The following is a 70398-nucleotide window of genomic DNA, read 5'->3' on the forward strand; positions in this document are numbered from 1 at the left end:
TATGGCGTTCACTACTTTACTTCCTCTGTGTTCTTCCTCATAGGTACAATACACCTGTGCTGTGCTCATTAGAGCTCCCTATAGGCTGCATCACTGCAGTGCATCATTATCGTTCTTCCAGACCAGTGGTTCTCAACCTGTGGGTCGGGACCCCCAGCAGAGGGGTCCCCAGATGATTAACTTAATGCCTCTAAAATGACAAATTAAACATTGGCCAAATTGTCAAATGTTAGAGGCAGAACATGTGAAAATAGCAGATCTACATGCTCAAAACGCCTTGTGTAGATACCGGTAGGCTATATTCACAATAGAACGTGTTATACAAATGTCTCAACTCTTAGTGCTCATCAGGGTGTGGGGGTCCCCAGTTAAAATGTGATTATTTGAGGGGTCGCGGCCTGAAAAGGTCGAGAACCACTGAACTAGGTTAGTCAGAAAGCTGACTAGCATATGCTGGGGCCTCCCAACTAAAAATGGTCCTGATCTATTAGTAGGGGCCATCTCATTCACATCGCTTCTCTCTCTTGATCAGCAGGTGGTAGTAGTAAGCAGCGCTGCTACAATATATTATTGCTATCATCAAACCAAGTTCACATTATCGTACGAGTGGATGCCTTTCCTACTTTCTTCTCCTGAGTTTTGGTTGTTTGGGCCAACGTTTTGGACAAAAAGCAAGACTTGACACCAGGCCATGCAAAAGGCCAGAAGGAGGGCGAACAATTAAACTGACTACCAAATGGTTCACATAGAAAAGACAGCAACCGCGTATGCAGCAGTTATTTCAAGTCATTTAATCAAACTGCAAACAAATCATCAAGACAGTGGAAGATTTAGTGTTCGACTTTGACCTTTAAGAGAATAAATTGTACAAGATTGTCAAATACAACCAATTACACAGAACAATACCAAACATTTGCATGAACTGAACGTGATTAAACAAAATGTACAAAAGTATTGGCATCAACTTATACTGTAGTTACAGTACCAGGATAATCAAATTCTTTGACAAATTGTCAAGCTTGTTAAACAGCAGATCTACAAGCTCACAGTGTGGCACACGGTACTGTAGATCGGCTTATTTCAGAATAGGCGAAATATGACGTAGGACTTGAGTGGTCAGTGTATGTTTTGTATTAATAATACAATCTGAAAGGTAACAAGTGTCCAAAAGCTGTCAAATGCTGTAATACAAAAGTACAACACTTGGCTCTGAGATGCTCTGTTTATGCTGTACCCCCTCCAACTGTATATAATTATGTTCCCCATTTTCAACTGTTTTTATTTTTATTTGTGACACTTGCTTTGGCAATGTAAACATATGTTTTCTCATGCCAATAAAGCTCATTTGAATTGAATTGAATTGAGATATAGTGTAGTACAAGTTACAAAACTTTGATAGAAAAAATAAACTTGTTTTGTTTTGTTTTTGGTCTGCCAGGCAAGTTTAAACCTCTGCAAGTTTATTTTCATAGTGCACTGACAGGCTCTGTGTATGACTGTAGTCCCCCAGTTTTCCACAAGGTGGCACAGCCGTCTCTTGTTCCGCTTCAGTGTCCCATAACTTGGTACAGCAGGTTTGAACGTGCACTTTACCCTGTACCTGCACAGCACTCCTGTTCTAGCTGACTTATATCCATGTTGGTTTATCCCAACAGCTGTGTCGACCTCTTGCTTTTTATTGCTTTTCCCAACAGAACCAAGAGTTGTTTTAAAGCAATGTTGAACTTTGGCAGAGACGTGGGTGTACTACTGCAGTGGTTCTCAACGTGTGGTTGGGATCCCCAGGGGGGTCTCCAAATAATTTTCGGCGGGTCCCCAGATGATCAGCTTAATGTGCAACGTTGTTTTCTCACTCAGCAGTAAACAAACCAGCATAATGTTTAGGGTATATGCACATTTCTAAAGTGCCAATTTAAAAGGATCCCTGGCTAATACGACAAATATGCCTTAATACATTATAATTGTCCTCTATAACTACAATGTAAAATTAAAAACACCTTAAATATTAAATTTATTCTAGAAATAGCTAATCTTTCACTCAATAGGAGAAATGCCCGTCGCAAGTTGATGATGTCATAAATGTCATGTGTCATTTTTATGGCATGCATGTGCAAAAAAACTAAACACAAATATTGATTTGATGCTCATATTAACCATAGGAAGTATTACGTTTGTTTTTATTTGCACATGCATGCCATAAATTCCATAGGGATAGACCACACATGACGTTTATGACATCATCAACTTGCGACGGGGCATTTCCCCTATTGAGTGAAAGATTAGCTATTTCTAGAAGAAATAAAATAATTAAGGTGTTTTTAATTTGACATTGTATTTATAGAGGACAATTATAATGTATTAAGGCATATTTGTCGTATTAGCCAGGGATCCCTTTAAGGACTTTTTAATACCTCTAAAAGGACAAATTAAACATTGGCCAAATTGTCAAATATTAGAGGCAGAAATTGTGAAAATAGACAATCTATATGCTCACAACGCCTCGTGTTGCGAGGCGTTGTGCGCATGTAGATCTGCTATTTTCACAATAGAACCGTGATAGAACCCTTAGTGCTCGTCAGGGTGGGGGTCTCCAGTTAAAATATGATTATTTTGGGGGTCACGGCCTGAAAAGGTTGAGAACCACTGTACTACTGTACAGTATACAGTACAATATCTACCTGTAGATATTAAGTCCAAACATTCCAGTCCATCATCTTTATGTTGCTTTTGTGCCAACCAGAAGCAGTGATTTCATGACCTCTCACCCAACGGCAACAAACCCAAACAAACAAAGCAGATGCTTCCAGATTCGTACAGTATATGAACCACTTAAGTCCTGTTATACTTTGATGTACGACCGATTGCGAACATAGCTTCATCTACAAGCTCACAACGTGTTGCGTTGTGATGTGCTATGAGCTTGTAAATAATTCGCTATTTTGAAAACTTCCAAAAATCGTATAATTAAGGTCAGCAATATCGGTGTAATATATAAATATATATATATTTTACCAGCTGTCAGTTTGCTATCAAAGCAGCTTTTGACAGGCTGATATAAAGGCATTTCTCTAGTGCAAAATATACAGTATAGCCTATATGTGACCAATATCGCTGTAAAAAAGATTTGCATACCAGGAGGACTCGACTTTATCACACACTGGTAGCTGCTTAAACACCCAACATTCAAGTGGAACATTGCTTTATTACATTTTTATCGCTTCAGGTATTTTAGCTATTTGTAAGGCGACTCTCCACCAAACAGATAACTAAAGAACCTTTCCAACTCCAACAGACCTGCATGGCGATATTGAAGGCAATCGTCTCTTGCCGACAAGATGCAGACGACAGCTTGTCGGCAGCAGACGCTTTCCGACTTCTTCTGAAGAGTTGGCTTTACGCAGAAGTAAACAGGGCTCAAGTGGTTTATATGTGCAAACATACTGGTAACTAAACATCTGCATAGAGTTACAGTACAGTAACCAAAACATCTGAACAGTGTTACTGTTACAGTAACCTGGCTGTTTCAAGTAGACCAGGGGTCTTCAACGTTTTCATGCTAAGGACCCCTTAGTTAAGAGAGAGATGAAGCAGGGACCCCCTCTACACCAAACCACTTTGTCGAAAATTAGCCGATCTACAAGCTCACGACAGATCTGCTATTTTTTGGCAAGTGGTTAATATAAAGGAGAGGTTTCTATCACACAAAGATTTGGAGGACCCCCTGTAGTAACTCTGAGGACCCCCTAGGGGTCCCTTAAAGTAGCCACAGAGCTCCACCTCTCCGGAGGTCTTTGGTCGGTGGTCAGACGTCAGTGCAGGATGCGGTGGAGATATCTCTCCGGGTCCTTCTCTCTTCCTCTCCTCAGCCCTGCCCGGGATGCTGCTCTCTCAGGGGTGGTCCCTGGGGGTCCCTGACTCTCCGTGGCCCCTGGGCCTCCTCTGTCGGCCCCTCTCAGTGTCCACGCCTGTGGCTCCGGACCACCGCGTCCCACTCCTCCCCTCTCTGAGGTGCTGGTCTCCTCCATGGGGTCCTTCGCTGCTTTGCTGCTTTGCGACACGTCACCACCGATCCTGAACGACAATTTACAATTTACATTTAGCAGATGCTCTTAATCCAGAGTGACTTACAATAATCAAGGTAATACATCAATACATCAACATCAAATGCATAGACATATCAATCTAGACAAAATTACATAGGTAGACCGAGCACCTAATCAGTAAAAAACGCTATAGTTAAAACTTAAAAAATGCTATCTAGATTTCATGTGTGGCCATCAACGGTAGGTGAGCTACAGTAAGTGCCATTAGGTGAGTCTTCAGGCCACGGCGGAAGCTAGGGAGTGAGTCTGTAGTTCTAATGGAACTCTCTGAACTTGAAATGGCTGTACATGCTTTCATCTCATCCAGGCTAGATTACTGTAACTCCATTTTTACCTGTCTCAACAAAACATCCGTTGACAAATTGCAGCTGGTTCACAACGCTGCTGCCAGGTTACTCACTAGATCCAAAAAGTCATGTCACATCACCCCCATTCTAGCCTCTCTGCACTGGCTCCCGGTACACTACAGGATCCACTTCAAAGTCCTCACGTTTACCTACAGAGCAATTCATGGCCCAGCCCCTACGTACATCTCAGAAATTATCCGTCCCACCCCTACCACTCGCTCACTCAGATCCGCTGATAAACACCTCCTTGATGTCCCTTGGACAAATCTAGTAACCAAGGGCGACCGAGCCTTTGAGGCCATAGCCCCAAAGCTCTGGAACGCCCTCCCCCTGGACCTAAAAATGGCCCCCTCAGAAGCCTCCTTTAAGAGGCATCTGAAAGCACACATGTTCAGACAGGCCTTTGGTCACTTATAGGCATCCTTGTTTTTTACTGTTCTTTTGTATTCCGTGTTACTGTGGGTGTTTTAATTTATTGATGTCTTCTCTGCAACTGTAGAGCTTATTTTTATTTTATTTTGTATCTCTGCAACTGTAGAGCTTACTTTTATTGAGTATTGTGTGTCTGCACACTGTAGTGCATTCGTGCTGTGAAGATGTGCTATATAAATAAAATCATTCATTCATTCATTCATTCATTCATTCATTCATAATGGGCCTTCGAAAATCGACTCGAAAATCTACTCAAGCTCACCGCGACTCAAAAAATGGGAGTCGAAAAATCGTTATTTTTTATTTTCATTTTTTGTGTCTGTGTCGGAGACGAGTGCATGTCTGTGTTAGTGCATGCATGCATCGCAAATTCGCATGCATGCGGCGCTAGTCAGGTCCGCGGACTACTGGTTGAGAAACACTGCTGGTCTGATCGTGTGCACGCGTCATAGCAGTGGGCGCTGACTGGATGTGTTTGTGTTTACCTCCTGCCTTGTGCACGCTTGAAAAGAAAGCTTGCTTGTAACTGGCAGCGTCGCCGTCGTGCGTGCGATGATTTTGTCAAGATTGACAATAAAACACAACACAAAGACACCCGTGGACGCGGTCAGGTAGGCCGGACTCACACACACAAGCGGAGTGACAGTCCATGGAAAGTAGCGTTAGCAAGCAGGCTCAGGCTGGCACCCAAGGTTTGGTCTGCATCGCTCTCCCTCCCCCAGCTCTCCACTCTCTGAGGCCGGACTCACACATATGCGTGAAACATCTTCTCCGTATCGTCTGAGAATGAGGGGGGGGGGGGGGGGAGTCCAATGCATTGTCAATGGAAGGTTGTTTGGTTTTTTGTCGTTGCCGTGTCTCTTGGCCAAAAGACAGCCTTCGGTTGAGCAAGAGACACGGCAACAACAAAAAACCAAACAACCTTCCATTGACAATGCATTGGACCCCCCCTCCCCCCTCATTCTCATACGATACGGAGAAGATGTTTCACGCATATGTGTGAGTCCGGCCTCAGAGAGTGGAGAGCGAGGCAGACCAAACCTTGGGTGCCAGCCTGAGCCTGCTTGCTAACGCTACTTTCCATGGACTGTAACTCCGCTTCTAGTCTCGAGAGAACAGACTCCATGCTAACGCAAGGAAGAGCAATCATCTATTATCATTATTAGGGCTTTGATGCAAGTTCTAAACTTGATGGGTGCAGCTGCATAAGTTGTTTTGCTTAAAGTAATGCGCTGTTGTGTTCTCCTCTCAGCTGCTGCTTGAAAAAAAAAGTGAAACAAATCGAACAACACGTCGATTTTCGACCTCGACTCGTCGATTTGCAAATAATGAGTCGATTAACATCCCTATTTTCCACCTAAAGAACCTTGGTTCAAGAACCAGTGCCGTTCAACTTTCTTGGAATCTCGGTTCGTTCTTGCGAACCGGCTTGCGTTTCCACCAGACTGAACCAGAGGAACCAAGGATTTTGTGGTTCCCGTTCCGAACCATCTTTTACGGTTCGGAACAGAACTCGGTTCTCGGTGGAAAAGCTCACCTCTGATTCATCCCATAGACGGGAGAACCGGGAGACGGGAGAAGTGTGACAGGGAGTTTATTCCACAGTTCGGGGGCCAAGAGGGCAAATTGTCTCGGACGAGTGGATTTTTGTCCTGGGGTTTTTATCGAGGGTTCTGTCAGCATCCCTGTGTTAACAACACAAGAGACTTTTGTTTGAAACCTTATTGTAATCAAGGGGGTTTAAAAGCCACCGAGTTCAGGCAGGTACTGAAGTCAAAGTTAAGCTCTTAGATTGTTCCACGGCTGGAATGTGTTCGCAATTTCATATGGTTTACATAAGTGTTCTCTGAAGATCTTGCACGTATTTGCTTGGCTTACTCAGCAGGCACTCAAAGGTGTGTGTGTGTGTGTGTGTGTGTGTGTGTGTGTGCGTGCATGCGTGCGTGCATGCGTGCGTGCATGCGTGCGTGCGTGAGACTAATTCTGCGTGCAACGAGCATGCACAAGCTTGCATGCCATACCATCCATTATTATTTATATATTTTTTGCTAATTTATGTTTTAGCTATTGAAAAATAGCAGATATACAAGCTCACTGCGATCTTGTAGATCTGTTTTTTTTATCGTTAAAATATTTTTGCAAATCTTTGAATATAATACTTTCAAAGCAAACTTTTGTAACACAAATCACTGCTTCTGGGGGACCCTGTAACAACATATTTTAGATAGGGGTCTGCGACCAAATAAATGTCATTTTGGGGGTCCTTGACATGAAAAAAAAATAATAATAATTAGAAGACATTATAGAATCGGGTCAAAAATATGAGACTATGAAATGTCATGATTTTTCAAAAATAGCAGATCTACAAGCTTCAAGCTTCAGCCAAGCCCCATCATGGACCTCCCATAGCGTCTCTATACAGTACCTGAGGTGATTGAAGGCCTGCAGCCAGCGTGAGCCCAGTGCCTCTCTCCCCTCGGGGCCCCGGGGACCCCGGAGGCGCCGGCCCCGGGCCCTCAGCCCTATGAGCGCCTGGGCCAGCTCGGCCTCGTCGCCGTGGCCCCAGACCAGCTGGGCCCTGCGCTCTGCGTCCTGGTCCCCGGCCGCGCGGAACAGCCTCTGGAGCTGCCACAGGTTCACCCCGCCGAAGATGTTCCCCGAGCCCGCCTTCCTGCCTCGCCGCTCGGCCAGGCGCCACGTCACCATGGGGGGGCACGTCGTCACCAGCATGGTGGGGGGGCCCGCCATGGGGGGGGGGCCCGCCACCACCGCGGAGGACGGATGAGAAGAGGCCTGGGCGTCCATGGGAAGAACCACACACTGGCTCTGCTCTGCTGGGAGGGGAAAACATTGTCCATTTAGGGTCTAGAATTATTGAATGCTTTAACCAGTGAAAAATAGCAGATATAAAAGCTCACAGTGCGGCACCGAGTGCCGCGCTGCGAGCTTGTAGATCTGCTATTTTTGAAAAAGTCGTGAAAATGTGTGCAAATCTTTGAATATTATGTATTTTCAAAGCGAATGTTTGTAACTACAATTTTGCTTCTGGGTGGTCCCTGGAACTAAATATTTTGAGATGGGGGTCCGTGGCCAAATATATTTCATTTTGGGGGTCCTTCACATGAAAAGGTTTGAGAACCACTGACATAGTAGTCTCTCAAGAACAGACTAACTGAGCTCCAGTTATGTGAAAAGGACCTTTTCTTTGACGATGGCTGGCCAGATTGCTGACATAGAAACATAGGTTTTTCAAAAAATCTTAAAAGGATTCAAAAGACACTTATAGAATAGGGTAAAATTTTTAATTTTCACGATTTTTCAAAAATAGCAGATCTACAAGTTCGCAGCGCTGTGAGGGCCAATCGGGTGGCGTTAGCTGATTTGGCAGAAAGTGTGGAGTTAGGAGGTTTTGTCCCAAGCACTTTTTTACTACTTTCCATTGGTTCAATATTATTTTAACCAACACTCAGATGTAAAGGGTGTTCAATAGCCCTGGTTTATGGCAATAAATCTAAAACCTCAAAAATGGCGTTAAGAGGTTTTGGCCAGACAGTGACAATATATATTTTGACAAAAAATGTTTTGACCCCTGGCCAGGGGCGTCACACCAAATTCTGGGCCCTGGGTACAAGGATTCACTGCGGGCCCCCCATGAATGTTAACTATTAAAAAATAGCAGATATACAAGCTCACAGCGCGGCACCGAGTGCCGCGCTGCGAGCTTGTAGATCTGCTATTTTTGAAAAATTGTGAAAATGTGTGCAAGAAACCCATGTTTCCATGTCAGTGATGCTCAAACTTTTTCCTGTGAAGCACCCCCAAAATGATATGAATTTGGCCACGGACCCCCATCTCAAAATATTTCGTTCCAGGGACCCCCCCCCCGGAAGCAAATTTTGAGTTACAAATGTTTGCTTAAAAAATACATATTCAAAGATTTGCACACATTTTCACGACGTTAAAAAAAATAGCAGATCTACAAGCTCGCAGCGCGGCACTCGGTGCCGCGCTGTGAGCTTGTATATCTGCTATTTTTCAATAGCTAAAGTTACTAGGGCCCCTCCACCTTGGGCCCTGGTAACGCAGTCCCACTTTCCTACCCCTTGTGACGCCCCTGCCCCTGGCTCAATCTCTGTGCTCTGATTCTTTAATCTTACTTTAGGAACCATGCAGGAGCTGTGCTTTAAAGCCCATTAAACTGCAGATGGTTGCTCTCATGTTGGTTACCTTCTGACATGCTTTGAAGTGGGACAGGCCTAGTCACAATTATTACATAATCATCTGATCGCAATTAGTGTACATCACAATGATTTGGTCATAATGGGGGGGCATAGCTCAGGGGTAGAGAAACCGTTATTAGAGCACGAAGGGTTCCCGAAGGGTTCCCAGTTCGAATCCGGGCTCCCCCTGAGTTAATGTCGAAGGGTCCTTGGGTAAGACTCTGAACCCCACATTGCTCCCGGTGAGCAGGTCAGTGCCTTGCATGGTTTCCTCCGCCACCGGTGTATGAATGTGTGCGTGAATGGGTGAATGTAATGCACAATCTCTGTAAAGCGCTTTGGATAAAAGCGCTATATAAATGCACCATTTACCATTTATAATCGTCATAATCGTTTCCATGTTGAAAAATTCTCATATATTTTCAAACATTATGAAAAAGAATAGTGGAAATAGCCGATCTATAAGCTCACATGTGAGCTTGTAGATCGGCTATTTCCACTATTGTCAAATATGTCAGCAATTTCTTTGTATATGCTATTTAGGTTTACGTGTCATATCTGCCATGTGCACCAAAAAGCTAAACTGGTCTTGTGACCCCACAGGCCGATTAACATAGATTTGACAAAAATGAATGAACCTCACTGCTGCCATTTCTTCTTTTAGCAGATTGCATCTCAAACTGCATGGTGTACAATGAATTGCTATTCTTCTACGTTCTATTTGGTTTGGACATGTGCAAAGGCTTTAGATTATAGCTGGTATTTGTTTCAAAAAGGCTTCATGCCAAGCTATCCTTGCCTGCATGGCATAACTATTTCTAACATTTATATAAGCTGGTCTTCCATGCAGTTGCAGTGTGAGTGGCACAGCTCTGTTTACACACCATTGAATTGGATTATTGACTATATACTACAGCCCCATCTGTGACCTGACCTCCCCAAGCCATCAAGGCCAACATTATTGACATGAGTTTGTGTCTCTTAGATCTGCGATAGGTCTTTGAAAGGGACGAACAATCAACTGGATTACATAAAAAGAGATACACATACTGGAGAAAACACCAGCACAGTTTGTCCCTTTTCTCCAAACACCATGTTCCAATTTGACCCTGGGATATTATGTCATGCTGATGCTGCTCATATATTACAGCAGTGGTTCTCAAAGTGGATTTCAGGGGTTCCCTATAGTTCCTTTAGGGAGGTCTAAATGGACCCATACAAGTCTGTAACTCTGACAGTGTACAAATGGAACCATTTGGTTCCATTTGTACACTGTCAGAGTTAAGGGGAGACCTTTGAGAACCATTGATTGATTGATTGATTGATTGAAGAATTGATTAGAAGGTTGCATAGCAAAAAGTACAATTTCATGACAGTACAAATCACTGGTACAAGGTCAACTAAAAGGAGATCCTAGTAAGTTTTCCGGCTTATTTACACAGGAACCACTTTATGTATCTCATACAGTAACATTGAAAGACAGAGGATATACCACATAGGCTATTTCGCAAAGGGAATTGTCAGTAACAAAAGGGGGGAAAAAAAAGAAAAAAAAAGCAGTCAAAATGTTTAAAATAACAAGGGGAAAATAAATAATAGTAGTAAAGTGAAATAGGAGACATTTACAGTAACACTGTATTGCAGCATGCACAGGGTTGTGTAAACATAGGTCACAGACAGAGGACTCGACGTCATACAAACGAATAAGTAGAGCCTACGTTAGTAACAACAACGTGAGACTATTAGAGTCATGTGAAAATGTTATAGATTAGAGTTAGCTGTCGACTTACCCTCCTTCAAAAAGGAACTTCTGTTTTCAAAGCAATGCTCTCCTACACAGCATGATTCTTTTATATGTTATTACTATATAATAATGTGTGCTAAAGGTGAGTGTGTGCGGCAGACAATGCTAGTGTAGAATGGCCATACTGTAGTGTGTGTGTGAGCGTGTGTGTCTACTATAATGACCTAGAGTGCAATCTGATCCGGACTGGTGACGCTTTGGTTACCCCTGGCGACCGACTGGCCAATGAGAGCGCGTCCCCTCCCTTTGTGGGCGGGGACGGACATTGTTCCCCTCCTAGTACTGGGACATGACGGTCGTTTCTCACCGCCGTCATGGATCCACCTCAACCTGCTGTGGAGCAGTTTAGCCAATTTGACACCTACGTTTATACAAACGTTCAAATTCCCAAAATAACGTGCTTACTGACGGCTCACGGATGTCTTAATATGGTACGCTTAATAATAATTACCTGTGTCTTCCGTTTTGTTTAATAAAACATATTTTAATCCGATCGATGGCCATTTTTCTCAGATTTTTCTCAACGCGACCCCATCGGTTGGGGAGCTGTACTGCACTCTGATACGTTCAAACATTTTTTGGAAAATGACCATTGGTCGGATTAAAATGCTTCTTATTAGACAACACGGAAGATAAGGGTAATTCTGTTTAAGCGAACCATATCATTACGTCTGTGAGACTTCATTAAGCACATTGATTCTGACATTTGAACGTTTTTGTAGACGTATATAAGGCAAATTGTCAACACTGCTAAACGCCAGGTTGAACCTCATCCATGACATGTCATGTTCCAGGACTTTGTTCCCACCAATCAGTGGTGCTGGGAAGGATTGGCCACGTAGGCTGTGGCGTGCCGTGCTGTCCCGTCGTGTGTGCCGAGAATTAGCAGATCTACAAGCTCACAACGCGTCGCATGTAGATCTGCTAATTCTAGCAGAGCACAGCAGAGTGTAATCCGTTCATTGACGTCAGTCGGGACAGGAATGATCGACCCTCCCGGCGGGGAGTCCCTTTGCGTCAGGCTGTGACGGGACAACACAAGTCCTTGTGAGCAACAGGCACACACTGACGCACAGATCGATATGTTTTAGCTGATTTGATATGCCATATGGGACTGAGAGGGAGCCGGTCGATTTCAGAGATCTATGGGCGAAAATACATTACAAAAAAAACCTTACCATTCCCTCGCCCTGACCCTCCTATTGTACACATAACTTGTATTTTCCACTATTTTGTTTTTAGTTATTCTGTTTACAAGTTATTTTCTGATAAATATAGTAGCCTACTGTGTCTGTGTTCTATATCCGTCTGTCATTAAATGTTATATGAGTTAAAGAGAAGGATCTCAATAAGCGTTGCATTACCTGAGTTTCCTTTTAGTTGACCTTGTACCAGTGAACTGTACTGTCATGAAACTGTTTTCCTAAGCAAAACTTATAATACGGACTTCAATCAATCAATCGATCAATCAAACCAGGATACAGTCACCAGTCCAGGATAGCATCCCATATGGTGAGTATCCACGTCTGACCAAGTAGACTTTTTCTTTTTATGTATTTTAATAAAAAGTGTGTGTGTGTGTGTGTGTGTGTGTGTGTGTGTGTGTGTGTGTGTGTGTGTGTGTGTGTGTGTGTGTGTACACACAGAGAGAGAGAGAGAGAGAGAGAGAGAGAAAAGAGAGAGAGAGAGAGACTTGGATAACCCTGGAGCTACAGTCTATCCGTCATCCGTCATGCAATGTTATATGATATTCATAAAGTGGTTCCTGTGTAAATAAGCCGAAAAGCTTACTAGGATCTCCTTTTAGTTGACCGTGTACCAGTGAACTGCACTGTCATGAAACTGTGCTTTTTCCCATGCAACCTTCTGATACATTCTTCAATCAATCAAACAGTGCAGAGAGAGATGTTTGGATGATCCACCAGCTCTGGTGCTCCCTGAAGGAGGAGCAAGCTTAGAATTACAAACCTCCCCCTTCTCCGTCTCCCAGCCCCCGACACCCAGGCACGTGCACACATAGACATCAAAGGAGGCTTGAGTCCCTGCCCTTTTATATCCATCTGTAAAAAGTGCCCTCTCTCTCCCATCATTTCGACCGGAGGGTTAGCGACTCACTCCACGGAGGTTAAGGTTAGGGTGAGGGTTAGAGTCGGGTGTTGAAAAGTTGAAATGTAGTAACAGCGACACGCTCCCCTCTCTCCAGACCATGAATGTAGTTTTTAACTATGAAAGAAACACAAATGTCCTCTTTCCATGCCATACCTGAAGGCAGCGTTCAAGAGAATTGCCTTGTCCAAACTCTCCTGAACTTGAATGCAGCATCTTATGTTGAAAGAATCCATGCCGTTACGCCACATCTCCAGTATTGACTTGATTATTAGTTCAGTGAGGTATCACACACCGAAAATAGCCGGCCTCCACGCTCTGTCTGCTATTTTCGATATTTCCACCAAACGTAGGGTGACTTCAGCCACTCAAACCGAGATGCGAACTACCGGGACAATTTTGTAGTGAATATTAGTGACATATTAATGTTTTAGAGATATTTGTCTGGACACCGGGACACGCAGCTTGAAAACGGGACAGTCCCGGCCCGGGACGTCTGGTCACCCTAACCAAAAGGACCTTCTAGAAATGTCAGCCCCTGCCTCTCTAAGACTCCCTGCAAGTCCCTGCCCGACACTCACTATAAACCTCCCCCTTCCCAGTCTCCCAGCCCCCGACCAACACACACTACAGACAGACGCTGCATTCACCAGAGGAAACGGAAGAGACGAAACAGAAGGAAGAATTTTCATTTCCAAAACCCCGGGGTTGTAGTCGAAAGAACAAGCGGTTCTTTCTTTTTTAATCAGACTTTCCCCACAATTCTGCCTCCCACCACCACCACATTTGAGCACGATACAGACTTTCCTTTCCCCTCCTGTTTTTATTTTATTTCCCCCTCTTCTCTCCCCCTCCCCTTTTCCCCCAGCTGTTTGCAGCTGTTTGCAGCTGGCTGAAGGCACACCCGCCCTGTTTGGGGAAAAAGGGGAACCGAGAGAGAGAGAGAGAGAGAGAGAGAAGTGGATGAGAGAGGATGGCACCTCAACCTCCCCATCATCAGGTGAGAACCAGGAACATCCCGGGGTTCCTGAAGAGCTTCTCGGGGATCCTCCGCGTCCTGCAGATCCTGTTCGGTGCCGGGCTGTGGGTGGTCATCGCCGCCAACAAGTACGAGGGCTCCATCCACTTTGTGCTGTTCGTGGCCGTACTGTTCTGGCTCCTCACCCTGGCCCTGTTCTTCGTCACGCTGCTGGACAAGCAGGACCTGGTGCCCGTGGTGGGCGGCAGCGAGGACCGCTGGGCGCTCACCAACCTGGCACACGACGCGGTGGCCGCCGCGCTCTACCTGCCCGCCATCGGCGTGATGATCTACAAGACGGAGAGGAACTCCTACTGCAACCTGAAGCAGTACAAGCACTACTGCCTCTACGGGGTCTACCTGGCCGCCGCCGTGTTCGCCTGCCTGGGCGCCGCCGCCTACCTGGTCGGGGCGGTTTACGCAGGGTGCAGGAGGTTTGGGGGTTGTTGTTGTTGTTGTGGAGGATCTTCCCCCACCCCCGACACACAGACACAGCAGGGCAGCAGGAGAGGCATTCCGGTGGGGGAACAACAACAGGCGTGATGACTGATGCCCCCCCTTTCTTCCTCAAGACAAAGGAGAGGACAGAGTTTGTCTCCTTGGCTTGTAGCCTGTGTGCTTCAGGCTTTTAAGTTGTATGTGTAGTAGTCTAATTTAACACTGTTCATTCTTTTCAGTAGTTAAAGTATATATTTTTATGTATGTCTTTTTTTATATGGCAGCCAGTATTCCCGTTATTATTGAATAATGTGACACTAAACTAGTTTTCATCTAATTCAAACACCCCAAAGCCTTTGTATAGAGGCTATGTGCATGCATGAAGTGAATGGTAAATCGAGTGGCAATTTGGCAAAGTGAGTGGCAAAGTGAGTTTAACGTTGTTTAATGCAGTCAGATAGGACCTCTCTGTTTGGATGTATGGGCTGTCAAGGCCAGAAAGTAGTTTTTTGCCACTCAGTAGGCGTTCCCGCATAACTTCCGGGTATAATGATGATGTCACACACATACCCTCTATTGTTAACTTATCGAGGCGTGAACATTTGATCAGTGTCTTCCTCTACCAGGATGCTGTCCTAACAACGTGAGCGGCAGCAACACAAAACATGCTACTATGTATCGGTAGGCACAGGTGTTTTATATCAGGGGGAAAAACGTGCCCTTATTAACTGTTCTTTATGTAAAACCAAATGCAAAAGAATAAACAACCACCATATCAGTGCTAGTGAGAGGTCTTCCTTGTTTGGTTTCACTGCTAGGCTGAAGAAACAACACCTTTAGCAGGAGTTTTCAATCTTTTTTGACTCAGGATACCCCTGTAAATGACCTTTCATCCAGGGCACCCCTGAATTACACTGTCAATCTGTAGAATCTTACATGATAATATTTCCACCTGAGATATTGTAGGCTACAGTATGTCACGGAGAAATATCAGTTTCCATCAGAACTGACTGAAAATAACTTTATATTTGACATTTCCCAGTAAGCACAGTCAGGATCTGGACCAATCAGTGTGACGTCTCGATTGGGGCCAGATCACAGCCCATATGGGGATGATCTTGACGACATTACCAGGACGTCATATGGACGTTTTTGTTTGGATTTATGTTGGTTGAAATGAGGTGATATTCTATAGGCCAGATAAATATCATAACTAGTCAGATATGTCCTAGAATATAACCTTACATGCTCATATTTCAACTAACATTACAAACAATAACAATAATCCTGTCAAACAAAAGAGTCCATATGACGTCCTGGTAATGACGTCAAGATCATCCCCATATGGGCTGTGATCTGGCCCCAATCCAGACGTCACTGATTGGTCCAGGTCCTGGCGTGCTTGCTGGGTTAACCACTTAAGCATCCCTTTTCTGAGGGGAAGGTTGACCAAAAAATAGCCGATCTACAAGCTCACAGATCGGCTATTTTGGTGAAGAGAGTTGAAGTAGATGGAAGAATAACTCATCAAGTACAGTGCAAATCAGGTCTGTTTTACTAAGCATAGAGATTCTAACCCTATCTCTAACACTTACCCTAAACTTAACCCCTATGGAAGTGTCGCCACTCCGACAATAAGAAGTCAATTTCGGAGTGGCGACATGTCGGAATGGAGAGCGACTCCCGGGCAACTGGCGCCCCGGGGGCCACATGCGGCCCCCACCTTCACTTAATGCTGCCCGGAGGTTGATATCTGAATGCTGATATATTATTGATTCCAGCTGTTATAATTCCAAACATGCAAACATGACCTGCTTTAATTACTTCAGTCTATATTAGTAGCTTACAGACTAGTATTAACAGTATTAACATAACAACATATAAATGCATTTGAAATGAACAAATAATAAAATAAAATAAAACTAAGTTACTTTTCAGGATTCCAATTCAAAAATCTCAAAAATAGCCGATCTACAAGCTCAAAACGTGTCGCACTGCGACACGTTTTGAGCTTGTAGATCGGCCATTTTTGATATGCATCGCGGCCCTCTGGAGTGAGTGTGAAAATGTAGTGGCCCTCTTTATCATCAAAGTTGCCCACCCCTGGTCTAAGTGTTAAACTGAAGTGATATTGATGCTTTCCAAATATTATCAGATTATTCTGAGTCACCCCTGGACTGGCATCACGGCACCCAAGGGTGCCACGGCACCCACTTTGGGAAACCCTGACCTGTAGGCTTATAGCCAGTCAATCCCTGCGGGCACAGAGAGGTTCTCAAGACCCGCTGGAGGGCGACGGCTGTGAGCAGTTTTGCACATTTTTTGTGTTTTATGTCCAGGGACGTGCTGCTGGCCATTGGGAAAAGCAACTCCCGAATGGCCGGTTCATTCCCGGCCGGTCCAGGCCGGCCATTAGGAAACAATTAAAAATAAAATGTCGGCCTTCGTTCCATTTTGTGGGCTGGGCGGCCAACAAAGTAAATCGTCACTGTCGGGCAGAAACCTCATATCTAAGTTTCAAATGTGTACATTTTCTTCGCAAAGCAAAACCCTGCTTCATCGTCGCACAAAAGTAGTGAAAACAGCCGATATACAAGCACACAACGCCTCGCACTGTTGTGTGCTTGTAGATCGGCTGTTTTCACTAGTTTAAATCATTTTTTAAATGAAAACAAACGGTTTTGGACATACAAGGTTTCCACCCGACAACAACGAAATATAACTCATGTAATTGGCTTGTCTTATTGTCATGATCTGAAATGGCAAATCTTTGAGTAGCAGCAGCAGCGCTACGCAATGAGGGCCTCTCCAACTATTTTTCCCCGGGCTGAATCAGGGGCCCAGCATGTCCCTGTGTATGTCCAACCGAGAAAACGGAAGACGAGGCTCTCCCGCACTCCGTGCTGTTATGAGCCTCTTCTCCAAATGAGACACACATTTAGAGACCGGCGAGACTGGAGCCCTGAAGGGACTTCCTGTTGGGAAGATGAAAGACCCACAGCCAATCAGCACAGGAGGATTTATTTGGCACACGACCAATGAAAGGTCATGGATTGGCAGCCCTGTGTCTGTGCGCTGGCTGCTATGATGTCACTGCAAACAACAATGTGTAGTAGGCCTATGTGTTAACCCTAACCCTAACCCATGTGAGGGCAGTGGTTCTTAATTTTTTCAGGCCGAGACCCACAAAATAACCATATTTCAACTGTGTACCCCCCCCCCCCCTCCCCCTGAAAAGCTCTTGGAATTGTAGGAGTTGGCAACTTGGCATCACAAAAGTTTGACTCCATACACAATGTTGTTTGCAATGACATCATAGTGTATAAAGTGTATACGGGAGCGTGTCCATATTTGGACATAACATCTGTTCTACGTCCCAGTATTTCGACACGGGTGAATGCTAACTAGGGCATTAACGAAAAAGTCGACAAGTCGACTCAGTCGACTTCATTACACAAGTCGACTCCTACCAGAGAAAGTCGAAAGTCGAAGTTGCGTTTTGAGCATGTAGCGATCAAAACGATAAAGTCGAATTCCACTCAACTTTTTACTGAGTCGAGTTGACTTGCAAAAATCACAAGTCGATAATGCCCTAACCTGGTGAAATGCTAACCTGCTGACGCTGGTGATGTTAACCTCTATGCCTAAACCTAAACCTAACCCTGATCCTGATGCTGGTGAGTAACCTGACGACTCCAGTTTAGTCGAAATAATGACACATAGAAATTGCACCGGTCTGTTTACTGTTGAGTGAGAAAAAAACAATGTTTCACATTAAGTCACTCTTCCCAAAATCTAGGAGGGGTCCCGACCCATAGGTTGAGAACCACTGTGTTAACCTGTGTGTGTGTGTGTGTGTGTGTGTGTGTGTGTGTGTGTGTGTGTGTGTGTGTGTGTGTGTGTGTGTGTGTGGGAAGGGGCCTGTTCTTACCGGAACATTCTGCTAGGGAGGTTGTCTGGTCTTCAGCCAATGACAGGAAAGCCAACCAAAGGGAGATGAGTCAACGTCTAGTCCGGTCCAGAAAGCGTTACACACCAGTAGTCAAGATGCTTAGACCTCACGCAAAGCCACCCTATGTGACCTACAGTATGCATTATGTTGGTTCCATGCCTGCTGTCAGCTATTATGTCTGTGTATGTCCCTGTGTCCCACAGTTTGGGAGTTTACACTGACAGTGTGATGTGCACTTGTTGCTGACAGGAATGTGTGTGGTGAAAAAGCGAAAAGCGGGCACTGTTTTTAAAATAAATCTGTAAGCTGAAAGTGTTTCTTCCGACAGAAAGAGGTACAACAACAGTAAACTGTGAATTCATTTTTGAAATCTTTTGACATTTCTCACCTACACAGTCTAATGACATGCCCAAATAAGGGACACCAGCCTTCGAGTGGCTAACAGAGAGGAATGCTATGAAGAGGGTGCTTTTGGGCTCTAAGGTTAATTCCAGGGACAACCAGTAGCGAAATTAGAGTTACAAATGTTCGCTTTAAAAAATACATATATTCAAAGATTTGCACAAATTTACACGACTTTTCAAAAATAGCAGATCTACAAGCTTGCAGCGTGAAAATAATTCCAGGTTCAGGCTAATGGTCAACAGCTGCAGGGACCTATACATCTAAAGACATCTGAGGAGGGGGGGGGGGGGGGGCACATTCTCCCCGAGACATTTCCATAGATGTGGTCTCCTGTCCACATGTGGAGAAACAGTCATGTATAGAAACAGCTCTGGCGGGGGGGGGGGGGGGGGGGGGGGCAGCCCCCATGCGTCCATCATTCTTTCTGGATAAACAAACAGTCAATATTCAGCTTGATACTGAAAGATACTGACATGTTTGAGTCACTTGAATTACTTTGTTGCTTACAGTTAACACTAGCGTCCCTAATCTGGGACCAACATGCTGTGAAAATAGCTACTAGTTCACAATGCATTGCAACGTGTTGCGTTGTGAGCGGGTATCTGCAATTTTCAGTGAAGAGATTTTGTGCAGAGGGAAGTATAAGCGGACCTAGTATATACTGTATAGTGTAGATGCCACTCAACTAACTATTAAGCATGTATAACATAAGTAAGAATATAGGGTTTATTTGGCAAAAAAAAAAGGCTTAATGCTGACAGCCTTTCCAGCAAAGAGTTGTGTGCACATGTCGTGCATAGCTTACATTTACCGGTATACATGTATGTACACTTGTGTTTCTTCATGTTTCATGTAAGAAAAGTTGGCCTCTTAGTGTGCATCCACGTCCATCAAGACAATCACATGGGCAAAATCTTTCACAAATCTGGTCAGTAGGACTGAGTGTCCAGTGTCCACACTGTTATTTGCAAGTGATCAGATTCACATTTTTTTGTTTTCAGATATCGTCAACCTATCTGCATTGGTTAACAACAACAACAAAGGGTAGCCGATAGAGTCGCCGGAAAGAAGGTTGCAGAGATTTGTATTCTTGTATTCGTTTTACTGAGAATAAGGTTAGAAATAACTTTAGGATTACACGTATCTTTTTCTCACTTACAGTATGGGGACAGAGAGAGAGAGAGAGAGAGAGAGAGAGAGAGAGAGAGAGAGAGAGAGAGAGAGAGAGAGAGAGACATTGACTTACAGTATGGGGACAGAGAGAGAGGGACATTTTTAAATCTAATAGCAAGACAAATTGGCACAACAAGGGCATTTAAACACACATGAAGCCCAGTCGCTATCCTGAAGTGCCAGCTGAATGATATTCACTCTGGCTGCTCAACCAAAGAGACATTTCCTGTGTGCATGCAGTTTCCCACCCGCCTGCAGGCCTTCCAACGGCCCTGCTATCCCGTCTAAATGGTCTTCCTGGCCCTCCCCGGAAGAACAGCGTCCTGCATTTTTCGTCCACATGGAATCATTTAAATTACCTGACGGACAGAACATTCTGTCTTGCGTTCTGAAGTTCAAATGAAATAAGATGAGGCTGCTACGAGGCCGCGAAACATGGTAATCTGTCAGGGCCATACGTATGTCTCTAAGACAGAACTCCTTCTCGTGTTATCCTTCATGTTTCTAACCTGTCTGGAGGGGAGGGGGGGAGGGGGGGGGGAGTGGGACTGAGTTACTACTAGGGCCCAAGGTGGAGGGGCCTTAATTATTTTATACTTTAGCTATTGAAAAATAGCAGATATACAAGCTCACAGCGCGGCACCGAGTGCCGCGCTGTTAACAGTTCCCGAACTGTTTACATGCCAGGCACCCCCAAACAGCAACAGTAAACAAACCAACATAAAGTTTAAGTGTATATAGACCAGTAAGACGCCTAATAGGGCGAAACGCGAGGTCACGCCATCTTTTGGCCATCTGGCCAGGGATGTATATCGGACCAGTTACCCAATCCCATATATGGAGTCCCCTAGTTCCCATACAGTATGGAGAACCATGTATATGGAGATATGCTTTGAGACCCCAAACATGCTTCCTATGACGTCTATGACCTCTGACATCAAACATACAATCCCATGTGTGCCCATATATGGAGATCCCTGTGTGTAGAACCAGCAACACAGATATGGGCTGCATATATATATATATTAGGGATGCGAAGATATACCGGTACGGATCGTAATCGCGAAACAAACGTCCGCAATACGGTCGAATCGGTTCATTCAGTGTGTACCGGTACAATAGACGGCCGAAATCGTGATGGATCGTGCCGTGAGTGTCTGGATCGGTACATTCCGCGATTGTATCGGTTCTTCCATAATAGTATTTCATTCTATCCTGTGTTTCCGAGGCGCCATGAATGCACCATCATCAGCCGTTCGGTTCAGCCCCCTCCCCAAAAGCCAGTCTTTAACGCGAGCTGCTCTCGGACAGACGGACATCTGCACTCTGCATGCTTGCAACCAGGGAGACAGACAGCGAAATGCGAGTGAATCAACACAGACGAACTAGCAGCCCCACGGGTTAAAAAGATGATAGATTAGTACAGTACTTAGCTTTATAACATCCAAGTCCGCTGCGCTGATTGTTGTCACAGAGTAGCACAGGCTGATCGAGTGATATGTAATCAACAGCCGTTTCTTAGCGAATCTTCGACGGACAATTGATTGAGATCATCTTCTCTCTGCGCTATATTAACTGCACACACACAACAACAACAACAATGTTGCTGGGTGTTGTAGGACTACTGCTTGCGTTTAAAACAAAGTATTTGTCACTGTTCTACAACTTTCCTGTTGATGCAAGCAACTCTCTCACTTTCTCTGCTGCTAGTTCTGCTCTGGAAAAGAAGCCTAATTTATACATCGCAGTACAAAGGTGTTGCACCTAAAATAGCAGACCTACAAGCTCACAATGCGTCGTGGATGCGACGCGCTGTGAGCTTGTAGGTCTGTTTTAAAACATTTTGGCTATAAAAATTGCATAATCCTGGATTAAATATAATATAATATTATATTATATTATATTATATTATATTATATTATATTATATTATATTATATTATATAAATACAAACCAGGGAGGGACTTTATTGTTTTTCAGGTCAAGGACCCCTTAGCTCAGACAGAGATCAAGCAGGGACCCTCGCTGTAGGCTATACTGTATCACACAAATATTTGGCAGGCCCCCTGTAATAACCCTGGATTGGGGTCCCTGACTCCCAGTTGAAGACATATAGGCCTACTAATAATGACATAGGCCTTCTATATGATTAGTTATCAAACACTTCTACAATAGCCAGCAGCTTTGTGTTCTCCCAGAATACTATATGTTGGGTTGTTAGACAGAGCCTAGTACTACAGTGAAACAATAAATTGCCTTGAATTTAAATTTCATAAATTTTTAGTCGCTATGTTTTGTAAATTTTGGGATTTGGGCTTGAATCGTGGTGAATCGTGAATCGTATCGCATCGTATCGGGAACAGGGGTGGATCGTGATGTATCGTATCGTCAGGATTTCAATGTATCGCAATTATATCGTATCGCTGGCTGTGTATCGAGGTCCGTATCGTATCGCCTCAGTGGTCGAGATTCGCATCCCTAATATATATATATATATATATATATATATATATATATAATCACCAGTTAAAATATGATTATTTTGGGGGTCGCGATCTGAAAAGATTGAGAACCACTGACTTAAGTTAAAACAATAAAATCAAAACTAAATAAATAAATAGAGCTTGGAGCTCTCCTTACCAATGTGCCTCGCTGGCACCCTCTGGTGGCCTCCACTTTAAAAAGATGTGGTCTACAGCTTAGAGCAGGGGTCTTCAACCTTTTCAGGCCAAGGGCCCCTTTAGCTGAGACAGATATAAAGCAGGGACCCCCCACTACATAGCCTACTGTATAACATTGTGTTGCAGATTAAACCTTTTCATAGTCATAGACTTGTGTGACAGCACTGTCATCAGTGTTTGTTGGATTCTTGTCAATGTGTATTTTCAGACATTCAACCACCTAAACCCTCAATACTTGACCTTTCACTCTGTACTTGGGCTGCTCTTTTCCCCCTCTACGCCAAACCTCTTTGCCTGCGAGGTGTTTTGAGCTTGTAGATCTGCTATTTTCGGCTAATGTTCTACTCAGAATAGAGATGCTAGGGTTCAATTGGTTAATGTAAAAACTGGCTTAGATTAATACTGGCTTAGATTAATACCTTTCTTGATCACTATAACTGGTTGTTTCATTTGACTTTCATTAGTTATGACTCCACGTGCCAAGTAACTGAAACAAACCAGGCTCTCTCTCTCTCTCTCTCTCTCTCTATATATATATATATATATTTATATATAAGCAGTTTTGCACACTATGATAGATCAATTACCTTCCGTCATCTGAAGTTCACCGGCGTCAAATATCTTTGCAGACTAATTTATGACAAAATTAATTGCAGTAATTTAACAATTAGAGTGTGCTGGTCCAGAACAGAGGAGTGGAAATCCTTTGTGCCAGATGACACAACATTATGTAAGTATTAGAGTAGATTAATTAATTAATTAACTAATTAATTAAGAAAGATGTGACTAGAACAATTTGTCACACTGTGATGAAAGATAGACTAAACTAATGGCAGAATATAATGACTTGTAAAACGTTCTGTAACAATAGCAGATCTACAAGCTCACTTTGCGTCTTTGCGACCCATTGTGAGCTTGTATATATCAGCGTGTTGCTTAAATTAGTGCGACCGCAGGTTGCATTTACTACGAAAACCTGCGGCTCATGTGTGTTAGTCAGTCACGCCTAATGTCACACTCCATATATGGCCAAGACAGAATTAATGTGCAAGTGTGACTCGCGTCATCGCAACCACACTTGCAAATGAATTCTGTCCTTGTCCCTTTTATGCCCATATACTGTATGTATGGGATCCCTGTCAATATTAAGCCCATATCTGGGAATGCCCATATATGGACATATTTTGTCATCATGTCAGAGTCACAATTGCAAATCAATGTTGTCCTATTCCCTTGTATGCCCATATATGGAGATCCCGGATGTCATCAATATTAAGCCCATCTGGGAATGCCCATATATGGACACATTGTGTCAGTCTCTGTTGTTTCAGCGTGACCGTCGCTTCTCGCCCTTAGGGTGTCTTACTCACTGGTATGTTTTATGAGAAAATTCACGAGTAAAAAGTTGAATGGCAGAACGTGTAGTTTTTGAAGCGGTGAAAACCGCTTCCAATGAATGGCTTTGTGTGTATCACGCCCATATATGGTCATTTTAGTCCAGAATGAACAGGCTTTTTCAAAAACAGAATGTCCGTTTAATTACCATATATGGTGATCTCAGTCCAGAATGAACAGGGTTTTTCAAAAACACAATGTATGTCACCTCATGTCCATATATGGTCACTCCAGGCCAGAATGAACAGGTTTTTCCTGTCCCGTACGTGCAAAATATCAGTCCAGAATGAATAGGCTTTTTCAAAAAGCAAAATGTGTGTCCCATGTCCATATATGGTCATTTCAGTTCAGAATGAATAGGCTTTATCTGTCCTGTACGTCCAGAATATGTGTGCAGTGTCCCTCCCGGTCAGATGAATGGATACTTTGAGGATTGGTCAAGCTTCACATGATAATTTGGCCTTCAGGTTTTATCTGTCTTGTACATGCAATAGGTCTCACCTATTGCAGCAATGACAAATAGCCGCATAAGAGCAAAAGCAAAGGCACAATAAGAATATACAGATGCTAACAGAATGGTAAAAAGGAGCATTAAGGCAGACAAGAGTAAATACATTGACAATCTAGCAGAAGTTGAAAAATTTAGTAGGCCACAAAGATAACAGAAACTGAAATAATTATAGAGGGATGCAGTTGACAAACAACTAAGAGACCAGCAAGCAGGACTTTTTATATATTTTTTTAAAACCTATTATACCGGCTGTCATACCGGCTCTCCAGACAATTCTATACTAAGATTCACCGCTTCACTTCGAACCGAGGTTTGATTTTTTTATAACAATACAAATCTGATGGACAAAGTTATTGACAGTTATTATCTTGGTACCAGAAGAATTAAAATGTTCGGCGCTTTACTTTTTATTCCCGTCTTACCATTTATATTACATATTGTGATGTCACGTGAAGCTTGAACAATTCCATTGAACACAATGGACTTTTGCGGTTACAGAAAAGGTTACGGTAAAATGTCCACTTTTGGGGTTTTGGGGTTAAGAAAAGGTTAAATTCTTTTTTATGTAAAGAAAGTTTACAGAAAAAAGTCTATTGAACTCTATGGGCCTTTTGGGGGGTTTTGGGGTTATAGAGAAAAGTTAGGTGAAATTAAGCTGGACAAGAACAATAAGTATAGGCTACCTTACAAAACGAGGAAAATAAAACAGAGGGCTCGGTTTTCAACGGGACAGGGAGGCACGGGGGGAGGGCTTTGTCGAGAGGGGGCCGAGGGTCTTTTCATCAAGTCTGTGAATCCCAGTCTTGGAATGACCACTCTGAGCGAACGCGGACATTGTGTGTATGCCGGCGGATCTCGCCGGGTCCTCCGACGTCTCGAAATGACGTGGAGGGACATGACTCCTGCTGCTGTCCACTTTGAGTAAACCCAAACCAGTGATAAATCATAGCGATTTTTGATACTCATTAACAATACTGATTACTGATGTAAAATAAGATATCTGAACGACTACATTTATGTTATACAATTAAAATGTCATGAGCCAGCACAGTTATAGGGGGGTTTGCCCAGGCTTATTTGTCTTCCCAATCGCCAATAAGCCTGGGTTTCCGAGGCTATAGGGAATGCCTGACATGGGTCCGCGTCAATATGCCGAAGAGCCGGTATGCCGACGAACTAAACCTAACCTTAACCCTAACCTCAGTAAAACTATGCCTAAACCTAACCCTAAACCTAACCTCAGTAACCATGACGCGGGTGATTATCTAACCTGCCGACGCTAGTCGGAAACAACGGCCCGTCTGCATATTGAGCGGACCCCGCCTGACATCAGTGTCGATTCACATGGGGGGAGGCGGGGCTTCCCACTTTACTCCTCCTGGGAGGAGTCGGCCGACGGCGAGGAGGGCGAGACGGCGAGGGACGAGCGCATCCAGGCGTGGTCGAGGATCTGCTCCAGAGTGGGCCGGTCCGAGGGTCTGGCAGCCATGCACCACCTGATCAGATGCTGGCACTCGGGGGAAACCCTCTGTCTGAAGTGCAGCTCTCCCCCGAGGATCTCCTCGTCCCGCTCGAACGGGCAGCTCCCCAGCACCATGGTGTACAGCAGCGTGCCCAGCGTCCACACGGCGGCCGGGCGGCAGTGGTACCTGCCCGAGCGGAGGGCCTCGGGCGGGCTGTACTGCCGTGTGCCGCCGAAATCCGTGTACGCGGCGTCGTCCCTGAGGAGCGCCGCGCCGCCAAAGTCGATGAGCTTGAGCTCGCCGGTGCGGAGGTCCACCAGCACGTTCTCGTCCTTGACGTCGCGGTGCGCCACGCCGCGGGCGTGGCAGTGCCCGACCGCATCCAGCGCCTGGCGGTAGAAGCCGCGCGCCGTGGCCTCGTCCAGGCGGCCCCTCTCGGTGATGAAGTCGAACAGGTCCTGGGACGGCTCGGGACGCTCCATGACGATGAGCCAGCCGCCGTCGGGCCGCTCGAAGTGGTCCAGCAGGCGGACGACCCCGCGGAACCCCGTGGAGCTCACCCTGTCCAGGAGCAGGACCTCCAGGGGAACCCTGGCGCCGTCGGCCGCCGTGCCCCAGGCGTACACCTTGTCCTTGGCCACGTGTTTCACCGCGACCGGGGTGCCGTCGGATATCCTGCTGCCCGCGTACACGGTGCCGAATCCCCCTTTGCAGAGCTCCGAGCCCATCCGGTAAACCCTCTCGAAGGGCTGCTTCTCCACCTTGACGGGCTGGACATTCAAACCGTCCATAATCGACCCCGGATGGAAACGTGCGACAAAGTCGAAAGTTGTACAAAGGCCACAGGGTGACCGTTCCCCCTCCGTTCTTCTTTATGGTTCAAACGCCGACATCTTCAGCCCTGCAGGTGCTTTTATAGTCAGTTTCCTCGGCCACGCCCTCCCCTGGGCCTCTGGCCGTGACATCACACGTACACATGTCGTTTCTCGACAACACTGATTGGGTAGTCCTGCAGCGGTGATGTCACATATACTGTATACAAATCGTTTCCCAGGCGACACCGATTTGCACACACTTCCCGCAGTCGTGGGGAAAATAGCGACTTTAAGCTAGATGATTTTCAGGATGGCAACGCCAGGTGGACTACGGCTGCTTTGACGTAATCGCCGTAACGATCAAAATGGTTAAGCAAAGCCTCGGCGGCGACGGGTTCCCACCCCTTTCACTGAACACTTTGGTTCCCATGGCGACGCGTACACGCAGCAGACGGAGTAGGCGCTAAGTGGGAAGGGACGCGGATCATTTCCGGTTACCGTTGTCATCTGCCGTTGCCGTAGCGTTGCTTAAGGTCGCTATTGGCTACAGTAGGCTACTTCTCACAAACTCTGTTGTCTTGTCTTGTCTGTGATTGAATATCTGGCATTTAAAACGTATTTCTTATTTGCAAATGTTACACACATTGTTCCCAATGAGTGGCCCTGGATCCGTAGAAGTCTGATGCCACTTAACTCTACAGACGTAGATCACTTTCATTGAAATGAAACACGTTTGGATTCATCCATCCAAGTGGGCTAGAGACAGAATTTCTGCAGGGAGTAATAATTTATTTCTATAGCTTGTAGAACGTTCCAACCTCCTCTTGTATGTTGGCTGGTGAGCATTCTTACTGAGTGCTTGTGACCACTTTTACATTGCATTTAGTGAGCAGTCGCTTATGCTGGTTCTTATCGGTGTGATATTGTCTGGAAATTAATCTATTGGCTGAGAGGTTTGGGCCGTTGCATGGCCCTCATACAATACCTACATTGTGCCTCCGATCCGACTGATATGCCCATGTATGGAGATCTCTTTTTCATACAGTATGCCCATATATGGAGATCTCTGTATCAGTCAGTCTGTGTCCCTCTTATGCCCTTATATGGAGATCCCTGAAGTCATCAGTATATGCTCATAGGGCATGCTGCTGTTAGTGCCCATATATGGAGATGCCTGATGTCATCATCAGTATGTACCTGTATATGGGCATGCAGTCCTATAGGGCATGGCAGCGGGCGTGGTTAACTGGTGCCACTAAAAATCTGCGATTATGTTTTCCCATAGAGATTTACAGAAATATCGATATCAATTATTGTAATGCAGGATCCTGCTGAATCATCACCATAAAACCATTGATTATGTGAAAAGAAACAAAAAGAACAAATGTAGTATACCATATTTCAGCTAGGGGTCTTCAACGTTTTCAGGCCAAGGACCCCTTAGTTGAGAGAGAGATGAAGCAGGGACCCCCACAACTTGTTCATAGATTCCATATAGTTTCATGATCGTTTGACAGCACAATCATCAGTGTATTTTGGATTCATGTCAATTTGTGTTTTCAGATATTTAACCACTTGAACCGTCAATTACTTAATAACTTTGACCTTTCCACTCTGTACTTAGCCTGCTCTTTTTCCCCTCTACACCAAAGCTCTTTGCCAAAAATAGCCGATCTACAAGCTCACAACGCCTCGCGCTGTGAGGCGTTGTGAGCTTGTAGATTGGCTATTTTTGGCTAAGGTTCTCAGAATATGGACGCTAGGGTTCAAGTGGTTAATATAAAGAAGGAGAAAAAAAGTTTCTATCACTCAAAGATTTGGAGGACCCCCTGTAGTAACTCTGGTCCCGGACCCCCTGTTGAAGACCCCTGCTGTATTTAACTATTCATTTACCGAATGTCTGTCCGTCCGCCGTCTGACCGTAACCATGAAAGGTTACGCTGTATCTCAAGAATGTGCTCATTCTGTGTAAGATGACATATTTAGCCACTTGTACGCATGCCCCCAAACCACTGAAATAATAAGAATCTCTAAAACAATAGTGAATTACATTATTTTAACACTCATCTGTTATATTATCAATCTAAAATATGAACCCTTGTTGTAAAAAACTAAAGTTGTCCTCTAAATGCATTTAATCTATTGTGCTGTGACTCACACATGTTCACAAACATAGGCCCATTGACACACAGACACACACACACACAGACACACACACACACACGCACACGCACACGCACACGCACACACACACACACACACACACACACACACACACACACACACACACACACACACACATGCTGCACACTCAACACACAGTAGGCTGCCAGCTATGGAGCAAAGGCTTTGTTCCACATCATGTATTTTTCATGTGTTATACAGTAAATCAAGAAAAAAATTGAATATGACTTCTGGTTGGTTTTAGCGGACGTGGCGGAAGTGCTGCGTTTAACGGAGGTTAATATGGGCCATTGAAATGCAGATCTACAAGCTTGCAGCGTGGCATTAAAAGCATTAAATAATTCCAGGCCTAAATGTGGTGTTATAACCATGACATCATGTTGTCATTTTGATACCGATAAACATTATCTTAAAGTTTGCTTGTTAAGTGTGTAATGTCAATGTCTGGCCACTAGTGGGAGCTGCTACACTTCATCTTTCTCTCTCTCTCTCTCTCTCTCTCTCTCTCTCTCTCTCTCTCTCTCTCTCACCCTCCAGACAGAGAGAGGAGAATGCATGATGAAGAGTCTCAACAGCTGAATAATGTCCAACGACAGGAAGAGATAATGTGAAATAGTATAGTATGATGATATGTCTACGATGAATATTATTTAGCTCCTTTCAGAACCTCTCCCTCTCCGAGATGAGGTTCCTGGAAAGCACATGCCCAAATTAGATTTCTCCTGCGACAGTCTGCCACGCTTACAAGATTCTTACCTTTACCAGGAGGCGGCAGTGGCTCAGGGGTAGAGAAACCGTAATTAGAACGAAGGGTTCCCAGTTTGATCCCAGGCTCCCCCTGTCCCCCAGAGTTAGTGTGGAAGAGTCCTTGAGCAAGACTCTGAACCCCTAACTGCTCCCAGTGAGCAGGTGTATGAATGTGTGTGTGAATGGGTGATTGTAATGAATGTGTGTGTGAATGGGTGAATGTAATGCACAATCTCTGTAAAGCGCCTTGGATAAAGGCGCTATATAAATGCACCATTTACCAAAAGCCAAAAAGTAAAGGTCGCTACCCATCTCTCAGATGTATCGTTTTAAGCGGTGGAGAAAATCGAAGCGATGTGTCGAAACAATACTGTTAAAACGTTCGTTTTCACATTGTATTGAGTAGCCAGGTACACTGAGAAAAATTTCTCTTCCCATTTACAAAAAAAAATCAATGCAACCAATTGCATCACTGAATTATGTAAATTATACTAGAAAATGTCTTGTATCAAATACTTAATTTGTTTAAGTAGTCAACTTATCTTCTCCCGTAAAATCTACGGCAGTAGATGTAAGGCAGTAAAATCTATTAGAATTATCCAGTAAATTCTACAATGTTTGTCACAGTAAAATATACAAGGAATTTTAAGTAAAGTCTGCATTCATAAACTCTACAAGGATTGTCCAGTAAAATCTACAAGTATAATACAATTCATTAATTTAATAAATATTAATATACATTTTAAAGAATAACTTATTTTTTAAATTGTAATTATATGCCATTTCTGAAAATACTGTAAATGCTTATATTGTCCTATGAACACCACCAGCATGAGTCAGGTTTAATAACATTTATTCCTCATCGAATCTTCAGGACAGCTACAGTGCAGCGCTTCATTTCATATTACACAACAAAAAATTGTACATTTCATATTACACAGCTAAAAATTGTACATTTAAGTGAAAATAGATGTTGAAATGTTGGCACTACGGTGTGCACATGCCTGATGGGCCTCATGTACTCGTTGTAACTCAGTTACCAGAAGCCGTTGAAGTTCACATTCGAGGTCTTCCAGAAGATATTTCTGGAGCTGGATGCAAAGAAGACTCCAAGGTGTATGATTTAAGTCCCAAATTAAAGGACTAGGCCAGCCCTCAGGGCTGGTTCCAAATATATTTAAGTGTTCTAAAGGTCAGTAGGGCCTAATTTTTTCATGGAGGCTAGCCCTCAGGGCTAGTTCCAACATTTCAACATCTATTTTCACTTCAATGTAACATTTTTAGTTTATATGTTCTTTTGATGGGCCAGAAGCAAAGGAATTTATGAAGCAGTATAGATTAAGACACGGCCACAGTGAAGTTCTTCACTGTTTACACTGTGATTGCCCCTGTTCCTTCAAAACCTGTGGTGCCCTCAAGTCACACTTGTCAAGGAAACATTCAACAAGTCAACTACCAAAGGCATTTGTTTCAAGTTTGAATATTGCAGTTCTACTCTTTCCAACGAGAAGGATTATTTCCAACATCTTGGAGTTCATCTTGAAAAAAAAGGAAACTGTGCGCTGTGTCTTCAAAGACTGTCATTATGAGACAAATGTTAAAGGAACCTTTGCATCACATAGGTCTAGAAATCACACAGCACATTCTTCAATTGACTTCCGTGCTGTAATTGTACACAAGTATCAGTCAAATATTACAGATGACATTGAAGAAGCACAATCTTGTGACACTTGAAGTGAAGTATTAAAAGAAGAGGCTAGCCCTCAGGGCTTGCCACATCAGGGACGAAGAGGACCTCTGTTCCCTCGATGCCGATACCTGCCCAAGGCTTTGTCTCGACCATCGGTGCCCCGGCTGACAAGATTTTCAGAACCATTATAGCGATGGCCTCCTGGACCTCGACAGCATCGTTGTCATCAAATACCTGTGAAATAGAGACAACAATGAGAATGTGCTAATATAAAGGAGCACTTGTCATCAGTTATCACTGTAATGGCATTTAAAGCACACTTAAACTTGGTAGAGGTTTAGAGGTTTTGGTTTTGAGTTAAGTTGCCCCAATGTATCTTGAGACGTGTTGTGAGATTGTAGAGCGACTATTTTCACTTATTTCAAATGTCTTTAAATAATAAAAAGTGACAAGAGCCAGGCCTGGGAGGTGAGCGAGCGTTGGCTTGTGCCTGGTGTCTGGATCTATCATGGTTAGCCAATAAGAGCTACATGCGACACTTCAGCCTAACCATATGGGCTCAGTAATCAATAGAAAAAAAGTCATTTTGGGAGTGAACTACTCCTTTAACCCATTTAGGCTTAGAATTATTTAATGCGTTAACTATTGAAAAATAGCAGATCTACAAGCTCGCATGACGCCCAGTTTATGGTCAGGATGTCGTGTGCTGGTCAGTCAGACCTCAAAAGTAAGGGGAAAAAAATAATGTAAAAATGGGATATATTGGATATATGTATAATATTGGATTTCTGACTGACAGGCCTTTACTTTGGCTTTACGTTACTTTAATGGTTGTGTTGGTGTATGCTAGGCTTCTACCTGTCTCTGGTGACCACAGAGAGCGACTGGGTGGGGTGGTGTCCTGTCTCTGCCGGGACCACAGGGAGACCGACTGGGTGGGGTGGTGTCCTGTCTCTGGGGACCACAGGGAGACCGACTGGGTGGGGTGGTGTCCTGTCTCTGCAGGGACCACAGGGAGACCGATAGGGTGGGTGTCAGCGATCTGGGAGAAAAGAGTAAAATCATACATACTTCGTTAAACCTCATGACATTTGGGCAAAGAGTTTTGAACACAGTAAGTGGTTCTCAAAGAGGATTCCCACTGAGGACTCTGTGGGTTCCTTTAGGCGGTCTAAATTGTTCCATACAAGTCTGTAACTCTGACAGTGTTCAAATGGAACCAAATGAACCCTAAAAGGTCCCTTTGGTTATGTGCAACTTCAAAGCCTAAAAGCCAAACAGATGTAATTTCGTGACAGCCCTACATTAAAGTCAAACGGTTGCGTTAGTGTGTGCTAGGCTTCTGTTCTACAGTACCTGTCTCTGGTGACTGACCACGGAGAGCGACTGGCTTGGGTGGTGTCCTGTCTCTGCCGGGACCACAGGGAGACCGATAGGGTGGGGTGGTGTCCCGTCTCTGCAGGGACCACAGGGAGACCGATAGGGTGGGCGTCAGCGCTCTGCGTGATTAGAGTAAAATCATACATACTTCGTTAAACCTCATGACATTTGGGCAAAGAGTTTTGAACACAGTAAGTGGTTCTCAAAGAGGATTCCCACTGAGGACTCTGTGGGTTCCTTTGGGGGGGGTCTTAATTGTTCCATACAAGTCTGTAACTCTGACAGTGTTCAAATGGAACCAAATGAACCCTAAAAAGTCCCTTTGGTTATGTGCAACTTCAAAGCCTAAAAGCCAAACAGATGTAATTCCGTGACAGCCCTACATTAAAGTCAAACGGTTGTGTTAGTGTGTGCTAGGCTTCTGTTACCTGTCTCTGGTGAGCGGAGAGCGACTGGCTTGGGTGCTGTCCTGTGTCTGCGGGGACCACAGGGAGAGCGATTGGCTGGGTGTCAGCGATCTGGGAGAACACAGTAAAATCATACATACTTGGTTAAACCTCATGACATTTGGGCAAAGAGTTTTGAACACAAGGGTGAGAAAAGGGTGCACTAAACTAGGCAGGCTTCAAATGAAAAGGTTTGAGCACCACTAAGTCTCTCAAGAACAGACTAACTGAGCTCCATTTAAGTCAAAAGGACCTTTTCTTTGACGATGGCTGGCCAGATTGCTGACATAGAAACATAGGTTTTTCAAAAAACCTTAGAAGGATTCAAAAGACACTTATGGAATCGGGTCAAAATTCAATTTTTTACAATTTTTCAAAAATAGCAGATCTACAAGCTCGCAGCGTGGCACTCGGTGCCGCACTGTGAGCTTGTATATCTGCTATTTTACAATAGTTAAAGCATAAAATAATGATACACACTAATGTGTACCCGTTCTGAATGGGTTAAATGCTTTTACAATTATCAGAAATATGAACATAAACACATGTTTTAAAATGACATCATACAATACAAGCACTACAGACGCTCACTTTTACCCCTGCTTAAATGTATTGTTCTAATAACGTGGGTCACACTGTGTTACAGTGGTTGTGTGATTATTATGGGATGCTGACATTACGTGCAAAGCGCGGGTTAGACAAGGAAGTATTGTTACAGGTGAAACATGTGCGTTTCCAGTCTTTTCCACACACAAGACAACAGTATAGCATACACTTCCCAAATCTTTGGTTAAACTCACAGACCATTACATTCCACGAAGAAATCGTTTTTAAGACACGAAAAACACACCCACGCTGCGTGACATTATAAGTCACAGTTACATAACACCCACAGCAAAACAATGGCATTTAGACGACACTCGCGATGCTCTGTTTTAATTAAACAGTCGGATTCCCCTGGTCCGCACCAGTTCTAAGTCAGCTAGGCGCCAGCCGAGGCAGCCCGCCGGGGCGGCCGTCCCCCCGAGGGGAGCGGCGAGTACCGTAGCTGAGGAGATCCGCGAGTAGGGCCCGGCGCGCGTCCAGAGTCACGGCCGGCCCGTGACGCCCGCCCCCGCCGACCGACGGCCTTCCCCGGGCGGGTTGTGTCGGCGGCGGCGGCGGCTCGCGGCGGCGGCAGCTCACTTTGATTTTTCTTCTAAATAGCTAGAACATGCCACCACTGTTTTAAGAAAAAACAATCCTAAAAACACTTGCGGAACTGAACCTCAATCAAATGCAAATCTTAAAGCTAATTTAATTCTTACCTTGAAGTTATAAAACGCAGCTTTATCCGAGGCTCTGTGGCGACGCCGGCGACCTGCTTCTTCTCGCTTCTTCTTTCTTCTCACTCAGTTCAAACTTTTTGAAAGGGGCGTGTACTTCTTGCTAGTTGCAGATCACATAAATTCTACAGATGTTCATTGGCTGTAGAAATTAGTACGTTTTGATTGTTGAGTTTGGCTGTAAATATTACGTGATTGTATTAGTTGAATTTGTGTACTGAACAAGATTGGTTGGTTTTAAGTAAATAAAGCTATTTGAGGAATAAATGCACTTTTTCTTGTATTTTCAACAAGTGATATTTCACATAATACGGGACATATTTATGTAAACGAACAAACTTGATTTGTTATTGTAACTTTTAAAAGATTTAATTATGTTACATCTACTGGACATCAGGATCATTTCTTTCAGTGTAATAAGCAGGATAACATCTCGCTCAGCGGCCGGTGATAATCAAGTGATAGGAGCCCAACAGGTTGATATGCCACCGACGCGATGCACCGCTGAGCGAGATGTTATCCCTTACGTAAACCCCGACCAGATGACCGGAGCAGGGACGTGCTGGCACATGGGAAAAGCGGGACAACTCCCAAACGGCCGGTCCATTCCCGGCGGGTCCGGCTGGCCATTAAAAAAAAATGGCCGGCCCACAAAGTAAATATAACTCATGTAATTGGCCCACTGGCTTGTCTCTCATGATCTGAAATGGCCAATCATTGAGTAGCAGTAGCCCACCAAGCCATCACATTGGCCCCACTGGCTTGTCTATCATCTGAATACCGGCCCACTACTCCCTATAGCTTCCTTGACTACTCCTGGATGGTCTACATACAACATCATTAGACTGTCTTTATACCAGAAAAACAATGAGACCTAAAAGTAACCGCTCATCGGTTAGTATTTGGGGCCTTGCAGCACGTCCGGAAGGTGAAAAAATCGGGTGCGCGGCCACCGGCCGCACTCAATGAGGGCCTCTCCAATTCCTATTGCCGGGCCGAATCAGGGGCCCCGGCCCCGCACGTCCCTGGACCGGAGGGTACGTGTTGGCACATAGGGTTCTATCAAAGGCTGCCAGGAAGCTCATCTCGGAGCTCCATAGCGGAGGGAGAGGTTCAGAAAGGAGCTAGATTATTATTAAACAGTAATAATTTAAATGCGTCACCGTTTGGACTGGTTCAGCACGACTTCTCACAGCTCTGACGCTTTGGCTCACAGACCTGGAATGTTCCTGTGGTTATAGCGTGCACACACACACACACACACACACACACACACACACACACACACACACACACACACACACACACACACACACACACACACACACACACACACAACTCTCTTCACTCAGCTGGAAAATAGAGCCTCCTAGGAGAGTAAGAGAGAGAGAGCCAGGGAATGGGGGTGAACGAGCCAATGAAAACACGGAAGACTGAGGAGAGACATTTTGTCTGTGTGTGTGAGTGTGTGTGTGTGTGTGTGTGTGTGTGTGTGTGTGTGTGTGTGTGTGTGTGTGTGTGTGTGTGTGTGTGTGTGTGTGTGTGTGTGTGTGTGTGTGTGTGTGCGTGCGTGTGCGTGCTTGAACTGTCAGACAGGAAATGACTGGCTGTTTCACCCTTGACCTTTAACATTGCTGGTGATGACATGCGTGTGTGTGTGTGTGTGTGTGTGTGTGTGTGTGTGTGTGTGTGTGTGTGTGTGTGTGTGTGTGTGTGTGTGTGTGTGTGTGTGTGTCTGACTGTCTGTATGTGTGTATCAAATGGTAAATGGTGCATTTATATAGCGCCTTTATCCAAGGCACTTTACACCCACTTTTTCACCCATTCACACACACATTCATTACATTCACCCATTCACACACACATTCATTATATTCACCCATTCACACACACATTCATTATATTCACCCATTCACACACACATTCATACAGCGATGGCAGAGGAAACCATGCAAGGCACCAACCTGCAGGATCAGTTAGGGGTTCAGAGTCTTGCTCAAGGACTCTTCAACACTAACTCTGGGGAAGCCCGGGATCCAACTGGGAACCCTTCGGGAACCCTCTGTGTTCTAATGGCGGTTTCTCTACCCCTGAGACAACGCCACCGGCACTATAACCACTGCTGTGTGAGGCTACAGCTCAGTGTGTGTGTGTGTGTGTGTGTGTTTGTGTGTGTGTGTGTGCGTGTGTGTGTGTGTTTGAGTGTGCGTGGAGTCTATACTTTTATCCAGCTGCAACAACAGACGTCTCTCTCTCTCTCTCTAAAGGGCTCCGTGTTCATGGATGTTCCCTGAATCAGCACTATCAGGGAACTTCAAGCAAAACCCCCATAGGGATACAATAGCAATAAATTCACAAATTAGCTTGAATCAGCAGACATAAAATCAGTGGCGTCAGTTCAGAAAAATATAAGGTATGGCAACATGACTGGTGTCTTGCAAGACACCAGTCATGTTGCCATACCTTAGCAACAGGCATGATCACATTTATTTTACGAAGTACATTTCTTTCCCCGTTTCTACGGTTTCTTGGGCTGGATATGGCAGCTTGGAACGGTTGTGCATTGCACTTGTGCAGCTGACCTGCGGAACCTGGGAATATACCATTTTGTCAAAATGGGGAGAATAAAAGTGTGGAGAATATTATTATTACCTTGTTAAAGTGACAATTTTGTAACATTTTGCATTTGTAGTTATTTGACTGTAATTTAACAACATAATAACCAGCACAGATAGACAAAGAGACATTCATGGATTTATATTTACAAGTAACCCCCCCTCCATCTTTCTAAATTTTAAAACACATTTTTGGACAATGCTCCGACATATTTAGCCCTAAAATCACAGAAAATCTCTAAAGTCACGTCATCAACATGGATCTGTCCCATATATTCCCTCCTCATTGGCTACCATTGGCTTCTAGTTTGTCATTATTTCTATACTAAGCATAGTCTATGTTTTACTGTGGGGAAAAAGGTTATTTTTGGTGTTCATTCATTATCTTTGCAGCAGTGTAACAAGAGTACCAGTATGCACCAGTAGATGGCAGAGTATCACATGGGGACAGAGTGCTTGTGCCAGGTGGAGGTGTCTGAAGTCTCGCGTGATTTCAGCAGTCTGTGAGATTTCAGCTCATTCATTCAAGCACATGCAAACTGTGATGTTGTGTTGTGTGTGTGATACAGACTGAGAGAGTATTATCTGTTTTACAGGTGAGATGAGTACTGGGAATGCATATACTGTAGAGATGATGTTTTGGGGAAGATATATGTGTGGGGAATGTATTAACTGTGTTTATGTTTGCTGGGGAACTGTTTAGAGTGAGTTTGCTAGAGTGAGTGGGAGTTAGCCATTAGCAACTAGCATGGGGACTGCTACTAGTAGCTGCAGCAGGAGCAGAAGCCATGTTAGGGCCTTGATTGAGGTGTGCTAAGCTGGGCTGGAGTAAGATGGCACTGGGATGTTCTGTGATGTGGATGATATGGGATATGGTGATATTATGTAATGTGATGTGACATGTTATATGATTGTTGGGTTTATACTACACAGGGAAGTGGATTATTTTGAAAGAATACAATTACTGTGATTTATGATTATTGAATATTGAGTAATGGTTATATTTGGATTTTGAATATTGTAATGCTGAGGTTATTGTGATTTAATGAGTCTGTGAGATTTCAGCTCATTCATTCAAGCACATGCAAACTGTGATGTTGTGTTGTGTGTGTGATACAGACTGAGAGAGTATTATCTGTTTTACAGAGAAAACAACTATAAATAAAACAAATATGTGACACCAGTTGGAAACATCAGTCTATCCTTCTCGTCATTGTCAACATAGATTTTAATGACACCCCATCAAATATTCAGACATATTTTGATTGTCAGGACATTGTTATAATGATCATTAGACTCAATTAGCAATAACCCACCTATCTCCCCGACTCCCTCCGCATGTCAAAGTTCAGAATTTGAATCAATGTAGAATTATATGCAAGATGTAATTTGTTGCAAATTAGGTGACTTCATTTAATTGACCGTTTAAAACGATATTTGATTTTAGATTCCTCCGGCCAGCAACGTGAAAACTGTTTTTGAGCGGTGGTAAACCACTCCATAGAGTGGCTGTGCATGTGTATGTAGCCTTTTTCCTCAGCGTTTTGCCATAGCAAAATGTGTGTGCGTAGCATCATGTTTGTCTAGTGATGTCATATGATATGTCGTATGTCTGTAGCCTTTTTCCTCAGCGTTTTGCCATAGCAAAACGTGTGTGTGTAGCATAGCCTGTACATCCTAGACTCAAATCCTAGTCTGAAGATGTTATGCAAGCACGACCACCGCTCACTTCACATTGGGTGTGATTTTTTTAGTTTATAGTTAGATAGTGTGGTTGCTATGGGCAACACACTATTGCAGGGGTCAGCACCCTTTTTGAAATGAAGTGCCATGTTTTTATTTTGTAGATAGGCAGTGTGCCACGTCATTGTCAACATAGATTTTAATGACACCCCATCAAATATTCAGACATATTTTGATTGTCAGGACATTGTTATAATGATCATTAGACTCAATTAGCAATAACCCACCTATCTCCCCGACTCCCTCCGCATGTCAAAGTTCAGAATTTGAATCAATGTAGAATTATATGCAAGATGTAATTTGTTGCAAATTAGGTGACTTCATTTAATTGACCGTTTAAAACGATATTTGATTTTAGATTCCTCCTGCCAGCAACGTGAAAACTGTTTTTGAGCGGTGGTAAACCACTCCATAGAGTGGCTGTGCATGTGTATGTAGCCTTTTTCCTCAGCGTTTTGCCATAGCAAAATGTGTGTACGTATCTAGTGATGTCATGTGTCGTATGTCTGTAGCCTTTTTCCTCAGCGTTTTGCCATAGCAAAACGTGTGTGTGTAGCATAGCCTGTACATCCTTGACTCAAATCCTAGTCTGAAGACGTTATGCAAGCACGACCACCGCTCACTTCACGTTGGGTGTGATTTTTTTGTAAACATTTTGAGTAATGTTAACCAGGTTGTAAGGCTGCACAGAAAAGTTAAGCTGTTGGTCAGGCAACCACACTTGCAATTTCCCAGAATTGCAACTTTCTAACCAGAAATACTGTTCCTACGAAACAGTGTGGGCTCACATGTAACACCATGTATGGGCACAAAGATCTACCCTTTGGCTGCACCTCATTGGCTAAGGGCCCTGCCTTTGTACTGTCGAGGAGAACTTGACTGATAGATAAATAATGAAGATAACATGTGTTTATTAGTGTGGGCAACACACTATTGTTCCCTGCGTTTTTACTCATCATCCCTTGTAACCCTTCAGCCAATAAGACATCACAATCTCCCCATATATACCTTGTTATCGTGGGCATAGACGGCCCCTCTCATGGCCCTTATATATTGTATGCCTCAATATTATGACATCACCCTTTAATTCAGGGGTGGGCAACTTTGATGATGGCGAGGGCCACTATATTTCCACCTTCACTCCAGAGGGCCACATTGCTACGTTCTACTTTGTCATTCTAGTATCTTATACAAAAGAAGCAAAAATAGCAGATCTACAAGCTCAAAACGCATCGCGCTGCGGTGCGTTTTGAGCTTGTAGATCGGCTATTTTTGCTTCTTTTGAATTGGAATCCTGAATATTTATTTTTATTTTTGAACAGTAATCCTGAAATCTAACCTTTTGTTTTCATTTCAAACGTTTTTAGTTAATACTCATGTTATCTTTATGAACCTAAATACAAATACATTGGACATAAAAAAATATATACATTTTAATACTACATACTAGTCATTAAGCTACTAAGATCTTCTTTCATTTTTGTCTTTACAGAACATGAAGTTGACAAGAAGAAGTCATCTGTGCGGTGGAGATAACCAGGAAGTGGTGTTAGGATGACGACCGGAGCGTCGTTGTGCTGTTACAGGGTCCACATACACAAGGGTTCAATACAGCACTGCTCAACTGTCACCCGGCAGTGATAGACACTAACCAATGGGACAGACCTAAATGCCGGTATAAGAACTGGCACTTTGTTGAGCCCTCCCATCAGCCGCTCAATAGTCAAAGTTCAAAGGTACGGCAGGAATTGCATCTGTACAAAGCAGAGATCCACTCTTTACAAATCCTACTGAGTGGCCGCAGCCAGAGCAAGGAGGATGTGCCACTACAGAGCGAATAAGATTTATCCACTACACCCGAGGATGCCCTTAGAGATGGAGATCTGGAGATCTCTCTCCAACCGAGGATGCCCTTAGAGATGGAGATCTGGAGATCTCTCTCCAACCGAGGATGCCCTTAGAGATGGAGATCTGGAGATCTCTCTCCAACCGTGGATTGGTCTGCGTGGGAGTAGTGGAGGATTCCTCTGTGCCGCCGGTCTGGTCTTCGGTGGTTTCGTGCCCGTTGACCTTGGTGCCCGCCGGGGGTTTCTTCTGAACACGGCTCTTGGTAGGACCCCCATTTAGGGCTGTCACAATTATGACGTCTGAATTGACGTTTCTCGCAAGGCTCTCGACCAGCCTCTCCCCGCGGCCGCCTCCGTAGTGGACAACGACGGGACCCCGGCGTCGCCTCCTCGCGCTTATAGAATATAATTGTGTCCTCTCTATTCTTCTTATAACTCTATGCATAGGATTGCCGCTTGTTGGCCTTTTTGATCTTGCAGAATTGCATGACGCCGTCTGGAAGAATACATTGTACATACATACATACAGTGTACTTAGAAGACCTCAAGAATCATCCGGCCCTATGAATTCAACCCGTCATGCAATTTTAACAAATGGAAGACGGGTCTTTTTTAAAAGTACATTATATTTAACGGTTAGCCCTCAGCTACCAGCCATTGCGCAACTGTGCAAGAGGCAGTTTAGTCATTTTAGGCTTCCATTGCTTTTGCGTTTGCTCAACTGTGCAAATGCATTCTAAATTTGTGTAGCTGAGGGAATTTAAGTGTTAGCCCTCACCTACCAGCCTGTGCAAGAGGCATTTTAGTCATTTTAGGCCTCCATTACATTGGCATCATATAAAAATATCAATATATCAATATCAAATAATGCTTTACTGGCATAATATTACTCTTTGGTATGGGTGTTACATTGTGCAGTGAAGAAGCTTGTGTGGCTCTTCTGGGACAAACAACAGCCGCTAGAGGCCCATGGGCTCTGTTTCTCTACATTTGATGTTTAGCTGTAACCACAATCCTTGTGTTTGCAGTTGAAGTTCCCTGCATAGATGGCAGGTGCAGGTACGAGTGGGAGTGGCGAGTTCACATTGTCATGTCTTCAACAGATCGGCTTCCACCACCTCCTTCTAACACCTCCTTCTAACACCTCTTTCTAATCCCAACTCCTTCTAACCACTCTTTCTAACACCACCTTCTAACACCACCTTCTAACACCACCTCTTTCCATGAGGTCTTAGTGGTGGTGGTGGAAGATGGTCTGTAGAAGACACATGACAATGTGACCTGCCACTCCCACTGGTACCTGCACTTGCCATCTAGGCAGGGGACTTCAACTGCTAACACAAGGATTGGGGTCACAGCTAAACATCAAATGTAGAGAAACAGAGACCATGGGCATCTAGCGGCTGTTGTTTGACCCAAAAGAGCCCCCAAGCTTCTTCACAGCACAATGTAACACCCATACCAATCCAGACCTGGCCTATGCCGTGTCAGCAAAGGAAATAATTTGTGTAGCTGAGGTAATTTAACTGTTAGCCCTCACCTACCAGCCATTGCGCAACTGTGTAAGTGGCATTTTAGTCATTTTAGGCCTCCATTACTTAGTGAACAATGTTTTGCGGTTGTGCAACTGCGCAATTGCGTTCAAAATTTGTCTAGCTGAAGCTGAGGAAAGCAGTGCGTTGTGCAGCTTTTATTTGATATGAAAAGCAGTGCAAATGTGTTGCTTTCTAAATTAGTTGTTTGTTGGTGTTGATTGGGGGTGGGGGGTATCCATGAGATTTCTCTTTCAGGAATCAATTTGCATGACGGGTTCATTCATAAGTAAGTCTTGTCTGGAGTATGCAGTAAGATCCTGTCATCTTTCAAACCTGTAATCAAATCCAATTTGACTCCTGCGGTGTCATTTGGCACAGCAGACATTGGACTGGCTTTGTTAAACCTCAAATCGCAAATAATATCAAACAATGCTTTACTGGCATATATTCATCTCTGGTCATTGATCCCTACTGCTTTGCATCGTAAGCCATAAGATGACTAGAAGTCGAAGAAGAACCATCTGTGGAAGCCGTCAGCGAAAACGTTTGACCCCTGAATGACCTACTGGAATGACAATGGCCATAGATATCCGACAGAGACGGTATGGATCAGCTGTTCTCGGCAAACCAAACCTCAAGCTTGAGGAAGTCTGGACTCAAACTATGGAAGTGCACATGGAAACCATCACGGTTGCCCTCCCAAATCTCTCACATCACCCGCAACCCCCTTTCTGTACACAGAACTACCAGAAAGATGCAAGAGGAAATTTCACATCAGCATCTGCGACTTCAATGCCCAGAGAACATCATGGGCTTATGAGAACAACAACCAAGATGGAGGTGAAGTTAGACCCCTACTGCTTTGCCTCTTAAGCCATGAGATGACTAGAACTCAAAGTCGAAGAAGAACCATCTTCATTCCATCTTTCAAACCCGTAATCAAATCCAATTTGACTCCTGCAATGCATTTGGCACAACAGACCTTGGACTGGCTTTATGTTAAGCTTAAATCCCACATGTCAAAAAGGTTGACACTGTAATCAACAACTCTCTCTGAACCATAACTGGCCGCCTGAAGCCTACTCCTGTGTCCTACCTGCCAGTCCTTGCAGGAATTGCCACCTCAGACGAGAGGACGCTACCCTCACGCTGGCAAGGAAAGCCCAGATACACAACTGGCATATCCTGCACAACACTAAAGTGGATACAAAGCCTCCAAACAGACAAGTCCTGCCACCTTTACAACAGTGTACTTAGAAGACCTCAAGAATCATCCGGCCCTATGAATTCAACCCGTCATGCAATTTTAACAAATGGAAGACGGGTCTTTTTTAAAAGTACATTATATTTAACGGTTAGCCCTCAGCTACCAGCCATTGCGCAACTGTGCAAGAGGCAGTTTAGTGTTGCTTTTGCGTTTGCTCAACTGTGCAAATGCATTCTAAATTTGTGTAGCTGAGGGAATTTAAGTGTTAGCCCTCACCTACCAGCCTGTGCAAGAGGCATTTTAGTCATTTTAGGCCTCCATTACATTGGCATCATATAAAAATATCAATATATCAATATCAAATAATGCTTTACTGGCAAAATATTACTCTTTGGTATGGGTGTTACATTGTGCAGTGAAGAAGCTTGTGTGGCTCTTCTGGGACAAACAACAGCCGCTAGAGGCCCATGGGCTCTGTTTCTCTACATTTGATGTTTAGCTGTAACTACAATCCTTGTGTTTGCAGTTGAAGTTCCCTGCATAGATGGCAGGTGCACGAGTGGGAGTGGCGAGTTCACATTGTCATGTCTTCAACAGATCGGCTTCCACCACCTCCTTCTAACACCTCCTTCTAACACCTCTTTCTAATCCCAACTCCTTCTAACCACTCTTTCTAACACCACCTTCTAACACCACCTTCTAACACCACCTCTTTCCATGAGGTCTTAGTGGTGGTGGTGGAAGATGGTCTGTAGAAGACACATGACAATGTGACCTGCCACTCCCACTGGTACCTGCACTTGCCATCTAGGCAGGGGACTTCAACTGCTAACACAAGGATTGGGGTCACAGCTAAACATCAAATGTAGAGAAACAGAGACCATGGGCATCTAGCGGCTGTTGTTTGACCCAAAAGAGCCCCCAAGCTTCTTCACAGCACAATGTAACACCCATACCAATCCAGACCTGGCCTATGCCGTGTCAGCAAAGGAAATAATTTGTGTAGCTGAGGTAATTTAACTGTTAGCCCTCACCTACCAGCCATTGCGCAACTGTGTAAGTGGCATTTTAGTCATTTTAGGCCTCCATTACTTAGTGAACAATGTTTTGCGGTTGTGCAACTGCGCAATTGCGTTCAAAATTTGTCTAGCTGAAGCTGAGGAAAGCAGTGCGTTGTGCAGCTTTTATTTGATATGAAAAGCAGTGCAAATGTGTTGCTTTCTAAATTAGTTGTTTGTTGGTGTTGATTGGGGGTGGGGGGTATCCATGAGATTTCTCTTTCAGGAATCAATTTGCATGACGGGTTCATTCATAAGTAAGTCTTGTCTGGAGTATGCAGTAAGATCCTGTCATCTTTCAAACCTGTAATCAAATCCAATTTGACTCCTGCAGTGTCATTTGGCACAGCAGACATTGGACTGGCTTTGTTAAACCTCAAATCGCAAATAATATCAAACAATGCTTTACTGGCATATATTCATCTCTGGTCATTGATCCCTACTGCTTTGCATCGTAAGCCATAAGATGACTAGAACTCGAAGTCGAAGAAGAACCATCTGTGGAAGCCGTCAGCGAAAACTTTGACCCCTGAATGACCTACTGGAATGACAATGGCCATAGATATCCGACAGAGACGGTATGGATCAGCTGTTCTCGGCAAACCAAACCTCAAGCTTGAGGAAGTCTGGACTCAAACTATGGAAGTGCACATGGAAACCATCACGGTTGCCCTCCCAAATCTCTCACATCACCCGCAACCCCCTTTCTGTACACAGAACTACCAGAAAGATGCAAGAGGAAATTTCACATCAGCATCTGCGACTTCAATGCCCAGAGAACATCATGGGCTTATGAGAACAACAACCAAGATGGAGGTGAAGTTAGACCCCTACTGCTTTGCCTCTTAAGCCATGAGATGACTAGAACTCAAAGTCGAAGAAGAACCATCTTCATTCCATCTTTCAAACCCGTAATCAAATCCAATTTGACTCCTGCAATGCATTTGGCACAACAGACCTTGGACTGGCTTTATGTTAAGCTTAAATCCCACATGTCAAAAAGGTTGACACTGTAATCAACAACTCTCTCTGAACCATAACTGGCCGCCTGAAGCCTACTCCTGTGTCCTACCTGCCAGTCCTTGCAGGAATTGCCACCTCAGACGAGAGGACGCTACCCTCACGCTGGCAAGGAAAGCCCAGATACACAACTGGCATATCCTGCACAACACTAAAGTGGATACAAAGCCTCCAAACAGACAAGTCCTGCCACCTTTACAACAGTGTACTTAGAAGACCTCAAGAATCATCCGGCCCTATGAATTCAACCCGTCATGCAATTTTAACAAATGGAAGACGGGTCTTTTTTAAAAGTACATTATATTTAACGGTTAGCCCTCAGCTACCAGCCATTGCGCAACTGTGCAAGAGGCAGTTTAGTCATTTTAGGCTTCCATTGCTTTTGCGTTTGCTCAACTGTGCAAATGCATTCTAAATTTGTGTAGCTGAGGGAATTTAAGTGTTAGCCCTCACCTACCAGCCTGTGCAAGAGGCATTTTAGTCATTTTAGGCCTCCATTACATTGGCATCATATAAAAATATCAATATATCAATATCAAATAATGCTTTACTGGCAAAATATTACTCTTTGGTATGGGTGTTACATTGTGCAGTGAAGAAGCTTGTGTGGCTCTTCTGGGACAAACAACAGCCGCTAGAGGCCCATGGGCTCTGTTTCTCTACATTTGATGTTTAGCTGTAACCACAATCCTTGTGTTTGCAGTTGAAGTTCCCTGCATAGATGGCAGGTGCAGGTACGAGTGGGAGTGGCGAGTTCACATTGTCATGTCTTCAACAGATCGGCTTCCACCACCTCCTTCTAACACCTCTTTCTAATCCCAACTCCTTCTAACCACTCTTTCTAACACCACCTTCTAACACCACCTCTTTCCATGAGGTCTTAGTGGTGGTGGTGGAAGATGGTCTGTAGAAGACACATGACAATGTGACCTGCCACTCCCACTGGTACCTGCACTTGCCATCTAGGCAGGGGACTTCAACTGCTAACACAAGGATTGGGGTCACAGCTAAACATCAAATGTAGAGAAACAGAGACCATGGGCATCTAGCGGCTGTTGTTTGACCCAAAAGAGCCCCCAAGCTTCTTCACAGCACAATGTAACACCCATACCAATCCAGACCTGGCCTATGCCGTGTCAGCAAAGGAAATAATTTGTGTAGCTGAGGTAATTTAACTGTTAGCCCTCACCTACCAGCCATTGCGCAACTGTGTAAGTGGCATTTTAGTCATTTTAGGCCTCCATTACTTAGTGAACAATGTTTTGCGGTTGTGCAACTGCGCAATTGCGTTCAAAATTTGTCTAGCTGAAGCTGAGGAAAGCAGTGCGTTGTGCAGCTTTTATTTGATATGAAAAGCAGTGCAAATGTGTTGCTTTCTAAATTAGTTGTTTGTTGGTGTTGATTGGGGGTGGGGGGTATCCATGAGATTTCTCTTTCAGGAATCAATTTGCATGACGGGTTCATTCATAAGTAAGTCTTGTCTGGAGTATGCAGTAAGATCCTGTCATCTTTCAAACCTGTAATCAAATCCAATTTGACTCCTCCGGTGTCATTTGGCACAGCAGACATTGGACTGGCTTTGTTAAACCTCAAATCGCAAATAATATCAAACAATGCTTTACTGGCATATATTCATCTCTGGTCATTGATCCCTACTGCTTTGCATCGTAAGCCATAAGATGACTAGAAGTCGAAGAAGAACCATCTGTGGAAGCCGTCAGCGAAAACGTTTGACCCCTGAATGACCTACTGGAATGACAATGGCCATAGATATCCGACAGAGACGGTATGGATCAGCTGTTCTCGGCAAACCAAACCTCAAGCTTGAGGAAGTCTGGACTCAAACTATGGAAGTGCACATGGAAACCATCACGGTTGCCCTCCCAAATCTCTCACATCACCCGCAACCCCCTTTCTGTACACAGAACTACCAGAAAGATGCAAGAGGAAATTTCACATCAGCATCTGCGACTTCAATGCCCAGAGAACATCATGGGCTTATGAGAACAACAACCAAGATGGAGGTGAAGTTAGACCCCTACTGCTTTGCCTCTTAAGCCATGAGATGACTAGAACTCAAAGTCGAAGAAGAACCATCTTCATTCCATCTTTCAAACCCGTAATCAAATCCAATTTGACTCCTGCAATGCATTTGGCACAACAGACCTTGGACTGGCTTTATGTTAAGCTTAAATCCCACATGTCAAAAAGGTTGACACTGTAATCAACAACTCTCTCTGAACCATAACTGGCCGCCTGAAGCCTACTCCTGTGTCCTACCTGCCAGTCCTTGCAGGAATTGCCACCTCAGACGAGAGGACGCTACCCTCACGCTGGCAAGGAAAGCCCAGATACACAACTGGCATATCCTGCACAACACTAAAGTGGATACAAAGCCTCCAAACAGACAAGTCCTGCCACCTTTACAACAGTGTACTTAGAAGACCTCAAGAATCATCCGGCCCTATGAATTCAACCCGTCATGCAATTTTAACAAATGGAAGACGGGTCTTTTTTAAAAGTACATTATATTTAACGGTTAGCCCTCAGCTACCAGCCATTGCGCAACTGTGCAAGAGGCAGTTTAGTCATTTTAGGCTTCCATTGCTTTTGCGTTTGCTCAACTGTGCAAATGCATTCTAAATTTGTGTAGCTGAGGGAATTTAAGTGTTAGCCCTCACCTACCAGCCTGTGCAAGAGGCATTTTAGTCATTTTAGGCCTCCATTACATTGGCATCATATAAAAATATCAATATATCAATATCAAATAATGCTTTACTGGCAAAATATTACTCTTTGGTATGGGTGTTACATTGTGCAGTGAAGAAGCTTGTGTGGCTCTTCTGGGACAAACAACAGCCGCTAGAGGCCCATGGGCTCTGTTTCTCTACATTTGATGTTTAGCTGTAACCACAATCCTTGTGTTTGCAGTTGAAGTTCCCTGCATAGATGGCAGGTGCAGGTACGAGTGGGAGTGGCGAGTTCACATTGTCATGTGTCTTCAACAGATCGGCTTCCACCACCTCCTTCTAACACCTCTTTCTAATCCCAACTCCTTCTAACCACTCTTTCTAACACCACCTTCTAACACCAACTTCTAACACCACCTCTTTCCATGAGGTCTTAGTGGTGGTGGTGGAAGATGGTCTGTAGAAGACACATGACAATGTGACCTGCCACTCCCACTGGTACCTGCACTTGCCATCTAGGCAGGGGACTTCAACTGCTAACACAAGGATTGGGGTCACAGCTAAACATCAAATGTAGAGAAACAGAGACCATGGGCATCTAGCGGCTGTTGTTTGACCCAAAAGAGCCCCCAAGCTTCTTCACAGCACAATGTAACACCCATACCAATCCAGACCTGGCCTATGCCGTGTCAGCAAAGGAAATAATTTGTGTAGCTGAGGTAATTTAACTGTTAGCCCTCACCTACCAGCCATTGCGCAACTGTGTAAGTGGCATTTTAGTCATTTTAGGCCTCCATTACTTAGTGAACAATGTTTTGCGGTTGTGCAACTGCGCAATTGCGTTCAAAATTTGTCTAGCTGAAGCTGAGGAAAGCAGTGCGTTGTGCAGCTTTTATTTGATATGAAAAGCAGTGCAAATGTGTTGCTTTCTAAATTAGTTGTTTGTTGGTGTTGATTGGGGGTGGGGGGTATCCATGAGATTTCTCTTTCAGGAATCAATTTGCATGACGGGTTCATTCATAAGTAAGTCTTGTCTGGAGTATGCAGTAAGATCCTGTCATCTTTCAAACCTGTAATCAAATCCAATTTGACTCCTGCAGTGTCATTTGGCACAGCAGACATTGGACTGGCTTTGTTAAACCTCAAATCGCAAATAATATCAAACAATGCTTTACTGGCATATATTCATCTCTGGTCATTGATCCCTACTGCTTTGCATCGTAAGCCATAAGATGACTAGAAGTCGAAGAAGAACCATCTGTGGAAGCCGTCAGCGAAAACTTTGACCCCTGAATGACCTACTGGAATGACAATGGCCATAGATATCCGACAGAGACGGTATGGATCAGCTGTTCTCGGCAAACCAAACCTCAAGCTTGAGGAAGTCTGGACTCAAACTATGGAAGTGCACATGGAAACCATCACGGTTGCCCTCCCAAATCTCTCGCATCACCCGCAACCCCCTTTCTGTACACAGAACTACCAGAAAGATGCAAGAGGAAATTTCACATCAGCATCTGCGACTTCAATGCCCAGAGAACATCATGGGCTTATGAGAACAACAACCAAGATGGAGGTGAAGTTAGACCCCTACTGCTTTGCCTCTTAAGCCATGAGATGACTAGAACTCAAAGTCGAAGAAGAACCATCTTCATTCCATCTTTCAAACCCGTAATCAAATCCAATTTGACTCCTGCAATGCATTTGGCACAACAGACCTTGGACTGGCTTTATGTTGAGCTTAAATCCCACATGTCAAAAAGGTTGACACTGTAATCAACAACTCTCTCTGAACCATAACTGGCCGCCTGAAGCCTACTCCTGTGTCCTACCTGCCAGTCCTTGCAGGAATTGCCACCTCAGACGAGAGGACGCTACCCTCACGCTGGCAAGGAAAGCCCAGATACACAACTGGCATATCCTGCACAACACTAAAGTGGATACAAAGCCTCCAAACAGACAAGTCCTGTCACCTTTACAACAAGGCTGCACAAGAGCTGCTTCGCTCCATCCTGGAGGACTTGTCCACATCATCACCACTACATCTGGGATCCAGGAGCAGGCGTTGAAGGAGAGTACCTACCACACCGGCAATGGACTCTATTGAACTGCCTGCGCACTGGAGTCGGCTGCTTCAAATCAGCTGTGAAGAAGTGGCGCTTGGCAGACAGTGCAGCATGCAAGTGTGGCGAGCCTGAGCAGTCTGCAAAGCACATAATTAACACCTGCCCCTTGTACAGACCACCTTCTGAGGCCGGCCTCTTCCAAGTGGGACCAGAGACAAGGGCGTGGCTACACAATACTGAGTTGGACATTTGAGGATGATACACGAAAGAAGAAGAGAAGCTTAAATCGCAAATAATATCAAACAACGCTTTACTGGCATATATTACTCTTTGGTATGGGTGTTACATTGTGCAGTGAAGAAGCTTGGGGGCTCTTTTGGTTCAAACAACAGCCTCTAGAGGCCCATGGGCTCTGTTTCTCTACATTTGATGTTTAGCTGTAACCCCAATCCTTGTGTTAACGGTTGAAGTTCCCTGCATAGATGGCAGGTGCAGGTACCAGAGGGAGTGGGGAGTTCACATTGGCATGTGTCTTCTCCAGATCAGCTTCCACCACCTCTTTCTAACACCTCTTTCTAACCCCAAATCTTCTAACACCTCCTTCGAACACCTCTTTCTAACACCACCTCCTTCTAACCACTCTTTCTAACACCACCTAACACCACCTCCTAACACCACCTCTTTCCATGAGGTCTTAGTGGTTGTGGTGGAAGCTGATCTGTAGAAAACGCATGACAATGTGAACTCGCCACTCTCACTGGTACCTGCACCTGCCATCTATGCAGGGCACTTCAACTGCTAACACAAGGATTGGGGTTACAGCTAAACATCAAATGATGAGATACAGAGCCCATGGGCTTCTAGCGGCTGTTGTTTGACACAAAAGAGCCCCCAAGCTTCTTCACTGCACAATGTAACACCCACATCAACCCAGACCTGGCATATGCCGTCAGCAAAGGGAATATGTTGGCATCTCAGATAATTAATCTGACTGTGCATCAAGAAGACTGATGCCTTCTCACTTATTGAATATCCTGAGCTGGCCAAATTGACCTGACAAGTGCAAATTGAATTGAATTGAAGATGACCTGGCTTTATGTTAACCTCAAATCATAAATAATATTAAACAATAATTTACTAGCATGTATTCCTCTTTGGCCATAGATCCCTACTGCTTTGAATCGTAAGCCATGCCATGACTAAAACTCAAAGTCGAAGAAGAACCACCTGTGGAAGCTGTCAGCTAATACGTTTGACCCCCTGACTGACCTACTGGCTTTATGTTAATCTCAAATCGCAAATAATATCAAACAATGCTTTACTGGCATATATTCCTCTTTGGCCATGGATCCCTACTGCTTTGACCCCTGAATGACCTACAGGAATGAACATGTCCATAGATATCCGACAGAGACGGTATGGATCTCAAACCTCAAGGTTGAGGAAGTCTGGAAGAATACATTGCACATACAGTGGACTTAGAAGACCTCAAGAGTCATCCGGCCTTATGAATTCAACCCCCCATGCAATTTGAACAAATTATTCATTTATTTTCTTTCTTTTTTTGCATTTTGCGTGAAGAAGGGCCGGTTGGGAATAGCTGGCATCTCTCCCCCACACATCAGAAGAATGCATATTGCTCAAGATGAAGGAAGAACACAGGAGAGGGGTATTATACACGCCTTGCATTACCAGGTAGCCCCCCCACGCAGGCTCAGTTTTATGCAGACAGTCCTGCCCTCCAGACAATCAAAGAAGAAGCAAGGGCCAACATCTGGGAAGATGACTGGCAAGTCAACGACACACAAGCTCCTGAATGGTTGGACAGGGGAATCACACCAATGGAAAGCCTCGCTATAGTGGCCACAACCTTGGCTGGACAGTCTGGAAGTCACTTAATAGACTGTGTGTGAACAAGGGAGGTGCAACGCATGAAAGTCTGGAACACTACGAACTGGGGTTGGTCGCTTTAAAACATCAATGAAGTGGGGCCTGGCGGAGAGTGCGGCATGCGAGTGCGGTGACCCTGAGCAAACTGCCGACCATATAATCACCACATGCCCCTTATACAGACCACCCTTGGAACCAAGCCTCATCAACCTAGGACCTGAGATGCGGGCATGGCTATGCAACACAGAGTTGGACCTCTGACGTTACGCAAAAGAAGATTGAATAGATAATGCTGTTATTTTGTTTTTCTCTACATTTGCTGATGTTTGGCTGAACTTGTCATTGTCATGTGTCTTCTACAGATCACCTTCCACAACCACCTTCTAACCCCTCTTTCTAAAACCACCTCCTTCTAACACCTCTTTCTAACACCACCCCCTCCTAACACCTCTTTCTAACACCACCTTCTAACACCACCTCCTAACACCTCCTAACTCCTCTTTCCATGAGGTCTTAGAAGGAGGTGGATGAAGATGGTCTGTAGAAGACACATGACAATGTGAACTCGCCACTACCACTGGTACCTGCACCTGGTACCTGCACACAGAGCCAATGGGCTTCTAGAGGCTGTTTGACCCAAAAGAGCTCCCAAGCTTCTTCACTGCACGATGTAACACCCATACCAACCAAGACGGAAATACGTCATTACCTCCGAAAATCCATCTGACTGTGCACCAAGAGGACTGATCCTGCAGGAACCAGAGAGTTGGTGGCCAAATAGACCTGACAAGTTCAAATTGAAGATGACCACAAGCTGAGACAATAGGCCTACATACATGTCACACATGCAGCTGAAGACGGATGTTATGAGCAAGCTCATCAACCATTACTCCAGTTGATGCCTGTTGAGAGCTGTGGCCTGGATTCTATGTCTTGGGTCTACTTCTACAATGTTGCAGAATCATGGAGATGTTCAGACAGATCCCAGCTTTCAAAAGACAACTCTGATGGAGAAAAGACGTGACCAGTCAGCCCTGAAAAAATGCTCTTACACTTTGTTTGACTCAAGTTCGAAAAGAGGAAGTCATGCGTAGAGTCATCCATTGACGGAGCTTGGTCTAATAATACAAGATGGAGTATTGAGAGTTGGAGACCGTCTCCATGCATATGCCATGCCAACATAGAAAGCATCCAGCTATCATTCCGAAAGACTTGCACATCACAATGCTGATTCTGCAAGACATCCATGAGAAAATCAGACTTTAGGTAAGGAACTGACTATAATGCTCTCACAACTGTGTCAGAGATATATGTCCCCCTCAGCAAACTCTGTAGTGAGGAGGTTCCGGCAACCAGGATGTATTACCTGGAGAATAATCAAAGGCAAGGCACTAGGATTGAATATGGCAAACATACCTCAAGACACATTATTACCTGCATGTCACCGTTCACAAACATGGAGGTGGACTATTTTGGACCGTTAGATGTGAAGCAGCGTCACAGTACTGTGAAAGGGTGCAGAGTTCTTTTGACATGCCTCTCGGCCAGAGCAGGACATCTGGAAGTAGTGCACACATTGCACACTGATTCTTGCCTGAACGCTATCCGTCACTTTCTGTGCAGACAAGGTAAGTATCCATCATGCTTTCTGATAATCAAACTAATCAATACCGAGTGTGAGCTGCGAGAAACCCTTCATCAGTGGAACCAGCAGAAGATCCGGGACACACTCATGATGCAAAAAGCAATACAGTGGCTATTCAATCCTCCTGCCAGCTCATCTGTGTTCAATCCACCTGCCAGGTATCACTTTGGAGGGATCTGGGAGAGACAGATTTGTTCTGAGAGGAAAATAATAGTATGTTCTGAAGGAGCAAAGCATCGACAATGAACGTTTATGAACATTGTTTTGCGTAGTGGAATCAATATTAAATGGCAGACCACTTACCAAGTCATCAGATCATCCAACAGATCTTGAGCCATTGACTTCTAACTATTGCTAATGAAGGAACAGACTGTCATGCCGCTTGGAATGTTCACAAAGGATGCACGCTAAAGTTGGAAGCAAGTGAAGTGTCTTGCTGACTTGTTTTGGAAGAGACAGAGTAGTCACACAGATGATACCTGATGCAAAAGGGCGTGTCAGATGTGTGCAGGATAATACAAAGACAAACCACACTGGAAAGATCCTTTGACAAGATGTGCCTCATCTGTGAGACAGCCACTTAAGTTAATTGTTTTTATTGTTTGTCTCATGCACCTTCCTTGAAATCTCATGTACATGAATGTTTGGATGGATATGTGTAAATATGTATCTTATTGTAACCATGTTGTATACATATCTGTTTCATGTTGTCTCGCCAGAGTTTGTCTTGTCTTGTCACCCCTCCCCATGTGTTCTGTCCTGTGTCCCCTCTCCCCTGTGTGTCCCCCACTCTCGGCCTGAACCTTGTCGTGGTGAGTGGGCTTTAAACCAAGACAGGCCATTTTAACGACAACATACAGTATGAGATGGTGTTGCTGTACCTTGGACCACTGATCTGCTGTAGCACAAGGAATATCAGAATAACCATAGCACTAATGACCTTTAATATATTGTGATCTAATTCTCTTTAATTGTGGGCCCGCTGAAAGCGAGACCAGTATGTTCTCCCAAATATTTATATAGTAAGGTTATTCTCCTCAAAACTGGCCGACAGTACAAGGTTTAGCCAATGAGGTAGCAGCGTTCTTGGTGACATCACCACCAACAAGTGCGACCTGAGATAAATAACAACACCCACATGAAATCTTTTGTAGTTTTTGAAATATTTAACTTTAAGCATCCAATGCATTTCCAATCGGAAATAAGTCGGAAATCTATCAGTCAAGTTCTCCTCAAAATGACGTAATATGTCAATCAAGTTCTCCTCAAAATGATGTAAGACACTGCCTTTGTACCGGCAGGGCCCTTAGGCAATGAGGTACAGCCAAAGGGTAGATCTTTGTGCCCATACATGGTGTTACATACGAGCCCACACTGTTTCGTAGGAACAGTATTTGTGGGCTCACCTGTAAGGCGAGCACACTTTAGATATTGTCATTATTTATTTATCTAGTAGGTCAGTCAGACAGTTCTCCTCAATATTTTGGCACCTTTCTACTCCTGTATACTTCGACAGAAAATGAAAATAAAAACATCAATGTGTTCAGCTTACAGTGGCGACGTGTGCTATTACTTTGTACAGCAATCGGCCAAATGGTGGCGCTGTAGGAAGCCTTCGAAAGTGCGAAGGTATAGATCATGCTCTGTTTTAAGTACAGCCATGAAACCTGTATACACGTATGCGTCTCCTCATGCCGAACAACTGTTACGCTCTGACTTTTAACCTCTGACCTTTAGATCCCCCAGAATTTTGAATTATATGAAAAACTGTAAAAATCTATCTCCTCCTGGGATTTTTGCGTTAGGCGCACAAAGCTTTTTTCACATGAACTTTGGACCAATACGGTCAAACTGTCTGGTCGGATTTCTTTTAAAGCGAAAGATTATTTTTTAATAATTCAATAAATATTGCGGTTTTATGCAAATTATTCTTCTGCCTCTAAATCATACATGCAATCTTATTCCAATCGGCCAAAGGGGGGCGCTATACGAAGCATTTGAAAATTCAAACTTCAAACGGGCATAAGTCATGACTCGTTTCGTTTGAAGACATGCAACTTGCTTACACGCGTGCTTTGACTCAAGCGGAAGACATCTGTGTCTTTGTTGAGTAAGCTCCGCCCTTAGATTTTCCGCCATTTTGAGCAGTTTGTAAAACGCTTAAACCCGCTTTTATTCTGGAATTTTCGCGTCACGTCCACAAAACTTTTTTTACATGAACTTTGGACCAATATCTAAAGATCTGTCAGATCGGATTTTTATTTTAAATTGAAACATGCTTTTTTAATAATTCAATAAATATTGCAGTTTTATGCAAATTATTCTTCTGCCTCTAAATCATACATGCAAAATAACATGTTCATGGCATTTGGCAAAGATGTAGAGTGTTAGTCCAAATATCACTAAAACCAATCTTACTCCAATTGGCCAAAGGGGGGCGCTATATCATTTTGAACAGTTTGTGAAACGCTTAAACCCGTTAGGATTTTTTTTAACAATTTGCATGAAACATTCTATACACAATCTAAGGACCTTTATTGTGTGTGTGCCTATGAAGTGCACACACAAAAAATATATATATATAGCTGCAAGCAGCGATGCCAAAGCCAAAAACACCTCAAATCATGAACACAGACTGCAATGTGCGTGAAATCTTGCAAGCACATTCCCAATAGGTCAAGGAACAGATACCACCCTTCTCACATTGGCCTGTTATAGCGCCACCAGCGGGTCAACTTTTGCACAACACATTTTTGGAACAAAATGGACCAATCTTTGACGTCAGTAACGTCAAAAAGAGCACCGTCTGCGATCTTGACATTTTGTACTTTTATAGCCATTGTTTTCTGGCTTGAAGCGAGCCCACAATTGTTTCGAAGGAACAATATTTTCTAGTTTGTGTATGCGACCTGACGGTCGCTTATCTCCCGATTTAGGGAGTCTTACTGTCACAATGTGTTTTTGTTTGGAAAAATGTGACTGTGGTACTTTTGACAAGCAGAGAGTGACAAATGGACAAATGGACCCTTACAGGTCTGTAACTCTGAGAGGGTACAAAAGGAACCAAATGGACCCTTACAGGTCCGTAACTCTGAGAGGGTACAAACGGAACCAAATGGACCCGTGCCAATTGTACGCTCTCAGAGTCAGCCCACGGTCCATTGGAGCACCGGCTGGCGGGTCCCCGGACCTGATGTTGAGAACCCCCAGGGCCGTAAATCATTTAGCAGAACAAGACTGAAGAGAGAGTGAGTGGGACCCTGTGTGAGTCACACACACACACGCACGCACGCACGCACGCACGCACACACACAGAGCCAGTTAACAGGGTGAATTCCAGGACAGCAGCTTAACTCAACCATGAAATCTAATATTCTGTGGAATTTAAAACACTCACACTGGTGTGTGTGTGTGTGTGTGTGTGTGTGTGTGTGTGTGTGTGTGTGTGTGTGTGTGTGTGTGTGTGTGTGTGTGTGTGTGTGTGTGTGTGTGTGTGTGTGTGTGTGCGTGCGTGCGTGCGTGCGTGCGTGCGTGCGTGCGTGCGTGCGTGCGTGCGTGCGTGCGTGCGTGCGTGCGTGCGTGCGTGCGTGCGTGCGTGCGTGCGCGCGCGCGTGCGTGCGCGCGCGCGTGTGTGTGTGTGCGTGGACACATGTTAGACACTGTTGCTGTCCGAAGTAAACCTTGTATGTCCAAAACCGTTATTATGTATCAGAGAAGGTCATTCAAATAGCAAAACGATCTGATCTACAAGCTCTACAAGTTCTTTGATTGATTGACAAAAATGGAGAACAGTACAAGTATAGTCAATACAATTGAAATGTAGTACAGTACAGTTAAACATCCTGACCCATGCCTAAAAGGAACATCTCAAATAAGACCTTTTACGGTCTTTTTTACGTTGAAAGCCCTCAGTATTTAATTCATGGACATAATAAAATAGCAAGCAAAGAAAACATTCAATAATATCGCAGTTATAAAAACACTATGTACAGGATAGGGGAAACAATGGGGTGGGGGAGCTCACTTCTGGCCTGTCTATGGGAGAAGTGATAACTACCTCCTTCTCTGGTCTCCTGAAAGGTGAGTTTTCAGGGAAGTTTTAAAGGATGCCAGCGAGCTACATGTTCTGATGCAAATCCCCTGAAATGCTACTGTCTTGCAATGCAGGTTTTGTGAAGTGTTGAAACGGCACATCTGTAGACGTATACAGACATACACTCCACTGGCACACAAGTAGCTGCGAGTGCACAGGGTGCAAGTTGGCACCTTGACAGAGGCTGCAATAACCCATTTATAGGCCTAGAATCAATTGAATTACTCGTTGCCGCACTGTGAGCTTGTAGGGAGCCTCCATGTGGCCCCCGGACCGCCAGTTGCCCATCTATGATTGCCACCGTCAGGTTGCATTTACTATCAAAACTTCCACCGCCTGTCTGTCCGTCAGTCAGTCAGTCTGTCTGTCACGTCACGTCACGTCACGTCACACTTTTGTCCTACTCATATCTCCGCCATCGTTGCCCCTATCCATGTAAAACTTTTCACACACAATCCTTGTCTGCCAATCCACCACCTCCACCCTTCCAGGGACCCCCGCAGCTCCAGGTACCCCCAACAAAAAGCTAAAAAAAAAACTAAAATCACGCTGCGACCTGACGGTCGCTTGTCTCCTGATTAGGGAGTCTTACTGGTAATACAGTCTGGAGATGTGAGCTTTCTGCATGACGACCGCGTGGCCGATCTGGGACAAAACTTAGGTCAGTGTGTGTGTGTGTGTGTGTGTGTGTGTGTGTGTGTGTGTGTGTGTGTGTGTGTGTGTGTGTGTGTGTGTGTGTGTGTGTGTGTGTGTGTGTGTGTGTGTGTGTGTGTGTGTGTGCGTGCACGGGGGAATGGGGGGGGGGGGAGGGGGTGAAAGAGAGAGGTTAGAACTGGTCCCAGTGGGAGGGGCTTATTTAACATCTGGAGAAAGCGTGCGTGTGTGTGTGTGTGTGTGTGTGTGTGTGTGTGTGTGTGTTACAGTCTCCTTTCACACCAGAACACATCTGGCCCACGCACGCACGCGCGCACGCACGCACACACACACACACACACAGCTGGATCATTAGAGTGATGTGTCAGAATAAGTAAGGAGCCGTTTAATTTGACTCTGACCACATCATAGGACTGGAAAGAGTTAAAGACGCTTCCTAAAACAGGTATTATGATCATACTTGGAGGAAGATCATTTTCAGAAAAGTGTTCAGAAAATGTTAAAACCAGAAAGACGCCCTAAGGGCGCTGAACAACAGAAACTGACACAAATCAGGGCATTAACGAAAAAGTCGTCAAGTCGACTCAGTCGACTTCATTACACAAGTCGACTCCCACCAGAGAAAGTTGAAAGTCAAAGTTGAAAAAATAAACTTTCTATTGTGAAAATAGCATATCTACATCACAGATCTGCTATTTTCACAACGTTTAATTTGCATTATAGGTATTAAAAAGTCCTTAAATTGGCACTTTAGAAATGTGCAGATACCCTCTATACACTTAAACTTCATGTCGGTTTGTTTACAGTTGAGTGAGAAAACAATGTTTCACATTAAGTTAATCATCTGGGGACCCCCCAAAATAATTGGGGGGTCGTGTGTGATGTGATGACGTCATCAAACGATAAAGTCGACTTCAACTCAACTTTTTACTGAGTCGAGTCGACTTGCAAAAATCACAAATAATGTGGGCATTCCCAGATATGGGCTTAATATTGATGACATCAGGGATCTCTAACACAGGGGTTCCCAAACTTTGTTTTGGCACAGGGCACCCCTACAAATATTCTTTTCACATCTGAGGCACCCCTACATAATGTTTATAATTATCACTCTTGGCACCATATATTTATAGCATATTTTGTTGAGGAAAACGTTGAGATAATTGCCATTTTGGTTAGAACTGACAGAAAATAACTTTGTACATCAAGTTTAAAATGATACAAAATATGTATTCCAAATAAATTTCAAATGTATTCAAATGATCTTGCGGCACCGCTGGGCTGCCATCGAGGAACCCCAGGGTTCCCTGTCAGCCACTTTGAAAACCCCTGCTTCTAACATAACGAACAAACATGGCATGGATGCACCTGGGACGTATCCTCAGTGATGTAGGCCCAAGCTCATCGGGGTTTCGGGTCTCGCAACATCATACACAACATCATGCAGAGAATAGTAAATCTGGCATCAAAAATCATAGGGGGAAAAAAAAAAAAACAATTAAGTTGTATCTACAATGAAGTGCTTAGTAAAAAAGCTGTCAAGATAATAAATGAACCCTCTCACCCACTCCATAGGGAGTTCGATTTACTTCCCTCTGGTAGACGCTATAGAACAGCTAAGGCAAACCGTAGCCGTAATATTTTTAAAAATTCATTCATTCCAAATGCCATTAAGGCAATGAATGATGTCATGTCTCGCTGATCTGCCTGTTTTTTCACATAGGCCATTGTTGTCCTTCTGGTTGCCTTAAAGATGCTTTGTGTGCAATTGTTTGTTGCTGTTATGTTGTTTTTAATGTTGTGAATGTATATGAGACTAAAGACAAATCTCCACATTGTGGACAAATAAATGAAACTATACTAACATACACCCTCGCCCAGGTGACCCAGCCGGGGTTGATCAAGTCCCGGCCTTACGTCCCAGTAGCTACTGTACCCACGATCAGTCCCATCAAGGAAAGACAGGACCATTCACTCCACCGCTCCGGAACTAAACTCTGCCGAGACTGGGAGAGGAAGGACCAGGCTCTGTGGGGTTCTAGTCAACAGTGTTCAGCAGAGAATATGAAATATGTTTGTCAGCTGGGAGGTCTCTGTGTGTGTGTGTGTGTGTGTGTGTGTGTGTGTGTGTGTGTGTGTGTGTGTGTGTGTGTGTGTGTGTGTGTGTGTGTGTGTGTGTGGTATTTTCGGGCTTATCTGTGCATTCCTCTGAATGTTGAGTCTACGCGTCGGATTCACTCGGAACTTTTGTTTATTGTGTGACTGTGTGCGTGCGTGCGCAATGCACATGCATGCGTGAATACGCCTGTGCGTGTGTGTGTGCATGCAGTCTAACAGTGGTCTCGTTGTTATTTTTCTGACATGCACGCACGCACGCACGCACGCACGCACGCACGCACGCACGCACGCACGCACGCACGCACGCACACACACACACACACACACACACACACACACACACACACACACACACACACACACACACACACACACACACACACACACACGCTCGCGCATGCACATCTGGATAGTGTGCCAGGCGGTCTCCCTCCCAGCACAACACATGGACATTAATAGATTCATCGTAAACAGTTTGCCACTGAACCTCTGAAACCCTCTAGTCTATTCTCTGTCAAATGGACCTGAGATACATCTCTACTTGGACCTCTCTTCACCTAAAATTTTAAAATGTTGAATGTTCCCCGGCCGAATGATCAGAGGTGGACCTGACAAAGAGGGGGCTCCAAGCAAAGTAGAATCTTGGGGCTCCGCCGTGTGTCGTGGGGGGGCATCACGTCACATGCACGTTTTTTGGGGGTCGGTTCAGGTGTCTTAACACTTGGAATGTCATTATTTTGGTAATTATTTGGCTATAGACTGCCGGAAGCCACATTCTCCTTTTGCACAAAGTAGTGCAATGCAAGATAGAGGGCGCCAGATCCCTTTGAGTCACACCCTACCACTACTTCCTGTTCATCCACAGAGCATTGATTCTAGTTGTTTTCTCCATTAGATTAAAGTGCTTTCTTTTCACTTTTTTCAACTTTTATAACTTGTCAAAATACAATTTATTTGTCTGCCTCATCTTTTTACCATCCCAAGTAATAAAAGTTGAAAAAAGTTTAAAGACATCTAATGGAGAAAACAACTAGAATCAAAGCTCTGTGAATGAACAGGAAGTAGTGGTAGGGTGTGACTAAAAGGGATCTGGCTCTATCTTGCATTGCACTACTTTTTGCAAAAGGAGAATTGGAGTCCATGTTGTGGAAATTGACGGTCTGTAATGGCGGCCGAGTATGTTTATTTTCACACAGAAATTAAACATCTTAACTGCGGCCGATCCTCACCGCCCAGTATCGGCGTGGTTCTTGGCATTCTCTGCGTTTTTGGAAGTAAATGTCAAGATAAAACCATTTCTTTGCATCAGCAATGAATAGGAGCCTGTGGAGATTAGACGCTTACTGATGCTGGCGGCCGAGTTGCATCATGGGATATGTAGTGTTTTCGCTCACCATCGGCCACAGCAACGCCTGATTACCTTGTAACCATGGTGACCAGGTAACCATGGTAACCATGGTGTCACAACCTGGCCCGTAGGGCCATGACAAATCGAGGAGGACATGTGGTAGTGGGTTTTAAAAGTAACATAATGTATTAACAAATGGTTTAAATCATATTTACAAGAGTTTGAGGTGTGTAGGTCAGTGATCAGTAGTGTCAGCAATGCATGGATGTGTGGTAAGTGTAGTGTGGGGTGTTGTAAGGTGTATAAACTAAAGCATACGGGAACTGAAACAAAAGGGTGCTGTCTCCTGCAGAGAGAGAGGGAGAATGAGGGTGCAATGCAGACCGTTATAGGGCTCCAGGGAGTACTGGCCAGGTGCTCCCAATGCCCCTTATCATCCACCTCATTGGCCGACACCCATAGGCTCTGTGGGGAGAAGCACAAGAATAGGGATCCACCATACATATAGATACATATCAGGAAATATCTTCAGAAATAAATTCCTTACCAAAAGATTTCTTCACAAATTTGGTTTCCCTAGGAGAATCCTTGATAGCTGATGAAAGTTGGGGTCCCATTAAATTACCTATACAGTATAAAACACACCAAAATAAATATGCTTTAAGTAGCATGTGAGGGGTCAAACTAGGGTTTTTTCATGATTCTAAATCCATTGCAAGCATTTGTTTTTCACAAAAAACATTCCATGGGCTAAAAACTGCCACACAAAAATATGGTTCAGTGATGAGTCATCACTTTTCACAGTTTTGTCGGAGCTGCCTGTACCCCAAGGAATGTTTTTTGTGCAAAACAAATGCTTGCAATGGATTCAGAATCATGAAAACACCCTAGTTTGACCCCTCACATGTGGGAGGCTGGAGACATGTCGGAGTGGAGAGATGCACTCCTCACATGCTACTTACAGTTAAAGCATATTTATTTTGGTGTGTTTTGTCCTGTATAGTTAATTTAATGGGACCCCAACTTCCATCAGCTGTAATGGATTCTCCTAGGGAAACTGAATTTCAGTCTTTGCGAGATGCACCAGACACCTTTACAAACACATTGGTGAAGAAATCTTTTGGTAAGGAATTTATTCCAGGACTTTATAAGATCCCCTGACTAATAGGCTACACAGGCCCTACAGGCCAGGCCAAGGGGCCGTGACAATGGTAACCAGGTAACACGTCTCTGGACGAGATAACGGGGCCGTAGCGCAGCTGCCCAATAATTAGCGACTTTAAGCAACGCTACGGCAACGGCAGATGACGGTGACCGGAAATGATCACCGCTCGATAGATCAACCTGCCGCCATCGCAGCCGGTCTCTACAACGCCAGAAGGTCCCTTCCCACCTGGCGTCTACTCCATCTGCTGCGTAGACGTAGACTTTGACAGCTACAGGTATATGGGGATTACATCACAGCAGCTGTAGTCCTGCCTTGCGTTGCGGTTGCAGAAACGGACTGCTTAAACTGGCTAATCTTAACACCTAGCACCTCATTCCTGGACGTGTTCAGCAGCGGAAGTGTTTTAAAAATAATGACCCTAATATGAAGCTTCCACACAGCTTCCACACAGCTTCCACACAGCTCGATACTGGCCTCCAAGCTACTGAGGTGACGCCACGTCGATGACATCGCACCTGCCTTAATATCAAGTTCCACACTCTTCTCCGCGTACTGCGATCGGAACCGGATGCGAGAACGAACTTCAACTTCTCGGCAACATCAACTGACATGGCACACCGAAGTCACAGAGGAGCGCCGGAAGAGGGCAGTGTGGCCCATGGCATGTGGAAACGGACGAAGTCTCCGAAAGGCCCAGGGCATCATCTAGGGCCCATCGATGGCCCGTGGGCATCATCCAACGGCCCGGGGCATTATCTAGGGCCCATCCATGGCCCGTGGCAATCTGTGCCATGGAGCAAGGCGGTGGGAGAACCACTGAACACATTTCGGTGGACCGGAAATTCGCCCGCCAAACCCAGGTCCAGTGCCTCCTCCGCGGTGACATCTGCCGAGGAGAAGAATCGCTCGTGGAAGCATTTCCTGGATGAGAAGAAATCGCTCGCAGTCACCGCAGCCGCCAGCGTGTCGGTGCTGCAACGTGCGCCGGCCACGCACACTTTCAAGAAGACGGGCTTCCAGCCGGCAGTGCAGAAGATGTTCTTCAGCACGGTGAGGAAAGAGATGGCTCTGTTGTCCAGCTCTCTGCCTGAAGGCATCGAGGTCAAGACCTTCGAGGATCGCATGGACATATTCTCTGCCCTGATCAAAGGTCCGACCCGCACGCCCTACGAGGACGGCCTGTTCCTGTTTGACATCCAGCTGCCCAGCACCTACCCCGCGGCACCGCCTCTCTTCCACTACCTGTCCCAGTGCAGCGGTCGCCTCAACCCCAACCTCTACGACGACGGCAAGGTCTGCGTCAGTCTGCTGGGCACCTGGTCTGGCCACGGCACCGAGAGATGGACCAGCAAGTCCAACCTCATGCAGGTTCTCATCTCCATACAAGGCCTGATCCTGGTCGACGAGCCCTACTACAACGAGCCGGGCTGTGAGCATCTCCGAGGCCAACCGCGAGGCAACGAGAACAGTCGCTACTATAACGCGGAGACCCTGATCAGAGTGGTCCAGTCCATGACCAGACTTCTCCAGGCCCCCGTCAAGGTCTTCAGCCAGGAGATCCAGGAGCACTTCTCTGCGAGCGGCTGGAGGCTCGCACACCGTCTGGAGAGCTGGTTGGAGCTCCACGAGTCCGTTGAGAAACGGAGAACGGGTTCCTTTAGTTTCCGTCCCATCAGCAACTATCCAGACGTGGGTTTCCCCCTCTTCCCGCTGTCATTGGCCGGGAGCGTCCGAAGCGCGCTGTCACAGTACCGCGCCGCGCTGGTCACTGCCGGGATCCCCGAGCACGCCAAGGACAATAAATATGCGGTCAAAAAGGTCGCTTGTGTGGATGCAGATACGTGTCCCACAGCTATGAAGAACAGGGGGAACGTATATGCCAACCAGCCCAATACTGGCCCTAGCACTTTTAACGCTTTTGGCCCTAGCGCTTTTGGCCCATATGCCCCGGTGGGGAATACTGCTGGGAGTTGGGCTGACGTTCCAAACTACAACCCAGCAGGACTTCCGAACTTCTATTCCCAACACCAGGACCCGACGTTCTGTCAACGACAGCAGAGTTACAGCGGGTCGGCGGCCGGTCAACAGCTCGGTGGCCAGCAGCAGCAATATGGCCACGGGCAGCCACAGATCAACACCATGCACCAGCAAGCAGGCAACCATGCTGGGGTTCAGCCCCAACCCCAGCCTGCAGGAGCCCGGGCCTTCCAGTTCGGCTCCAGCGGTTCCTTCCAGAAACAAGCCGGAGCCACCCAGCAGTATCGTCAGGGGGGGAAGAAGCATGGCCCTCTGAATGGCCTCTGGCGCGACTGGAGTTAGTCCGCTTGTGGCCTTCAAATACCGTTGTTTCCTGTTGAGATTGGCGAATTTCACCCAGGTTTTTTCATCTCACTCGCGTCACTTTGTCTGCTGACCTCACTCACCAACACAATAAACAGAAAATAAACAAAATTAAAAACAATTCACAAGAGGCAAGCAGTGATCACCCCATGATGTGCACTGCAATGTAGTTTCAAATGCACTACATTGCAAGTGCACTGCAATGTAGTTTCAAATGCACTACATTGCAAGTGCTTTTTGAGAGTGAAACAATAAGAAGACACGTGTGACATGTTTGATCGGGACTGCTTTCCACAGGAAATGTGCCAAGCTCAATAGGGAACAACGGTACATGAATATGAATCCGTGTTGATTCTGTTGACTAAAATTATGATGAAAACAATGAAAAGAATGTAATAAAAACTACGTTATGATGACTAAAACTAAGGATGAATATAGTGGCAATTTTGCCAACAAATAAAAACTAGACTTAAAATGTCAGGGAGGGACTGGTGGAGAAGAGATCCAGTAGAACTAAAAGACAAGTCATTTCATGTTTGGAATGCGCTCGCTCTGAAAATAGCAGATCTAGAAGCATCGTGCTGCGGCGCATTGCGATCGATCGGCTATTTTCAGCATGTAACCAAGTGTAAAATCAACCATTACTACGCCATCAAGGCCGACCAAAATATGTTTTTGTCGACAAAATCAACTGTAGATTTGAATTAATTTAGACTAAAACTGTTCAGATGACTAAAATGTGACAAACAAAATGAAATATCATAAAAAATATATATATATTAAAAGAAAAACCATGAATAATATTAAACTAGTCCTGTGCCTGGTGAGGGGGGGGGAGGGGTGCACAGTATCTAAGGGATTGAATGTAGGAGTCTCAGAAGTCATGTTGGAGTGCCCGTTATGCCCATGCATACATGGTGCATGTCCAGGCCAGTCTGTGATGTCAGTACTATGACGTCAGAGTACTGCAGACAGACAGCGGACAGACGTTCCCTACATTATTAGTTAGATAAAGATTTCCTGTCAGGATCAACACTGATATGAATGAAGCCTTTGCATTGCTATTATGGTCATGAAGTGGTTTACTGATCCCACTAAAAAATCTCCCATTCATTTTCCCCATAGACTCTTACAAAAATATTTATAACAATTATGTTAAGCCTATAACCAAGCCATCAAGGATTGCAGTGAATCATGACCATACAACCTTTTATCCTATGTGAAAACATATTTTAATATTACATTATTTGATATACTACATTTAATAACTACACTTTGTTTAGTGATTTTCAAAATGTCCTTTTCATAGAAACAAAGGTTTCATGGTCATGATTCATTGCCATCTTGGATGGCTTGGTTCTAGGCTTAACAGAATTGTTATAAATATTTGCATGAAAGTCTGTGAGGAAAATGAACGGGACATTTTTTTAATGGAACAGTAAACCACGCCCACTGCGATGCTCTATAGAGTAGGTCCATTGAGTTCAACCATTTTGGTCAAGTTTCTGACTACAATACATAAGCAACAATACATAACAAACCGCACTCGAGATGCAATTCGGGGAATTGCATCTCTCCAGTTTACTGTATACAGTATTAGTCCTTTACCCGTAGGTGTGCGTCTGTGCGATGAGGGATTTTTTTTTAAAAATGTTATCCCACGGTTTTGTAACCCATTTTTTTCACCCAGTGCCAATTGCCTATGTAATCTGGGCTCTGCTCTCCCTCTGCCGTGCCTGGGGAGACAACGGACAAACCTCATGCTTCCTTCAATGCATGAGTAGTCCAAGTTGTTTCTTTTCACCTGACAGGGGGGATTTCCCTGGGATGGACGTAGCACGTGGAAGGAACACGTTATTCCAACCAGTTCCTTTCCCCTCCATCAGGCGCCCCGGCTGGCCAGGGGAGGCAATATTGAGACCAGGATTACTGCATGTCTTTGTGAGGGTATCAACCCTAGGAGAAACGGGGAGAACATGCAAACTCCACACAGAAAGGCCCTATCGCCAACCCCACCTAGGGTGTTGTGCGATGAAGGATTGATAGGAGTCTCAGAAGTAATGTTGGAGAACCCAGAGCGGTGCTCGTTTGGGCAGAACAGTCACCATCGATGTCCAGTTGTGCATTACCCGTTGTATCCGTCTGTCTGACTGGCACTCTTTTATGCCCATATATGGAGTTCCGTGTCCAGGCCAGTCTGTGATGTCATCTCCAAATTTGGGCACTGTAGTGATGTCAGTTGGGCTTTGTTGATGTCAGTTTGTTTAGTATCAGTGTTGTCAGTATGCAAACAGACGGACAGACATTCACTAAATTAATTGTTGACGTCACCAAGAATGCCGGTCCATGATTGGCTATGGGCGTAAACACAAACAAGATACCACAAACACACGCCACTGAACACAGTACTTGCACACTCTGTTTGAGCAATAGTAATAAAGTCGGTACTATTATAGTGTGGTTGCCCTGTAACCACACTAAAAACAACGCATAGCCATCAAGAAGCAGCATCAAGATTAGCCATCAGGAATATCTGTTGTCTGTATATGCCAAGATATTTGCCCAAATATGGAGTTGCACACAGCTTGAGACTGGCCTTTAAGTTCTGATGTCCTGTTGATGACATCCAGTGTTGGGTATAACGACGTTGAAATAAACGGCGCTACGTAGCGCCGTTATTTTTTCCAGTAACGGGTAATATAATTAATTACAATTTCCATCGTTACAACGCCGCTACCGTTATTGACAATGAAATGTGCTACGTTAGTCCGTTACTCAAGCGTCCCCAAGCTTTACACAGGCCGGCTGACAGTTGATGGATAACGTGTCCGACGATTGTGCTTGGTGTGTGTGTGTGTGTGTGTGTGTGTGTCTGTGTGTGTGTGTGTGTGCCTGTGTGTGCTCCCTGCTACTAGAGGCTGGGGCTGCTGCATGAGTCACATGACACGGTTACGAAAAATACAAGGATAAGAGAGTGATGTTACTCAGGAAGTAACACGGGCTCGACGCTGTTTAAGCAGTGACATCATGTGACATGACGTCACTGACGAAACCTTGGCATTGGTATCTTCATGGCATATTCACACAAACCCAGCGCGCGCACACAACAAACAATAACAAACTACGACTAGTATAAGAGAAGAGATGGGGACTCCCGAGCAGCAACAAAAGATGGCTTTCACAAATTGGAGGTACAAACATTACTTCACGTTCATAGAGAGGAAAGAGAAGAATGTAATTGTGAAGTGCACGTTGTGTCCCGGGGAAAAGCGCTTGTCCTCGTCGGCTCAAAGTAACTCAAACCTAAGCAAGCATCTCTCCGTGGCACACTCTTCAACAAAACTAGTGGCCAAACACACGGCCATCGATGATGAGTCTGAACCCCCCACAGATGGATGTGCCCCGCCAGCAGCCAAGCAGCAAAAGCTGGACTTTACCCCACCACAACAACTTGTTACACAAGCGGAGCTAAACGGGATGATAGGCAGGTATGTCATTGAGAACATGCTGCCGATATCAACAGTTGAGTCAGAGTCCTTCAGAGCCATCATAAAAAAAATACCTACGAGAGGGGGGGCCAGTACGCCAGACAGAAAGACGTTCTCAAAATACATAGACGCCGAGTATGTCAAAATGAACGCAGAGCTCAAAAGGGGTTTTGACGAGTTAGACTTTGTGTCTACTACTGCAGATATCTGGACTGCGCATAACAAAAGTTATCTTGGCGTAACTGCGCACTGGATACATCCACACAGCCTGGAAAGAAGGAAAGCAGCCCTGGCATGCAGACGTTTCAAGGGGCGTCATACCTATGACTGTATTGCCACCGATCTAGACAATATTCATTCCTCATTTGGTATTTCCCACAAGATAACAGCTACCGTCACGGACAATGGTTCTAATTTTGTTAAAGCATTTAAAGTCTACCAGCCAGTTGTTGTGGAGGAGGAGGATGACTCTGGCCAGTCTGGCGATGATGAAGATGAGGAGGTGACTTTTATGAATATTAATGATGTCTTAAACAGTGGTGATGCTGATGAAGATGATGATGATGATGTCGGCGATGATGTTGTGATCAACTTGCCACCGCATCATAGATGTGCATCGCACACATTAAACCTGATTTCATGTGCTGATGTTGAAAAGTGGCTACAGTCAAAACCAGAAGTGAAAGCTATCTACAGAAGTGCATCAGCAAAATGCACAGGCTTATGGAACAAGGCTAGCCGTTCCACAGTGGCTGCTGAGACTGTTGATGATGTCATAGCAAAGAAGCTCCTTGTTCCTTGCACCACCAGATGGAACTCATACTATGATGCCATAGCTCGAATCTGTGAGATCCCCATCACTGAGCTGAACACCCTCTCCTCCAAGTTTGGGGGGAAAGCAATCACAGAACGGGAGCATCTGTTCCTCAGGGAGTATTGTGCGGTCATGAAGCCACTGACAGATGCCTTAGACATTCTTCAGGGCGAAGATAACTGTTTCCATGGCACACTCCTACCTAGCCTGGAGAGGCTGATATCCAAGACCCTGGCCTCGAAGAGTCGCCTGCAAATCCTCAAAAACCTTCCAGAGGCAGTTGTCATGGTAAGAACTGGTATCTTTAAATACGTTTAATACCTCCATACTTTATGAAAAAAGCAAAATCACATTATTTTAACTCATAATGTTCAATGCTGTGTGTGTGTGTGTGTGTGTGTGTGTGTGTGTGTGTGTGTGTGTG

The 70398-nt window shown here is 44.7% G+C and overlaps 3 protein-coding genes across 4 annotated transcripts; 1 reads left to right on the plus strand and 2 right to left on the minus strand.

Annotated features, from left to right (window-relative positions):
* Positions 1-829: 829 nt before the first annotated feature.
* Positions 830-11027, minus strand: avpi1 (arginine vasopressin induced 1). 2 transcript variants are annotated; one of them, XR_013962651.1, is made up of 4 exons: positions 10893-11027; positions 7308-7713; positions 1296-4071; positions 830-1181 (listed from the first exon to the last, which is right to left on the minus strand). XR_013962651.1 is itself a non-coding variant. In XM_080740373.1 (3 exons), the coding sequence occupies exons 2-3, from the start codon at positions 7685-7687 to the stop codon at positions 3810-3812; spliced, it is 642 nt and encodes a 213-aa protein (XP_080596499.1). In that variant the 5' UTR covers positions 7688-7713; positions 10893-11027; the 3' UTR covers positions 830-3809. The 2 variants fall into 2 exon arrangements, 1 of the variants encoding a protein (XP_080596499.1); XM_080740373.1 differs by having other exon boundaries at positions 830-4071.
* Positions 11028-13985: 2958 nt separating this feature from the next.
* LOC308296781 (MARVEL domain-containing protein 1-like) lies at positions 13986-14573 on the plus strand (the record flags this gene model as incomplete). The annotated part of the gene is made up of 1 exon (XM_080740107.1): positions 13986-14573. The coding sequence occupies one exon, from the start codon at positions 13986-13988 to the stop codon at positions 14571-14573; it is 588 nt and encodes a 195-aa protein (XP_080596233.1).
* An 11381-nt stretch (positions 14574-25954) lies between these two features.
* Positions 25955-26839, minus strand: LOC308296782 (serine/threonine-protein kinase pim-3-like; the record flags this gene model as incomplete). Its single annotated transcript, XM_080740108.1, has 1 exon — positions 25955-26839. The coding sequence occupies one exon, from the start codon at positions 26837-26839 to the stop codon at positions 25955-25957; it is 885 nt and encodes a 294-aa protein (XP_080596234.1).
* Between the last annotated feature and the right edge of the window lie 43559 nt (positions 26840-70398).

This window comes from Nannobrachium achirus (genome assembly GCF_963921795.1).
Source record: "Nannobrachium achirus genome assembly, chromosome: 13".
Lineage (NCBI taxonomy): Eukaryota > Metazoa > Chordata > Actinopteri > Myctophiformes > Myctophidae > Nannobrachium > Nannobrachium achirus.

What these genes read in the sequence shown, in the direction of transcription:
- avpi1 (XM_080740373.1), bottom strand. Translation starts at nt 7,687, where the DNA reads ATGGACGCCCAGGCCTCTTCTCATCCGTCCTCCGCGGTGGTGGCGGGC. An exon ending in CAGGCCTTCAATCACCTCAG is followed by an intron (nt 4,072 to 7,307) that starts GTACTGTATAGA and finishes ATTGTCGTTCAG; the next exon opens with GATCGGTGGTGACGTGTCGC.